This window comes from Cydia pomonella, chromosome 25 (assembly GCF_033807575.1).
Source record: "Cydia pomonella isolate Wapato2018A chromosome 25, ilCydPomo1, whole genome shotgun sequence".
Classification (NCBI taxonomy): Eukaryota; Metazoa; Arthropoda; class Insecta; order Lepidoptera; family Tortricidae; genus Cydia; species Cydia pomonella.
In genome coordinates this window covers 4,849,428-4,921,516 of record NC_084727.1, presented here as the reverse complement: position 1 = coordinate 4,921,516, position 72,089 = coordinate 4,849,428, and the positions used below count along the sequence as shown (strand labels likewise).

The 72,089-nt window shown below is 40.2% G+C and overlaps 2 protein-coding genes across 2 annotated transcripts; one reads left to right on the top strand and one right to left on the bottom strand.

Moving 5' to 3' along the window:
* Positions 1 to 29,487: 29,487 nt before the first annotated feature.
* On the bottom strand, positions 29,488 to 31,562 carry LOC133531748 (uncharacterized). Its single transcript, XM_061870130.1, has 2 exons — positions 30,778 to 31,562; positions 29,488 to 30,512 (listed from the first exon to the last, which is right to left on the bottom strand). The coding sequence occupies exons 1-2, from the start codon at positions 30,804 to 30,806 to the stop codon at positions 29,687 to 29,689; spliced, it is 855 nt and encodes a 284-aa protein (XP_061726114.1). The 5' UTR covers positions 30,807 to 31,562; the 3' UTR covers positions 29,488 to 29,686.
* A 4,193-nt stretch (positions 31,563 to 35,755) lies between these two features.
* On the top strand, positions 35,756 to 47,125 carry LOC133531290 (uncharacterized). Its single transcript, XM_061869422.1, has 3 exons — positions 35,756 to 36,325; positions 41,976 to 43,999; positions 44,193 to 47,125. Exons 1-3 carry the CDS (start codon positions 35,756 to 35,758, stop codon positions 46,804 to 46,806), a joined length of 5,208 nt encoding a protein of 1,735 aa, XP_061725406.1. The 3' UTR covers positions 46,807 to 47,125.
* The last annotated feature ends 24,964 nt before the right edge of the window (positions 47,126 to 72,089 follow it).

Genomic DNA, 72,089 nt, shown 5'->3' with positions numbered 1-72,089 from the left:
TCTCACTACGGGACTTGTAAGGTGATCGGGAGCAGCTGCGATTTCTTATTTCTCGAGTCATATTGCGGCGGGGTCTAACCGACTCCGGCATCCCCTTGCTCGTCGGGGCCTTAGCGGCCGCCACGCCCGCCGCCAATCCCGCGGTTTGCGAGATGGCGGCGCGCGCGGGGGGCGTGGCCTCGGGCGGGATCGGGCGATCGGCCATGTTGGCGGGAGCCTGCATGGCAATAGCCGTTTCACGCTCTTTTTGATAAACGGGGTCGGTTAGCCCGGCGTTCGTCGCGTCTGGATTTTTGTTGTTGTAGTTACAGGTCTGTGTTTCTTCATGGGGGCGATCCCACGCCCAGTTACTCGCATTGCGCTCGAAAAAAGGCGTCGAATCTCTCCACGTGAGCGTCATCTATCGACCTCAAATAGTCCCCGAAGAGTTTCATCAACGTGTTGCCGTCGATGATACCCCTTCGGGGGCCATCCGGGGGGTGATCTTTTCCGTCTTTGTGTGTCATTGAGTCTGTTCGTCTGTGTGATTCCTAGCTATGGTGAGTGCTTATGGAAACCGGAAGCGGTAAAGGTGGCGCAGGTCACTACATCCGCTAGCCGGAGCGGTATCGCTACCTTAGGTGAATTTTTGTCTTTCGAGCAGGCAACTGGCACTTTAGTCGGGGCGCACCATACGGGAAGAGCGAGCGTAATGGCGGAGACGACCGATCGGCGCAGCGGTTAGCGCGTAAAACTGAATGAATGTGTTTTTTTTACTATAGGAATATAGAGGGTTTCCTCTATGTTATCCTAGGAATGACGCCGGGATGTCCCGGAGGGACATTCCGGGGGAAAGAAAGGGTTGCCTGTATCCTGAAGGGACATAGGTCTTGGCACCCATAGGGGGTAAGTATTAGTTTGTAGTCAGTAAGTCATGGTGAGTGTACTATGTTAATTGTCTGTTTGTCTGTCAGTTGTGGAGGGAGAGCGAGTGTAGGGCACGTTAGAACCTAAAGTCATAGACGGTGCTCGGTATTAGCTAGAGCGACCACCTCTGCAGCCATTTCTTGCGATGTGTTAACCTGCAAATCATCAAACGTTAGGGGTACACCCACTCTATGATTGTTTTTTTAGTAATTCTTCTATGGTTTTGATTCGTTGTACGGCTGCCATCGCGTCCTCGTCCGTCAAGTCCGTCAAGTTTGTCAGGTCTATTTATTAGGCAGTCTGGAGGGAAAGTTTCTTTGCGGGGAGGGTGTCTTGCCGTAGTGTCATCGTCTGGGTCTGTCAGTACGTGTTTGGGTCTGCGTCTGCCTCTCTTGGGGTCTGGTCTGGGTGTGTATGCTACTGTGTCTGTAATTAGGGGGTTGGAATGGTGGGGGGCTCGGTCAAAATATCTCCTTGAGGCTAATTGGAAGAAGCTTTAGACTGACTGTAGGTTTAGGTCATGGTGTAGGTCGTCGTTCCTCATAAACCATTGTACGTCAACCGCCCTTCTCAGGAAGCGGTTCTGCAGTGTTTGGAATGTCTTGAGTTTTGGCTTGGACGCATGTGCAAACACTACGCAGGCATACGAGAAAACCGGGCGTACGCAAGTTTTGTATGATGTTATTTTCCCTCTAATACTCATGTTACTCTTGTGGTTTAGGAGCGGGCGTAAGCGACCCATTATGAATGCTGCTATATCTCTAACGATTTTAATGTGTGGAAGTTGAGGCGAGCATCCAGGGTGAACCCTAAATACTTCGCACTCCCGTTCCACTGTATTGGTTTGTTCAGCAATTTTATATTTTTGAATGTGCTTTGGGTGTGTTGGAGGCCGCGGCCCCCCTTTTTGGAGAAGAGGACCGCGACACTTTTGTCGGGGTTCACCTCAAGCATCCAGCGATCGAACCAGTCCCCTAGGGAGTCCGCCGCTCGCTGGAGTAGTGAGGTGAGTATGTTTGGGGATCTGGACGACGTTTAGAACGCTGTGTCGTCCGCAAAAAGTACATAATGGACACCACGAACTTTTGGTATGTCGTTAACATACATGGAGAACAGCGTGGGGGACAGTACTGACCCCTGCGGCACTCCAGCCCTCACGGGATGAGAGGGCGAAAGAGTCCCTGTAGCCAAAACTTCGATCGTTCAAAAAGTCTCTGATGATATATAGGAGACAAGAGAGACCTGGCTAGTTGGCAATAAGCTTGATGTCCTGGCCTGATCTTCCCAAGCAAGTTGTTCCACCTGTCCTCCCTGAACACCTTTAGTTGTTCCTTGATTTGTCTTTGTAATCTGTTTACTACGTTCTTGTTCTCCCGAGAGGGAAAGCGATCGTAATCCTTAAGGGCAGCGTTTTTGTCGTTTATTAAATCGTTTATCTCTTGGGGGAGTTGCCAGCGTCTATCGTCATCCGCTTTGACTTCCCTGCAGTAGTTGTTTATGATGGTTTGGAAACCCTTTGTTATATTAGAAATCAATGCCTCTAACTCGTTTTTCGTTGATAGGGGAGAGTTGATTAAGTTAAGGAGAGGACAGTCATCCTTAGCCAGTTCAACCCCCACGTTTGCCCAGTTCACCACCTTCCTGGTGGCTTCTGGATCCGTTGGGAGAGGGCCCAGCCTGAGGATCACTGGCCTGTGATCGGAGTCTAGTACATGTGCCACCTCCACAGAGCGCATCCTGAGGGATACGCCTATAGGAGAGCCACATCCAGGATGTCGGGGAGGAAATCGTCTTGTACAGGGTAGTGGGTGGGTTCTCGGGGTGAGATTATGTCGATTGGTGGGTCGGAGTTCTGTAGGAATTGGTATAAAAGCCTGCCATTACATGCTGGTCAGCGAAACGTTCCAGCGAGCCCCTAACAAGATGAGCGCCTACGCGGTGTACCAGGGGATAGGGTCAGCCAACTGGGCATCGAGTACAGAGGACTCGCCATCTTCATTCGAAGATACATCGTACACCAGCTCGTCGACACCAAGTCCCTCGACTCCCTGGACGCTCTGGGGGTCGACCTACAGGTGGCCGGTACCGACTTGCGCCTATATGCCATATACAGGCCAGCCGGACAGACGCACCCTAACCTAAGACGGGATGTGGAAGAGCTGCTGAACCCCCCTGCCCTACCATCCTGGTAGGGGACTGAAACGCAAAACACCCATCTTGGAGTGCATCCAAAACACGACGCCGGTCGCGTCCTGTACCGGCTAGGAGTTGATCGCAACATAGACATCGCTGGCCCCGACGAGCCGACCCACTAGATAGACGACGGAGGGTCCAGCGATATTATTGATTTCGCAACATGCTAAGGGGTGGACGCGGCCATAACTCAGGAAGCGATGACGGATTTGCCATCCGACCATCGCCCTGTACTGCGCACCCTGACGTCTGCACCCACCATAGTCCTGCGGAGGGCGAAAAAGTGCTATCACTGGGAGACCTTCACAGCGGCCTTGGAGGAACAACCACCTTTAGCGCCAATCGCCACGCCGCAAGAAGTAGAGTAAGCCGCCACCAACATCACGAATAGAATCACTGACGCTCTTAACGCCTGCGCTCAAACCATCGCGCCCAGCCAGAGGCAGAGACCTCTGCCGGCCGCGATCAAGGCATTCATCGAGCGCAAGCGTCAGCTAAGAAGAATAGGGCAAAGGACTAGATACCCCACGACGAAACCAACGATCTCTTATGGCACGAGGGCTTGCTATACAAGTTGTCGAGGGCCTCCACCCTGCCACCACGGTTGCTGCGAGTCGTCGCGTCATACCTGGAGGGGCGACGATTCCAGGTCGCCGTCAAACACGCCGAGGCCACGGAGCGCCTCGTGCGAGCAGGCGTCCCACAAGGCAGCTTGCTCTCTCCAATCCTGTACGCCTGCTACACAGATGACGTTCCGGTGGTAGAGGACGTACACCTGGGACTATATGCCGACGACGCGGCCTTTTACACCGCGTCCAGTAACGGCAGATACGCAGCCTTCAAACTTCAGCGGCAACTAATAGTTGCCCTGCCGGACTGGCTGGGCAAATGGAGACTTGCGGTCAACGCGGCGAAGACGCAAGCCCTCATCACTGGCATGGCAACACATGTAAAAGAAGTCGTCCGAAGAGCCAAGACGGCAAGAACCCTGTTACGTCCTGTCTTGAGAAGCAGTCTCCCCTTGCGCACGAAGCTGGAGATAGGGTAACGGCGGCTATTAACGCGGGTATCAAAATCGACGTCTAACACCGCGGTGTTTACAAATACGCATTTTGCAAGCAAACAGATCTATCCCCTAAGAAATAAAGCATACACAAAACAAGCTCATTCATTGGTCTATCGTGCCCATTAGTGTGCATTTGTGTGAGTGTAACAAAAAACTCGCGATTCGTCAGTTTGTGCGACGGCGGCGCAAGAACCGGTTGTTCCATACAGACGCGTGACACCACAGGTAAGTGCACTCCAATCTTACTTAGTGTTTTACGTAATAGTTATGGCAAATAAACTAGTGCAATGCCTTTTAAGAGGTTGTGTATTGTTTTCTACACGATTTTGAATTACTTTTAACTTAGTTTTTGACCCGGAAATACGTTTAAAATTGAAAATAAAAAACAGCGGTGATAGGCGCCAATTACTTCTGTGGTAAGTAATTCCGTGGTATGCCACGGTAATAGAAGAAGTGGTAGTTTTGTTATTTACTCTTTAGTTTTGTTACAAATTATCAATTTTATAATTTCTTTTATTTATTCCAATCTTGATCTATTCACGCTATTAAAGAGCTATTTCCGTGGTATGGAAAGTATTTAACTAACCCTTAATTTTTAACAAAAACTTCAGCACCGATTTCCTTGTTTCTATGGGAACCCTTAATCTGTCAACTTTTTTTAATTTTGAGTTAAAACCTAAAATTTACTTGCCAGTTATGTGATTTTGTCTTTACAAGAAGCTTGTAATATACGTGTTTGATTTGATTTGAAAAACCATCTGTGTTTTATTATTTTTATGGGTCGGAATTAGGTTTAATTAAACTCCAAATTAAGCCTATTACCGATGGTATGATCAGATTACCCTCGGTAATAGAATGTATAGAAATCTATTACCGACCCAGAGAAATATCGAATGGGTCGGTAATAGGCTCTTAAAGAGTTATCTATTACCGAGTGACTATTTGGTATTGTATTGAAATATCGCATTTAGGGTAACGCAAGTACAGATTTCGTTGATAAAATGTAGACTTCAGTTATCATTATCAGATTTAAATTCTTCTGTTTTCTGATTCAGTTATTACTCTGACAAGGAAGGGTACCCAACGGCCGGACATTTCCGATTAGATTTTTTTTTATATAATTTTATTTATACAGTAGTCCAAAATCTCAGACATGATTTTTTTAGCTATAAGAATCAGCAATAAGAAAAGTACTGTGATTTGTGAATTATAACACATATGTGAGAGACTTTATTTAACTTAATTACATTATCAAAAATATTAGAATTAAAAATTTTCATGTTTTTATATATAGTCGAAATTTTATAAGGTGGACGTTTACCATTTCACTGTGGTAAACTTTCACTCAGGTGGTAAACGTCCAGCTTATAAAATTTCGACTATAATTTACGCTGTGCCTTATGAGTAAATGTTACTTACTTGTTTTTTTTTTTTGTGCAGCTAATTATGTCAGTAAGACAAATTCTTATCAATCTTTATAGCATTTAAAAATTACTTTATTTAATAACAGGCAGGCCTATTTGTCATATACGTCCTTAGTAAAACTTTACTAATAGTAAATTTTGTTGTTTTACATGTAAAACATTCAACTTATAACTTGTTATACAGGTACTCGTGGGTACTTGGTAAGTTAACTATTTAATAGTATTTGATTGTGCCAAAGTGTAATTAATAATCTCTTCGAATATATCTCTTATTTTTAAACACACTCCTATAGTTTTATTTTTTAATTTTGTGTTTTTATTAAAGTTAATGACACAAAAATAATATACAGAACCCACGTCGTTATTATTGTTTTAACCCTCGGTATTAGGTTTCGAATTTTGAGTTTGATTTCTATTAACGAGTGCAGAAAAATCATGCCAATTGTACCCTCGGTAATGAAAGCTCAATTCGCGATAATAGAATCACAGCCTGTCCCTTGCCACGGTAATAGAAGATTTGGTCATTTTGGCTTCAAAAAATATTTTAATACATATAATAACCCAAAATGAATCCAAAAACGTGTGAAACGGAAAGTTCATTAAATGCTCTGATGAAAAAAAAAATATTCCTGGCTGTTAGACAGCATTGATACCCTTAATTTTTGGATCTCTTTTGAAAAGTTCCTTAACTACCACGGTAATAGGTGCCTTTACCCTATATAAAGCATACGTGAGGTCCAGGCTCACCTATGCCGCGCCGGCCTGGTACGCGCTCGTCGCAGAGACCCATCGCAAAAAGCTGCGCGTGCAGGAGAACCAGGCTCTCCGCACCATCGTTGCCGCTCCCCGCTACGTGCGCAATCGAGTTATCAAACGGGACCTCAAGCATGAGGGACTGGACGACTAGCGCGACGGATGTTCGACCGCGCGGACAACTCGCAACATCCGTTGCTGCAACAGATCGCGCCGTACCACGCAATGTTTTTTTATTTATATGTGATGTGTAGTTGTTTGTCACGTTATATATTATATAATGCATATGTAAGGTCATATTTGGAATACGCATCTACAGTTTGGAGTCCCCACTTTTTAGTACACATTAATTCATTAGAAAGCATAAAAAAACAATGGGTGTGCACTCCGGGAGTGCCGGCAAAAGTGAAAACTTGGATATTGACGTATCATGTGGTAAAATACAATGTTCATTTATTGCGCTATCGTACACAAACATGACAATTTATATTACATTAAAAATTTAACTACTGGCTTCAATGACATTGTAACAGTTTTTCGATCAGGTCCGTCTTACGAATTTTCAATCTGTCGAATCTGTCAGTTATGTGACCTGTCGCGAGTTAAACATTTTTTCCCCATCACCAAAAGTGCACAGCGCCGCGAAAGAAGTTTTCACTTCAACAATTCTTAATCGTATGAAGTATAAATGAATAAAAATTTAAGCCTAAGAATTTTGAGTCCTTACAAATGAGAAGATAAAAGCGGGATGTATTTTTTTGTACAAATTATTAAATAATTTAATTGATTCGGAAGAACTTCTCAGCAAGGTGTTATTTAGATGTCCTACGTATCGTACACGGCCCACTGCTTTGTTATCCGTTCCATTTACTTGCAAAAAAATATGTAAACCACAAAGTTTTAGCAAGAGCTTGCATTATTTACACAACAGGAAATACTCACACATTGATATGTTCCAGCATAAGTGTAATAGATTCGTTTGTATCATCAAATAAAATAAAATAATGGTCATTCAGTTACTTAATTCATAGCCCGTAATAAAATTGTAAGCTTGTCTTGTATTGTTCCAAACTCAAAATTGTAATTTTACCTATTGTTTCAAATTTCATATTCTAAATTGAAAATTGTGTTTGTTATTTTCAAAATTCGAAAGTATGCTTGTTATAATTTTAATCGTGCTCGTGTAATATCTTATTTACTGAATGTTACTGTTAAATACAACTTTAAATTCAAAATACCTTAATAATTGTACTTTTTTTCGGAGCAAAGAAATTTTGTATTAGCCATAAGTGGAAACTGTTTTTTCCCACAGTAAGCTCAATAAGGCTTGTGTTGAGGGTACTTAGACAACGATATATATAAAATATAAATATGTATGAATACTTAAATACATGGAAAACACCCATGACTCAGGAACAAAATCCATGCTCATCACACGAATAAATGCCCTTAGCAGGATTTGAACCCGGGACCATCAGCTTCGTAGACAGGGTCACTACCCACTAGGCCAAACCGGTCGTCAACAATTAATTAAAAGTCGAATTAATTATAAGTTAATTTGTTTAATTATAAGTCGATTACTGTGTCAGTAAACTGCTTTAAAAGCGATCAGAAATAGTCGGTATTTGACTGATTTGTTTGTTCGTTCGTATAATTGTGACGTTATTTATTGAAACGGACCTTATTGTCGATGGCGCTTACGTCATTATCAGCGATGCTCCTATATAAATACAACGCTGCGCTACGCAGTGCGGCGTAAGCGCCCTCGACAAAAGATCCAGGTTTCATAGATAACGTCACAATTCATTCAATTAAAATTAAAAAGATAATGTTCATCCAAACGTTAATTTCTCTATAACTTTTAATTTTATACACTTGCACTGGTTTTAATATTTTTGATCACTTGGATCTCTTTTAAATCACCTTTGCGCCGGGAACGATGCGGGGTGGGTTGCTCGAATAGTTTTTATGGATTAGTGTAGGTTTAGTTTAATTTGTAATTAATTTTATTGCTAATGTATTCTAGTTCTTAAGTATTTTTATGATTGTAATGTATTTTTTAGGATTAATTATTAATAAATTGTAACGTATTAATTATATAATAAGAAAGATATTAAGATTTTTTACTAAAAGCGTTATGGATTTTTAATGGTCCGAAATAAACAATTTTTATTTATTTTATTTTATTTTTAACCCTTTAGTTCGTAGCGGCAACATACTTGCCTTCATAAACAAAAACGCATCTCTAGTATAAGAATTGCGGTTTGAAATCGAATGACTAGAAAGGAATGTTAAATTGGGGATATCCGTCAAATCTAGTATCCGGATAATTAAGATGATATCTGGATAAAACGAATAATTCGATACCACTTATGACAAAAAAAAAAGCGATTTTTAAAACTTTGTACTTAAGTTCGATTCAAAACGACGTTGTCGGTTGTTTTTTTTTTAAATTTGAATACATTTCTACGTTATAAAAACTGTTGAATTAAATTTTACTCCTTTATTGCCGACTACTCCCTATTTTTTTTTAATATCCGCGGACTATCATATCGCATTATATTAGCTCCATAAAAGTAACTTTCAGAGGCGTAGCGTGGGGGGGGCTTGGGGGGCCATGGCCCCGGGCGGCACATGAGAGGGGGCGGCAAAATACGGTATTTAAAAATATATAAAATTGAGAAATCAATATTTTCAAATCGTGCCACAAAACGAACCAATGAATGAATGAATTTATTTCATAAGCACCGTGGGAGCGCACGGCGCGGGGCGGCTGTGCGGGGGCAGTCAATCGCTGCCGGAGTGCTTACACCGCCGAGCATACACGATTGTTCGCTGGGCTACAACCGCGAAAATCGAAATTCGTCAATTGCGGGCATTTTTCTCTGTCACTTTGATTACGTCTTAGTAAAAATAAAAGAGATCTAATCAATCTAATGCAGGGCGCCCTTGGCGCCATCATTCGCAAAAATAGTCGGGCGTAGCCCAATGAACGTGGTGCGATACGCGCGATTAAATGCCGGTGGCTTCGTTGCCCTCATATTAAAAGAGTCGGGCATAGCCTGACGTATGTTGTCGCGCTGCGGGCGATCGAATAAGCGCTTTTGCGCTTTCATGTAAAAGCATTGGGTGCTTTGCGTGCGCTGCTGTGCTGAAGGCACCCTGGCACAAGAATAATGTAAAATGATTTTAAATAATTGATTATGAAATTATAACCCCAAAATTAATTAAATAATAAACTTTCAAATATAAAAGCAGACTACTGAAAATTGCGCTCTAAAACGTATGAAACAAGAAAACATTCTCATCTGAAATAATCATTTATGTTATAAATTGAATTATTTATCTATTTTTAACGAGTTGCCTTTTTATGTATATATGCTCTACTATATATTAAACTAAATACATGTCTGACTTTACCTGTTTATATTTTTATATATTTTTAGATATTCCCAACCCACTCACTTCCGCTTTGAAATTTTTCCGTGCATTAGTTTCTAACTTGTGTTAAATATTAATACTTGCTAAATCACTGTCTGACACTGCCTTTACTGTTCCGAGCTATCTTCTTGCCCTGGGCTCCACGGAAGACCAGCGCTGTAGCATATATATGTTAGAGCATATGCTGAGTGGTGTCCAATTGTAGCCTCTATTACAGCATCATCACTGTAACTATTGCATGTTAGTATAAGTTACAAGTAGTTATAACTGTTTAGTGTATTAGATCTTCTTTCTTACTTTTTTTTTGTTTTCTAATGTGGTGCTGTTTGTAGATGGTTTTGCAATAAACGTTTTTCTATTCTATTCTATTCTATTTACCTTAAAAATTATCTGTAAATAAAATAAAAAATTCACCACACCAACGGGTAAAGGCTCTCTTGATTGTTCAAAAACGAATGAGAAAGTTGCATTTTATCCACATGCATGTGAGGCAAAGTAATCATCTTGCAAATTGTGAGTTGTAACCTAATGTTAACTGGTCGAATTTACTTTTAAATGATGATTTCCAATGATAAATGTATTATTACGTTCATTTGAATTTGATTTGGTTTGATTTTTTTGGTATTTCATATCATAGTTAGTATTTTCCTCGCATTGGTGTGGTGAAAAATGTTGTGTTTACTCGGAGGCAAAGTCTGTTTAACCCTCGTGCCTTGAAACCCTCGCAACGGTCACGATTCCACTGCTCGAACCTTTCGCAATTTTTGAATCTTTCGCTTGCTCGGGTATCAATATTAGCACGAGCGGTTAAACAACAACGTTGCCCCCTTGTAAAACAAATAACGATTACTTATTCGCTGTAATGTTTTTTTACCAAGATGTAAAAATAAATAACGTGTCGTGTGCAGAAAACACACACATTTTTGTCGAATTTGATCAAAAGTAAAAATTTTTTGCTCCTTATGACGTCAGGAATACGTGGTTAAAATCTGTCGGGTTACTCGTTCCCACAGTGTATTCAAAAATTAGTAAATTATGTTACATTGTATTTCTTTATTTAAAAGATGTAAATATACAATATTTTCTCTGTGAATACTTCAGATGAGATTTTTTCTTTTTCCATGTTTTTATCACTTTTACCCAACTTTGTCTAGTCAGGTCATAAGTTATGTCACAAAGGTTTTGACTGATAATATGTAATACAAAGTTTTTGATAAAAAAAAGTAAGCCATGATTTGAAAGCTTGATTAAAACGTATTATAATTGTTTTAAATATATCGCGGCTTTATTTACCACTTTTGGGATTGTTGTTAGACGCGAATACCCGTCTGGATTGTGAAAAACTATACTTCACAAAAGGGAGTAAAAATCAGTGTCACATAGATAAAATAGGTACAAATGTTTATTTGTATGTACCTACTTTATTATAACGCTATTTTATCACCAGCATTTAGTTCTTCGACAAGTCTATACTTCAGCTAGTACCCTTCATACTTAGGGTAATTTTCAGTAACATGCTTATTTTTGACTGCCATTCAACGAGTAGGTTTGGTAAAACATGTACAGTTGCAATTTTGGCCGTCCAATACACATAATTTAAGTATCTAATGAAAGAAAAAGACCCAACATTTGTTTTATGTACGATTCAACCATGTAAAACAGAAAAATAAATAAATAGGGTTCAAAATCACCTTAAAGAGGCCGCGTATTTTTTTCATGATTTTTTATACATTTGCGCTTACTTGTAAAGCATGCTGTGTACTTGTTTTGAATCTCGTGCTAATTTTTAAGCCATCATATTAAATATTTTTTAATTTCATTTTCATTTTCATCTGTTTAGTGTACCTAATAAAGTAAAATAATAAATTTAATACCATTTCCTTCGAATATAGAATAATGCAAAACTGTACCTATAACTTTTTTATCAGTAAAAATCTTGTGACTGAACTTATGACTTGTACTAAGTAATGTTGATCGTAAATTGGGGCGGCAAATTTCTGATCGGCCCCGGGCGGCAAACACATACGCTACGCCGCTGGTAACTTTCATTATTGGTAGCGTATGAATACTTTTTTAGAAGCGCTGGTGGCCTAGTGGTAAGAGCGTGCGACTTTCAATCCGGAGATCGCGGGTTCAAACCCTGGCTCGTACCAATGAGTTTTTCCGAACTTATGTATGAAATATCATTCATACATAAGTTCGGATCAGTAAATATCATACTAGTCTCTTTTCGGTGAAGTCAAACATCGAGAGGAAACCGGACTAAACCCAACAAGGCCTAGTTTACCCTCTGGGTTGGAAGGTCAGATGGCACTCGCTTTCGTAAAACTAGTGCCTACGCCAAATCTTGACATTAGTTGTCAAGCGGACTCCCGGCTGCCATGAGCCGTGGCAAAATGCCGGGACAACGCGAGGAAGAAGAAGAGAAGACGAATACTTTTTTAATAAAATGCGAACAAAACTAAAACTGTTACTCGTAGAAAAAGCAGAACTCTTGTATGGATCCAGCGGAGGAGAACTTCGATAAATATTGAACTGCCGAAGTAGTAGCAGACATGATTACTATTAGGTTAGGTTTTAGCATTTTGTACTTAAAATAGAGAGCTAGAGAAGCTGGTTGAGGCACCCAATACAATTGGCGAGATTAAAGCAACACAACACAACCTCGCTGGCTCGGTCACCCGGAAAGGGCTCGAGCTGTGAAAATAACATATGTAGAGCACCTGGGTGGGGAACGTAGACGTCCCAGGTAATGCTGGAGTAACGAATCCTCAATAGACCTGTTCGCCCTCGGATTGCCCACCTGACGGGAAGTGGCGAATGGGCTGAGTGGTGTTTGTCAGAGGCCAAGATCCTTTTTGCGTCACTGAGCCAGTGAAGTAGTAGTGAAGCATTTTGCTTTTGAATAAATCTGCAATGAAAAGCTCGATTAACCTTAAATGCAATGTAATATCTCAACAAGAAGATACCGTCTTAACAGTTAGCAGAAACATTCAATTCTCTAAATGTCATTTCCTCAAGGTTAACTGGAAGAGATCCCATACAGGAATAAGTTCGCCTTTGTGGTATTTAATTTACTCTGTAACTGTTTTTCGTGTTTTTCTTTATATGTACAATAAAGTATATAGATACATACATAAATATCATCAAAAGTACGTTCTGTCCAATATGTCAATAACGACGAATGACGCCAAATTTATTGAAGGTATAGACTGGCATCAAAATCCATGGTAGTCATATTTACATGAAATAAAGCCAAATATCTCTAGAACAACTGAATTCATTTAGTAAATTACCAAGTTTGAACAGTATAGCTCTTATAGTTTCGGAAAAAAGTGGCGGTGACATAATCGGAGAGACACACGGACATGACGAATCTATAAGGGTTCCGTTTTTTGCCATTTGGCTACGGAACCCTAAAAAATCGAAGCGCAGCAATATTAATCGGAGGATTGTAGAATCTCTATAACCCATAAACTAGTACAAATACAGTTTGTGTCACCAGTTCGAAAAAAACATCCAGTCAAGTAATAAACGCGTGTGTATGAAATCATTACCAAAAATTATTTTTAATTTTTACGTCGCAACTCAACACAATCATTCTTAATAACATAACTCTAACCTAACCTAATGATTGCCAACTGTATGTTTGCACATCATCTTCAAAGGACATTTAACAAACGTTTATTCTACGTACGTCGTCGTCGCGCCTAAGTAATCAAATTTTGTATACCTGCCATAATAATAACCTACATAAACAAAACAATCGAATCCAAATAAAACATTCTAATAAAGATTAATTCCCGGTTGATTTTCACAGTAGAGCATCGGCAAAAAGTTATTTCCAAGTGAAATTCGAAAAAATAAGTCGGTGAAAAGGTAGGACGGACGCCTAAAAATACCTTCACACTTGCTGTTACGCAGACTTATATACGTAAAATTTAATTACATAACACTTTTCATAAATTCCGTGTGAGTTTTATTAAATAAAAAGTAAATATTCGAATTATTCGTTATATCCGGATAGTAAAATAACAAGTATTCGAAATATTCGTATACAATAATGGGCGGATAATTGCAAGCCCTATGCGCGACATTTGCACGCGTTTAGCGTCGGGCCAGGATAAGCAGCGATTTTGGCAGCCTAGACAGCGCAGATGTTATTTTAAACGTCAAACTTCTATGAAATTCTTCTATTTAAGTAGCTTTGTCTGACTATTGTTGCGTTACAATATTGACATATTGTATAAATTTGTCACCGCGGCCGGCAAAACGTCCCACTTTGTCGCTTGCCATAAGGACGCTTGACAGGTTATTCGTATAACGATATGTACAAGCAAATCTCGTCCTTATGGCAAACGACCCAGTGGGACGCGGTCAAGCTAATTTGGTTGTCAATACTGACGGTATGAAATGTCCGATGTAAAGTAAACCCTAACCTAAATGGCTCAACAATTAAAGTCCGTGACTACAGTAAACGGAACTGAATCTAAAAATAAAAAGTAAACGTAATAAATATAAGAGCCTCGGTAGAGAGTACCATTTTGTACCTTTTGGCGTTGAAACTCTAGGTCCATGGGGTCCCAGCGCGCACAAGTTTTTTGGAGAAATCGCGAAACGTCTGGTTGACGTAACTGGTGGCCGAAGAGCTGGCGGCTTCCTCGCACAACGTATCAGTATTGCGATACAACGAGGAAATGCCGCCAGCATCCTTGGTACAATGCCTCAAGGGCCTATTTTAGATATAAGCTAGTTATAGTAATCATCTGTATATATCCATTATGTATATTGTTATTGTCAATAAATAGAATTAAATTGTCAAAATAAAAATATATAATATTAAATATTTTTATTTTTAGATTCAGTTCCGTTTACTGTAGTCACGGACTTTAATTGTAATTGTACTCGTGGGAGTACCACAGGGGAGCTGCCTCTCGCCGTCTGAATTGCCTGGTTCACCGACGACATCCCGGTGGTCGGCGACGTCAAACTGGACCTGTTCGCGGACGACGCGGCGTACTACGCGTCGTCCGTTACGCCAACCCACGCCGCACTCAAGATCTAGCGCGAGCTTGACGTCCTACCCGAGTGGCTGACCAAATGGAGGCTCTCGTTGAACGTCAGCAAGACTCAAGCGCTCCTCACGGGAGCAGCCTGCTACCCACCGCCGCTTAAGCTCATAGACGAGGAGATTATGGCAACATACAGCTAAGCCGAGGGAAGCCAGTGCTGTGAAACTGGTCTAACTTGACAAACATTCAGACGTATTCTCAGAGTAAACAGAAGCGTTATACACAATGTTAGATTTGATTTAAAAGTACCCAGGGGTCACCATTGACAGGGGCCTAACTATGAAGCAGCACACAGAGGGGTACTGAGGCGTGCGAAAACTGCGCGCACATTACTTCGTCCAGTGCTCCACAGCAGCCTCCTCATTCACACGAAGCTGGGGATCTACAAGACGTACATCCGATCGAGGCTGACGTACGCGGCTCCTGCCTGGTATGCCAGGACGGCAGATTCAAACAGGCGGAAACTCAGAGCGCAGGACACGCTCAGCCTTAGAGCGATCGTTAGAGCCCCACGCGGAGTGCGAAACGCAACGCTTTACAGGGACATGAAGCACCCGAGCCTGGACGAATGCATCGGACAACTTGCGCGCAGGATGTTCGACCGTGCCGACTCGTCAACACACGCCTTGCTGCGGGGGATATCCCCAAAACCATAGGAACTAACGTCACAGGAGTGCCTACTCGTGATGGATCAACGTGAGAAGAGGCGGGGGGGGGGGGGGGGTGGAGATCCATAACCCCCCAGCACCACCCAACAATGAGCCGCCTGATCGTGATGGAGGGGGTACGTAGATTAGAAAACCGAGATTCAAATCCACCCGACGAAACCCGGACCCCCGAAAATCAACCAAGAGACGCCGGTACGCCGATAAACCCAATTATCGGCACACCGCCCGGGTTATCAATGCCCGATTTGTATACGGAGCTTTTTGGCGCCGGCGAAGCTTTTGAATCGCCTGAGACATCGCGCCCACCGACGCCCATATCATCAACCGTCGACAACGCATTCATCAAACCCCCTCGCAAACAAAGAAACCTGTAAAATTGGGATGTAAGTAACCATAATTGCAATTTACAGAAGCATTCGTACCTGATCCTGATCCAAGCAATCCAAGCGCGATTGGAGCGTGCCACGCAAATTTAGATCACGTAAGAAGTGATCGTTCCTTACGGGATCTAAATAATATGTGTTGTGTGTATCGATAGCGTTTGGATCGCTTGGATCAGGCTCAGGTGCGGACGCATCTGTACGTACATTGCAATGATGGTTACTTGAAATTAAATTGCAGCTTACTGAATCCCATGAATTATTCAATAGATTTGTAATTTCTATTAAAAATATTACTGAAAATAAGAGTGCTGCTACTGCTGCTTTATTGTATTTGTGTAATAATGTCTTATAATATTTATTTATAATTTATTTATTTATTTATAAAGAGCCAAGACGGCAAGAACCCTACTGCGTCCCGTCTTGAGAAGCAGCCTCCCCTTGCGCACGAAGCTGGGGATATATAAACGTACGTGAGATCCAGGCTAACTTACGCAGCGCCGGCCTGGTACGCGCTCGTCGCAGAAACTCACCGCAAGAAGCTACGCGTGCAGGAGAACCAGGCTCTCCGCACGGTCGTTGCCGCTCCTCGCTACGTGCGCAACTGAGTTATCAGTCGGGACCTCAAGCTCGAGGGACTGGACGACTTCATCGGACGACTAGCGCGACGGATGTTCGACCGCACCGACAACTCGCAACATCCGTTGCTGCAACAGATCACGCCACACCACGCAAGACCCCCAGATAGACGATCGCGGGCGCTGGCCCGCGAGCTGGCCCCCCGCTCACCCCCAACCTCCAGTCCAGATCCACCAAGCCAGAGAAAGGCACCGCAGCCAGTCACCTGCAAACAGGCCATCGACGGACATATAAAATGCCCAGACCCAGACAGCCTAAAACAACCCCGTGCCTAATACGGACGTTAAAAAATAATAGCCTGGCGAGTTGAAACTCGCCGTGAATAGACATAGCCAAAAGTCTCAGACTTGATATGGCTATCCCCCCAGCGAGAGAGAAGACAGCGAGCGAGCGACAGCATTAGGATTCGCACTCGTGTCAACGCGCTCGGACGTCTCCGTAAATTCGCATATTCAATATTTATTTGTTGGAAATAAATCACTGAAAAAGGCAGCCCGGCACTTAGCCGGAGGGAAGCGCATCTCATCAGATACATCGTCGTCGGTTTGCCCTCACTGCATCTCCCGAACCCGGTCCCGCTAAAACGGACGCCCCTGGCTAGGGAATGTGGGGACTAGCTTAGCCGGCGGCGACTAGCGTTGCGCGGCCCGAGAGACGACAGGAAGAAACGTGTGGGTAGATCGCGATCTCGATCTCGCAGTCTACCCCCAGCATCGAGATCGACATCAAGAAGGCGGGGATCATCACCGCTGCCGCCGAGGGAGGGGGAGGGTAGTTGGGGATCAGGATATCTCCCGCTACCCCCCCGGATACGACCTCGGTTCCATTGAAGGCAGCGAGGACACATACAGCGACGAAAACACCGCCGGCGACGCCCCCGCCTCTCGCACCGTCTCCCCCGCTCCCGCGGGGCACGCGGAGCACGAAGACGAAGATACCCAGACGGAAGAAGTGGACCGGCTACTTCCGGTGCCGACGACGCGGCCCTTATTCTGACCAGACATCTCAAACGCTTCGCTTGATGGAGCGTAGATATATAGGCGATTATTGCAAAAGTCCATTTGATTAATCGTTAGAGTCGAGCCAAGATAAGTTGGCAGCGATCATGATAGCCCAGACGTTGCAAGTGTTAAGTAAACGAAATAATTTTATAGAAGTTTGACGTTTAAAATAACACTTGCACCGCCAACTTAGCTTGGTGTGACGCTAATCCAAACCGCTCCAAGGTCGCGGTCCGGTACAATCCCTGTGTCGGCTGAATGCATTATTGTATTTCAAAATAGCAAAACAAAGACTTGGCTTTAATAACTCGCATCCAGGCAAAAATTGAAAAAAAAAATACACAAGTTTAAGTTTGACATTTTGTGCTTTTTCTGAACGGTTAAAATAATACATGTTTCATTTGTTTATTTTGTTTTCTATAGCAAGATCAAGTGTTTACAACGTGTACAATAATTATAAAAGCTAAACAATAAATAGAGTTACTGTAATGGAAGGATTTTGAACTTCGACAAAATTCCATGTAGGTTGGCGAAATTCTAAGTGCATTTGTTTGTTCTCTAATTCTTCTTGCTACTAGTAGCAAAAATGCCGGTTAATATGGAGGTAAATATGTTAAGAAAAATACAACGTGACTTACATAAACAAAAGGATTACATGAACAACTTGCATGTTTTACAAACAAACATGAATGAGAAGTTAAGTTGCATGGAGGGAAAATTAGACCAACAGCAATCAACCATTGAAAGACTCGAAGAGCAAGTTCGAAATAACAATTCACCAGGAAAGAACAATATTCAAGATGAAAGTAGTGTTAGAGATGAGAGTGGTATTGGTGATATGGACATTGACGAGACAAGTTTTCCAAAAAAAAACTGTCTTGGAAGCGAGTGGAAGCAAAGATAAAGATAATGAAAATGATAACTATATTGTCACTGATGAATTGATTAAACTTTTATCAAGAGTATTAATAAGAAACATTAGAGTAATTGACAATGTTAACAATAAATGTAAACAAATGACATCTGAGTTAACTCAAATAAAAGCACATATCAACGAGAAAGTTGAAGAAACTGCAACCGCGGTTTTAAATCGAGAGACCTCCATGATGTTAGTTGGAACTCACAGAATTAATCAGCTTGAGGATGAATTGAAGGTAATGATGTCTGAAATCAGTGAAATGAAAAGAGCAATTAAAGATATTGGAGAACAATGCAAAGACATAGATGTACCATCCACAACTTGCACAGCAGTAGAGACTATACAGATACCAAGTTATTCTCCTGCAGAGCAGATCCGTGATCAGATAAACCGTGAACTGAAGAGAATCACTGAAAACTGTAAGGTGACCAACATGTCGCCCAACATAGAAATCGTTTTGGACCCAAATACTGAAGACCACCCTATCATGAAAGCTCTGCAGCAAGGTATATTCTGCGTCAGACATGTCCCTGGAATACTTTGTGTAAACCCCACTAATGAGAACAATATTTGTGGTTCACATTATACTACTAGAACAATTTATCTTGATACACCTGGACTCAAGAAACATAAAGTCTTGAAACTGCTTAAAGCCAAACCCAATATGACTTTGTATGAAGTCCTTAAAAAACGTCTGGATAATACTGATTTATGGCATAGGCTGAAAAATTGTAACTTTTATATTCCAGCTTGTCAAACACCTACCTGGACTTGTAATAATATTTAAGCTTAAAGTATGCCTCGCAAGTCAAATGATGGTCCCTATGACAGTTCCTTCAATTCTCTTTTGGTTGGGCTTCATTTAAAATACAAAAGAAGAAATATGTTTTTGCCGTATTTTTGTTACTTAAATGCTACATTTCTTAATTAAATAGCCAGGTCCACTCACAGCCAGCATACCCGCGAGACAATATCCTCACGCACAAAACAGCCAGTGTAGACATACCTCAGCCGAGGCGGCACGCTCAGGTGAGGATAACACACACACTGCCTTGGCCGAGGCACGTCTACACTGGATGGTTGGCCTGGCGCATATGCTCGCTCTGTGTGGACACGGCTAATTACGTGCTGAATGTTCAAAAAAGTCTACAATCATTTTACATCACAGCTACAGTATTGAAAAAAGGGACCAATCATTCGAAGTATGTTTATAATTAAGGTCAAGTGGAACAAGTTTTTTCATGTTTAATTAGATATTTAGTCAATGTTAAAGATAAGTCTACAATCATTTTACATCACAGCTACAGTATTGAAAAAAGGGACCAATCATTCGAAGTATATTTATAATTAAGGTCAAGCGGAACAAGTTTTTTCATGTTTAATTAGATATTTAGTCAATGTTAAAGATATGTTTACATTTTTCGCCTTATTACCAAGGAGGGAGGTCTAAAAGTGCAAACATGTCTTTGACACCAATAAGCAGTTACAGTTAAAGCAGAATAACAACAATACTAAATATATCACAACAGTGACAAGCAAAACCAAATATGTCATTTAAAAAAAACATCCTTGTTCATATGGCATCCTTGTTCATGTTCCAATACAATATGTTTTTTTTTTCACTTTTGCTGTTACTATTCATACAACGCTGACTGTACCCAAGTTTTAAAGGTATTTCCAACATATAGAGAGCATAGATGAAGCTGGCTAAAAAAAATTAAAAGCTTGTACCTTCTTTTCCTTCTGCTAGAGCTAGACTTACAAGTTAAAAAAAACTAGCATCTCTCTTGGTACAAATTAAATTCCTTATCAGTTTTATTGATGACATCAATGTGGTCTCGGTCTCGGCATTCTCGGCCAAAAATCGAGCCGAGATCTCGGTCTCGGCTCTCGGCCAAAATCGGCCGAGATTCTTGCCGAAAGCGAGACTAGACAATGAGTTATCCTTGGTAAATTTGAATTTTCCGCGGACGAGCGCCGAGGTCTAATACACCCGTTGGTTGCATCGCCCGGTTGGTGTGACGTTTTCTACGTACCCACATTTTAAGCCAATTACTTATCAAATACTAAGTGTTGGGATCGGATAGGCGCGGTTGCAAGTAATAACTTGTTAATTTGGGTCTTTTCGTTTTGTGGATGTTGTTATTGATGAATAAATGAGTGTATATTGTTATCGGGATGTAACTTAGATTAACTTTTTGTGAGTGGAAGATGACACTGGATATTTTGATAGTAAATATATTTGTGTTAACGGGAAAAGCAAAGCATTTTGGGTTACAATATAAAACTCTTTATTTTGATTATTGTTATTGTACCTCTTTTTGTGTACATCCATTCCGAAAAAACCGGCCAAGTACGTGTCGGACCACGCACAATGGAAGGTTCCGTACCTTCATACAACACAAGAAAGCCGTACAAGCAAAAGAGCGTATGTTAGTGGCACTTCCATCGTTTTAATAAGAAGACCAGTTTTTTTTATAACTCTTAAATAGCTTAACCGACCATATTAAAAACATGTGTGTTTACAGATTGATTAGTGTTTAAATTAAAAAGTGGAAAAATTATTGTCTGGGATGAGGAAAAATTTGCTGCCTATTGATGAGGTCTTGGTGGCTCAGATGGCAGAGCGCTGGAGTATCGATCCAGAAGCCGTGAGTTCAAGTCTCGCCCAAGACAGTAATTTTTCCACTTTTAAATTTATTCTAAGCTTAATAGCATCGTTCGCAGACGTTTCTGCTTGTTAAAATTGATCAGTGTTTATTGCGAATCCATACATATGCCACTAAATGTAGGTAGGAAGTTAGCAAATGTATAAACTCGTAATAAACAGGTATTAATGTGTAGATTGGCCCCAATGTGAAGGCCAGCCAAACTCACCCATATTGACCTTAATACAAATGTAAGCATATTCATATGTATTTGAAAGATTGACAGTATAATTAACATTCTGTCTTTACTTATTATAGAAGAGAACATGCAGACTTGTTCCACCTGACCACAATTTACATGATTATGATTACCATTGTTTCTAAGAATATTTAAGCAATGGCGGATTTGCAGTGTTGGCCGTCGTAGGCCCCAGGCCCTGTAATAGTACTAGCCACCCTTTCTCAGCATCCATCATATAGAAGGCCGCCCCTCTAGTGTCTTGCCGCTCTAGGCCGAATGTACTGGGCCTTAGGACAAATCCGCTACTGTATTTAAATCTAGAATTTTTGTTTTTTGATCTTTGAGAGCATGCATGCTAATATAGATTATCCCACCTTTATTATTTTAACCTTTCAATGAATAAGTGTAATTTCCTTTGTTTTTTATGAATGTTGTTAAAAAAAAATTTTTACTGACAATATTTTGTTTAGAAATTATATTATTTTAGAAACTTATGTCAGACGTAGAAAATATGTTTGGTTTTATATTGCTAGAGCATGTGGGCTCATCCTACTGACCATAACTTTTATAATTATGAATATTTTGATTAAGATACATTACTGATGATTATGAGTGAAATTGTCATTATGTTTTTAGTATATGTTTATTTTATATTGTTTCAAAAACATTAATTTACGTTTAGAAAGTATATTTTAGTTTTAACTTAGTATGGGGCCGGCAAGGGCCGGTTTGTGTGCCCTGACCTGAACATTCTTTTTTGTTTTATGTTTTTAATGTGATTATGTGCCATTTTGTTCTTGTCTTAATTACTTATACTTTAATGTAGACTATGTGAGCATGTCCACTGACCATGATACGGTTTTGAGGATCCGCACAATGCACTTGTGTGTGAACGGGACAGCGAAGCACATGTATGTATGCATGTATGTCCAATGCACAATGGAGCGTCGTGCGGCATCTAATGTGAAGACTGCCTGACTTTCATAATAAGATTTATTCTGTTAAGAAAACAATAGTCAATGTGAAATGATTATTAAATAATTGTGAAACCCAAGTTTTTATTACTTACCTTTTTTCATAATCCTTGTTGTTATTCCATTAAATTTGCAATGCTTGGATATATATATATATATTTATATATAACTGAAAAAATGGGGCCTAAAACCATGTAGAAGGTACGAGGGTTGATTGAAAAATTCGCGGCCTGGCCAATTAAAAAAAAACTTTTTTCTTTTTTCTGCCGCCATTTTGAACTGTCATTATTCAACTGTCTTCCCGCGAAATTTCAATTGGCGACTATATTTAAAAGCAATTTTACGGCATATTTAAAGTTACGTGTCGGTAGATATCGTGAAAATGAAGAAATTAGAGCAGCGTGCTGTGATTAAATACATTCATAAAGAAGGATTGACACCGAAGCAAAGGGTGTAGCAGGATAGCCTAGGAAAAATTGCCCCCAGCGATTTTGGGCCGAAACTGTAATCAAACGATGCCTTTTGGGGAGGTTATACTCTGTACAAAGTTTCATCCCTCTGTTACCCCCTGGGGGTGAAAAACACCCGATTAACCCCAAAACTGTTTTCATTATTTTTTCCTAAACTATGAAAGTGACGAATTTCAAATTTTGTACAAATATTAATAAGACTAAAAGCTATGTGCTAAAAAAATAATAACCCCCTAACCATTTAAATTCATGTAAAAAAAAAACAAAAATAAAAAAAGAATCACTCTGTATATCAAGTTAGGCTCATGGTACACACACCATTTTTTTTTTCAAAAATGAACCAGTTTATATTCTACATTATACAAAAGTTTCATGGACCTACTCCAGAAGGAACATTGCGAAATTAAAATAAACGTACTATTTCGTAGCCACTAATCATTATACTCGTATCATGCTTAATACACGCAACGTCTCGGTCCCGAAATCAAAATAATAATAAAAAACCGGCCAAGAGCATGTCGGGCCACGCTCAGTGTAGGGTTCCGTAGTTACTCTTCCGTCACAATAAGCTAAAACGATGGTGAAAAAATGGGCAGCTGAATTCAAGCGTGGACGAGATAGTATCGCAGATGACCCTCGTCCCGGGAGGCCAACAACGGTGACTAATACGGACAATATGGCAATTATATGCGAAATGATAATGAAAGCCCGGCGAGGGAAATAGCTGACATCGTAGGCATCTCTTATGAAAGAACTCAAAATATTATAGTCAACGAATTAGGTTTTTACAAGGTGTCGGCGAAATGGGTCCCGAGGCTTTTTTCAGTGGAACAAAAAATCGCTCGCCGTACTAATTCACGTGAATGTCTAGACCTGTATGAAGCCGATACTCAAGACTTTTTGGACAGATTTGTAACTATGGACTAGACGCCCAAGTAGCATTTAAGTGTCGGTAAAATCAATATACCAGCCAATTTAGAACTTAGGGTGGTTTAAGGGACTTATAAGAGTGTCAGAGAAAACTAACCTGAGCTCAAGCTGTATAAAATCATTATAAAGGAATCTGCGTACGCATGGGGTGTTATATCAGAAAATAAAAAATCTACTATAAAACTTTAAGTGTTGTGTGACACTTCGACCTAATTCTATCGTTAAAGCTGTATATAGGCTGTATTGTAGTATCAATTGGCACTTGTTGCTGTAAAAAAGTATCTGTAAACTCCGTTATAAAACTTTAAGTGTTGTGTGACGCTACAAGCTTATTCTATCATTTAAGCTGTATAGAGGCTGTAGTGTAGGATCACCTGGCACTTGTTGCTGTATAAAAGTATTTGTCAACTCCGATTTAAAACTAATTCTTATGGCGTAATTTTACACTATTATAAGTATAATGGTGTTATAACTTCTGTCTGTAAGGTTATTATAGAACTAAAAGAATAAATGACATATGTAGTACAGTTTTTGTCTGTATTTCTGACCAAAGTCGCTTAAAGTAATTTTTTTGCGTAATTTTGCACTCATATAAGTATAGTAGTTTTATGATTTCTGACAAGGAGTGTATTATAAAACTAAATGAATAAATGGCAGTCATATTACAGCATAGAAGGCACTTTCTATATACAATTGGTACAACGTATTTACAATACAGACCATTATTTAAGCTCTAAGGTTTTTTTATTTATAATACGGATCTCTAACGGGAATTATAACTTATGTACAGAAAGCCGAAATACAGTCAAATGTATAAAAATATTCTATTACAAAGCTGATTTAAATCCAAAAGCTGTAGAAGTGACTCCATTAATTACATAGTACAGCTACTAAGATTATGATGCTCTCCAACTATCCTATAGGCTGTTTAAATACTGTCGCCATTTTACTATGAATAAAAACATATTTGAAAATATAATTAAAGATAAACTTGCAAATATTTAACAAAAACTTGTCATATTATGATAACCAGCTAAAATAAATTGACTTTAACCTTAGAATTAACATTAAAAAAAAAAAAACCTTAACCTTAAAAACAAAAACTAAACTTATGTACCACTTTTAGATATTTTTGTTATGTTTTTCTTGATTATTAAGCAGGGGCGTGAATATTTTGCCAGAAAAGATACACATGTTCACAATAAATAATAATCGGCACTTACCAATAGTAATATAACTGCTCTCAAGATCCTGTATCTTAACTGCACTTTATTACTTTCCACTTATATTTGTCATTTGTCGCCATTACAAATATAACGAATGAACAGAAGACATTTTTAGACTTGAATATTTTTTGTTCTATTGTAATTCTTCTTAAAAACCTATTTAAAACTGATATTCTTAAATCATATTTATAAGAGATAATCTGTAGTGCTAAGGTTTCCATTTACACCGAATTACAGCTATTATACAGCTTATCTATTGCTTGTACAGCTACTGTACAGCTACTGTACAGCTCTAATAACGCGAAAAGCTGTATAATTGGGGCCCTTTTTTAACTTATAAGGGCTGTATAAGCGCTTATACAGCTGTAGTACAGCCTAAATGTACAGCTTATAGTATTCAAATAAACTGATATACAGCTCTTATACAGCTAGCAATGCTACTTGGGCGTGGGTCCACCATTATACACCAGAGACCAAACAGCAATCGAAGCAGTGGGTTCGTCCTGGAAGTCCGCCTCCCAAAAAAGCCAAAGCCAAATTTTGTCGGCCAATAAAGTCATGGCACCTGTTTTCTGGGATGCAAAGGGAATAATAATGGTTGACTATCTCCAAAGAGGTAAAACTATAAATTCCGACTATTATTGCGAGTTATTACGCAGATTACGCGAGGCTCTGAAGATAAAAAGACCTGGAATGTTGACAAAGAAAGTTATCTTCCACCAGGACAATGCACGTGTTCACACGTCACTAAAATCGATGGCGGAGATTGCCAAATGTAGGTTTGAATTATTGCCCCACCCACCCCATTCACCCGATTTAGCACCATCGGACTTTCATCTGTTCCCTAATTTAAAAAAAAAACACACGGGTGGTATGAAATTTTCAAGCAACGCCGAGGTTCAAGCTGAGGTGGATGCCTATTTTGAAGGTCTCGAGGAAAGCTTCTTCAAAAGTGGTGTAATGGCTCTGGAATCCAGATGGAACAAGTGCATTCAACTCGACCATGTAGAAAACTAAATTAAAAAACCTCTGTTTTGTTTTTAATATTCAGGCCGCGAATTTTTCAATCCACCCTCGTTTCGTATAGCTGTTTTCAGACTAAAAGAAGGTCAGTTGGGACTAAAGGTGGCAGACTGCCCCTTACTTAATTCATCTCAAAAAAATTTTTTATTTAAAATAGAACTTTAATAGCTATTAATAGAGTTGAATATTATAACTGCATCTATTTATGTAGGTATTTTATACTTTATTGAACATAAAAAACGGGCTTAATGCCACTGTAGGCATTTCCTACCAGTCAACCATAAGGCAAAACAGAAAAGCGTGAAGGCATATGCGGTACCTAGAGGGCTAGAGTCAGACCAAGTTAAGTTGGCAGCGATTTTGACAGCCCAGACAGTCTAGTCAAACTTCTATGAAACTATGACGTTTAATCAACACTGCACAAGCACAGGCTGGGCTATCAAAATCGCTGCCAACTTAGCTTGGCCTGACTCTAAAATCCTATGGGCCCCTCATACCTCCGGCTAGAATACCGCCACCCAAGTCCCTACCTGATCAACCTTCTGAGATAGTGCATGGTGGAATCACAGTCAACAGCAGGTCTCTGTAAATATCAAACATTATATAGGTACAAATTAAATAAAAAGCTTTAAAATATTTCAATCACAGTTTAATCGACTTATTTTCTTCTAACTAATATCACAAAATAGTTTCCTGATTGTGTAAATAAAGTAAAAGTAAGAAAAATAGATAATTAGGTACTTACACAACTACAACTAAGTAGTTACGTAGCCTTGTATAAAACGTAAAAATGTTGATGATTATCGAACTTAAACCTTATTTTCATCAGTAAGGTTACCTTACTGTGACTAAAATTATTTCTTATATAAAAAAATATTATGTAAAATTGTGTATAAACATACCAAACATATTATAATTTACTAAAATCATGATTTCAATGTCTGTATACTATGGAGGTACTATATAAATGTTCCTCTTGTGGTACAGATAAATAAAAAGTACTCTTAGGCTCTTCGCCGGCTTCAGCGGGTGCACGGAGCAGGTAATGAAAAATAGCATGAGCACATTGACATTGTATACCTAAGGACGGGCCTTACGGGCTCTAAGAATGGCGCTAGTTCAGTGGTGTCACCCCCGGATTCGAGCCAATCGTGCAGTCTAACGGAACTAGTTGCGACCAATCGCGCGCGTAGTGCGAACTCATCAACCAATCACGTTGCGGCGTTAGACTGCACGATTGGCTCGAATTCGTGTGCGTGACACCGCTGTACTAGCCCCATTCTTATTGTCCGTAAGGCCCGTCCTTAGATTTACTCGTATATGTCAATGCAGACTATGCGGCCTTACTGGCGCAGACGCGTGCGACGCGTCTGCGCCACCCACGGCGGGCGCGCACCTGCTCAAGTCACAGCGCCACCTTCATTAGCTGTTGACGAGTGACGCTCGTCGCCGCATCACTGCCACAATTATGACGTTTATTCCGTCACTCGTTATATCAAGAAATTTGATAGGACGCCACAACAGTAATGCAGCTGCAGTGGACATCCAAACGCCACCTTTACGGTTTCATCACAAAGTTTGATACATTGACAGCTAATGAAGGTGGCGCTGTACAGCTCCGTAAAACGCCATCTACCTCAGCGGTCAATCTCGGTATCACGTTTTTTTTACTTTACATGATGTACACGTGTTCTAGTTTGTCATAATGTTAAAAAATAAAATAAAATATAAAAATACAATTTCAAGAAAATAAATCCACTGTTGTTTTCTTTTCTAGTATCAGTGATAAGCACTGTATTTCTTAGTTTCGTTATTCATATTTCAGTATAGTTCGCTCAGAATATACCAGAAAATATGGTTATACTTGAACACAGTGGCAATCATTCACAAATTGACATACATCTAAGGACGGGCCATACGGGCATTGAGAATGGAGCCAGTACAGCGGTGTCATGCACACGAATTCGAGCCAATCGTGCAGACTAACGCCACAACGCGATTGGTTGATGATTAGTCGCAACTAGTTGCGTTAGACTGCACGATTGGCTCGAATTCGTGAGTGACACTATTGAACTAGCACCATTTTTTGTGCCCGTAGGGCCTGTCCTTATATGTCAATGGTGGCAATGGAATAAAGGACGACTCACGCCAGAAGTTCCGGGCCGAGGCGTCCGACACTTGGTTTTCCATCCCGAGCCGGTGAAAACCAAATGTTACACGCCTCGGCTGGGACCCGGAACATTCTAGCGTGAGTCATCTTAAAGAACACAACATCAGCACTATTTCTTTGATTTCACTGACACTTCCAAACTTTGTTTTGTCAAAGTCGGTACAAAGTTAGACAGACTATTTGGTTGTTGTTATCTATTGTGCATAATATAAGTTAATATTTTTGTGGATTTGTACCAAGAGGAGCTACTAAACCCAGCCCACCCACATATACATATTAGGTAGTACAGTCGCCATCAGATATATCTGAGCGGCCGAGGTCCTCAAAAATATCTGAACAAGCACTCTAGCGCCTTGACCATAGCGCATGTTCAGATATTTGAGAGCACTTACAGCTGTCGCACTTAAAAACATGTGTAAGGTCTTAAAATAAAATAACACTATTTAAGCTCCTGGTGACATGCAAGTTTTAATTGTCATAATAAATTGTCAGAATCAAAAATTTATTGTTGCCTATGTACAGTCAGCTTTTAAAATAACATATCAGACCATGCGTCAGAAGTATCTTATAGCTTAAGCTTGTTGCTCCATATAAACGTAGTTACGCTCTCATTTTAAAGCGACTAGCTAGATTGGTATCAAACATTGTACTTACAATAGAATAAGGTATATCTAGTACTGTAATGAGTTTATGTAGCTTCAGATACCATAGTTAAAAAAATACAGCGAATTTAAGTTTTTCACACAAAACTTGTTTATGCTCTATTTCGTTTGTTTAATAACTGGAGCTATATAAACTAATTACAGAACTAGATATACCTCATGTCATTGTATGTGCAAAGTTTCACTAAAATCCAACACAAAGTTTTAAAAAGAGAACTAAACTCCATTAGTATGGGTATGTGAAATTCGGCCGAACTATGTCCAACAATTAGACTATAGTAGACACTACATTGGAAAACCATGCGACGGTGTCAGATACATTCGGTGCATTGTTCCATCCGCTACTTTTGACGCTGACTGTACTAAGGAAGCTGGTCATCACGAGGCTCAATATAGTGAATCAATGGAGACAAGAAAATATACAAAGGCTTCATTTCTATACAACTACAAGACAAATAACTGTTTTTGTCTGACCACTGTTATACAGGCATATAATTTCCAAACTAGTAGTTTTACGAATGCATATCATTGTATAGCTCCATCTAGTAATATTTTTGACAAAGTTAACACTAGGTGCTAATATGTGGTGTACCATGTCTAAAACTCTAAAGCGGCTGCATGTGCATAAGGACCCTTCTCTTATGGAATATATGAAAATGGAATATATGAATATATGAAAGCCACATATCAATATGTCCTAATAAACAACTTGGCATATTTCCTTGTCTTTAAAATAAATTATATTCCTACTTAAACAATAGGTACCAATCTAAGAATAATTTACTTTGGTATAATCAACAGCTTCATTATAAAATATTTATGAAAATCAAAAATGTTTGATCATCATTAACTGATTTTCTATACTAAATATGTCTAATGGTTAGCTTTTTGAGACCTTTATTTTTTGAGCTAATTTCACCATATATTTTGGCACAGCTTCAAGTATTGCATATGTCAATTCTGGGATCTGATTACGTGTAGAAAATTCTAATAATTTGTATAAGTTCTCAGACGTCACGCTTTGAGCGATTTTTATGATACATTCTTTTTTTAGGGTATCAATTAGGTAGTAGTTTGCTAATAGGAGAAGTGAAGAAACATCACTGTCAGGCATAACCCCCAAATACATGTAGTCTTTGAGCTGGTTAAGTGTACAGAGAGTCACTCCTTTCACTTGTAGGCAGCCTTCAGTTGTCTCCTTCCATTGTCCGCTAAGCAAAGTCTTAAATACTGGACTATTCGCAGCTAAAAGTGCTTTGTGTACTGCAACACTGCCGTCAGCTGCTCTTAATTGAAAGTCGGTAAATAGTTTGTCTTCATGAAGGCTCGTTGTAACTTCATCTTTTCTTTTAGAAGTGATAGATAAAGTGAAATGGAGATTAAGGTATTTTTTTGAGTCATTTGATAAATCTTTTCCCATAGCTTGCCACTGGCTCCAGTGATCTTTACATGTCAAATAGCAGTTGTGCGCAGTTTTCTTGCAGGTTATTCGAATCTTAATTATTAAATTGCTTGTACTGGCTGAGTCAGCTTTTTTTGTGCAGATGAAATAACTGATTTCATTGCCTTCATGTTGTTTGAGAAGAAATTGTATGTCTATTATGTTATGAATATCAAAGATATGGCTTATGTAGCTGCCATATGCTAGTGCATCAATTGAGAAGCCAAGCTTCAATGAAGTGGAGCCCTTCTTCTCAATATTGATCCTGCAAGTTGAGAAATTATTATAGTTAGTACTAAGAAACAAAAAAACTCTTGTACCAATACATTGAAGAGGTCATTATATATCTATATAGTGGCTGGGCAGTATTTGAAAGAAAGCCTTCCTAAGAAAAGGGCCTGCCAACCACGTGAATGTAAGTAATAGGCGCTTTACTGTTCGGCAAGAGTTTTAAAGTGTTTAATTAAACCCTAATTTGAATCTGGCAGTTTGCAGAAACCCTTATGAGTACTTATAGAAAAGTAACTTACATTTTCATGGCGTTCGTTTGTCGGTGCATTGTGCGTTCGAATTTCCACAGCCAAGCCAAACTAATTAATAATATAATCAACGAAACTCAGTCACCATATACCAGAGCAATTACCATAACATTAAGCAATGCGACAAAATTAAAACCACGCACTAACCGTGTTTTAACGTGGTTTTAACATTCCTGACAACATACAGAAAACAGGGGGCCTACCGCAAATACCGAAATTCGCAAATTGCGGAGATTTATCGCTTTTACTCTTACTAAGACGTAATTAGAGTGACAGAGAAAAACAATAAACATAAAGAAAAATATCAGAAAAAAAGTTGGTAATATAATAGCCGGTCAAACATCTTTTTTCAGTAGATTAAAGCGCAATTCAAATTTTCTATGGGACGATTACCCTACGCGCTTGCATTTTTTAAATTTGACGGGCCTATACATTTGGAGAGGCCTTAAGCGCCAATTACATCCACACTTCCAGATATCGGGACCGATTTCGGGCCTGATAATCGTTTTGCGTTTCACGGAATATCAGCACATCGTTAACAATATTTGAAATGTAAAAAATACTTTGTCTCTAATTGACAAAAATAATCAATGTTTGATATTTTTGCACATGAATATTTTTTTTACATTTCGAATATTGTAAATGATGTGCTGATATTTGGTGAAACGGAAAAATACTCTTGCTCGGACCCGAACTCGGGTCTGATATCAGGCCTTATAAAGTGTGGATGTAATTGGCACTTTTGGCTAACCACTGACGCACGGAATTTTTAAGGATCGTAGTGATTATATCGATTATATGCTCTTTGAAACTTTCATTCGGTTTCCATCGTTTATATACCGAATGACAGGTGTGAACGGGACGTCGCTCTAGATAAGATAAGATAAGATACATTTATTGATAAAATTATACAAATTTTACACGTCAATTCAATGAGGATGCTTTACCATACTGTACAATGTCAACCATATTATTACGAGTACATCACAATGGTCAATTTATATTGATTGCAATTTTAATTACAATTATTATGTTTATTTTTTTATTTTATTTTATTTATTTGGAGATCCAACAGCTGTGACATTAACATAGAAAAATATAGTAGATACAGGAAGCCAATTATAGGAACTCGTTTATTTATTTAAATTCTCTAATTTATATGTTATTCACACTTCCTCAAAATAAATTCATTCACACTAGCAACACAGGTCAATCAACATTTTTTAAAGTTTATTATTAAATATTTTATCACTCGCAGAGGTAATTATGTCACTAGGTAGGGTGTTATAATTATATTCATATTCCTTTATTGATAAAATTAAAAAATTTTTTTTTGACACCTAGGACAGCGAGTGACTTTCGAGCTTTAGCGAGTCTGCGGTGCGGGACAAGTAGCAGGTGTGCACCTCGAGTATTTCTACCATGACACTGTCCGCGCGTTGTGTCTTGGTCCAGATTAGATCTCACGTGTTGGCAGGCCATCAATATGAAGATACAAGGCAGAGTGAGGATTTTATGGTCCTTAAATAACGCTTGGGCTGGGTGATCGTAGGGCTTGCCAGATATTATTCTAAGGGCCCGCTTCTGTAGTTTAAACGGTCTGTCACAGTCTGCTGACGTACCCCATAGCTCGACACCTTGGGTTAAGACTGAGTGAAAGTATCCAAAATAAGCAGTTTTGAGGTTGGCAGGTGTCAAGATGGGTGCGAGTCTGGATAGGGCAAAACAGGCGGAAGCTAACTTGTCGCAAATCGCGTCTATATGGGGGGACCATGTCAAACCTGAATCCATCGTGAAGCCTAGATATTTCACCTGATCAACTTGAGATAGAGTAACGTCATTTATAACGGTATTAAATTTATATTCGTCACTTTTTCGCAGTTGGAAGTGCATAATATTAGTTTTGTCAATGTTTAGTTGCATTCCATTTGATAAGAACCATTGGGCAATCTTATGCATAATTCTGTTGGCCTTTATTTTTAAATTATTAAAATTGTCTGCGTTAATTATTATGCATACTCTACACATGCATAGCGCTGTCTCGCTTGCACATATCATTCCCTGCGGCCAGGGTTATCCATCCTTAACATACATGAAGTTGAGAATGAAAAAATGCCTTTGAATATGCGCAGCTGGGGGCCTACCGCGAAAACCGAAATTCGCAAATTGCGGGGATCTTTCTCTTTTACTCTCACTAAGACGTAATTAGAGTGACAGAGAAAAATGCCCGCAATTGACGAATTTTGATTTTCCCGGTAGCCGCCCTGGCTTAAAAGACTCGCCTCCAGGCCATAATTAAAGCTAAGGTATTTAAAAAGGCGGATACATACCTACTGCTCTAAAAAGCGTTAGTAAGACCACATTTAGAGTATGCGTCAGTTGTATGGAATCCTCTTTATGCCAAATACTCTAATGCAATTGAAATGGTACAAATTTCTGAGAATCATGCATAAGAGACTTACAGAAAAGAGGATGCCGTACAAAAACTTGCTAAGTCACTATAACAAAGTATCATCATTGTCAACGCGACGAGTAATGTCAGATGCTATGGTACTTTACAATATATGTAGGAGTGAGTACAACAGCAGCGAGCTACTACAACTCATGCGGTTCCGGGTGCCGCGGAGCGGGGCGCGCTCTATGGCCCTGGGGGCCTACCGCAAAAATCGAAGTTCGTCAATTGCGGGCATTTTTCTCTGTCACTCTAATGACGTCTTAGAGAGAGTAAAAGAGAAAAATCCCCGCAATTGGCGAATTTCGGTTTTCGCGGTAGGCCTCCTGTTCGCCGTGCCCACGTTCGCCACCAACGCTGCCTAAAAGCCTCGTCTCAGTCGACATCTTTAACACTACCAAAATTCAATTTAAAAAGCAAATCCTTGGAATAATCCCAGAAGACTGATAGTTAATAAGTCACATCATATGTTAATTAGATTACCTTTTCTTTTCTTTGCAAAAATACTATTAACAAAATGGTCAAATATATAGGTACACATGTGCCACAATGGTCAAATATATATTGTTACTTATTTTACAGTACATATGGAGCTACTTTACCGCACTAGTGCGATAATTAGCACATTACGTAACTATATCGAAAATTTTAAGGGCCATATGTATTGTAATACATTTGCGAATAGTTAATTCGAAACTCGTGTCGACTTAAAATCGTATCGTCACTCATTGCGATTTTTTATTTTTCTCACCTGGTTGGGTGTTCTGGCACGTTTAGTAACTAAAATACTTGCTACTTGACTCAATTACTAACGTAGTCCGAACAAGCATTAAGGAACGCGGTGCTGTCGGTAAAGCAGGTGACTCGCGTTGATAAAGCAGGTTTCCGTCGTATGCGGGTGTGAGTGGTGTAACATGTGCAATGTCGTTAACACAAACACATGCTAAGTGTTAACAGTAGGCGCAAATAGTTGACTTACCAAAGAAAATTTGAATTTCGCGCCTTTTCCGCCTGAAAAGTTGGGTTGGGTGTGTATACGCTGTGTACAAGTATACGCTGTCTTGTGTTTCCTTGTGTTGGCGGCAAAGCCGTGGAAAAGTGGTTAAAATGTAAGTACTGTGTTGGAAAGTGAAGTTTAAATTTATCGCTAAACATGTGCACCTTCAAAAAAGGTATTATAACAATCGTTATTATTTTAAGTCGGTTATAAAGGTTAATATAGTAAATGTCGTAAAAGACAATACAATAATCGCCTTCGCCTAAGCAACTCAGCTGATTCACCGCAAATAACTGACTCGCGGCCTCAGATTTCCAGTGTAAGTTGACATAACAGTCAAGTAAACACATACTCATGCGACTTGCAATGATCATTTAAACTAAATACGATTTAGGTTTCATGTCTACCGGAATCGCATACTTCTCATGACACGTTCATTGTCTCTCACTCCGCAGCGGCAGCAGGGATGCGGTTCGCAGGTCTTTAGCCCGAGCCTGAGGCATACGGCTACACGCAGTGCGGCCGGGTCTAAAAGAGATCCTATGTTCCGCGACGGCAAAGCGTGTAACCAGTGCCCTGATTCTGCAGGCTCAGATACAGCCAATAATCGAGCGCGCTCGCTGGGGTTACAACTGTCGTTCAAAAGTGTTGTGTGACTTGTGTGGACCGATTTTATATTTACCGAGTCCCAGGCAGCTTGGCTAGTTTTTTCTGTAGGTGGGCTCTCGCCGGGAAATCTGGCTCCCCATGTAGACTCTGCCTCTGCCAAGCCCACCACTACCACATCAGTGGGATTGATGACATTAAGAATATCACTGATGAGGCTGACGGTGCTATGGACAGATGAGAGAAAAGCAGGGAGAGCCAAGTCCCCCGTGGAGCGGATGCCCAGCCCGGACTTTGTCGGCTTTATTGATCTATATATCCATTCCAAATTTCAGCTTTCTAACATTAACGACCACGGAGCAAAGCCTCGGACAGACAGACAGACAGACAGACGGACATGGCGAAACTATAAGGACTACGGAACCCTAAAAAAGGATTTGTAGAATAAACATTATGTCTGTGCTCCGTGATTTAATCAAACTCCAGCTGCCCTCTCATATTCCCTCACAAATGGTAGCAGAGCGTGGTTCCTGAAACTACGCGCTTGGAAATAATCGAGATGGTATCGACGAGTTATAGAAATATTGAACCGTTGAACAAGTCAAATTATGACACATGGTGTTTACAAGCGCAAGCCGTCCTGATCAAAAACGACTATTGGGACATCGTTAGTGGCGATAAAATAATGTCACCAAAAGCGGATGAGACAACGAAGTAAATTTTCACCAAGGAAGATTTGAAGGCAAGGGCTGAAATTTTTCTTTTACTGTCACCTTCCGAACTAAAACAAGTGAAGATCTGCACGTCATCAAAAGCCGTATGGGACAAATTAAAAGCGATTTATCAAAGCCAGCGATCAAAGCACCGGCCCTGCGAGAAAAGCAACCTTGTTAAAACAATTGGTTCTAAAACGGATGACCACAGAAGAAGATATTCGTGATCACTTAAATAATTTCATGGATATCGTCGACAAGCTAGCCGACATGGACATAAAAATACCGTCGGAATTGCTCAGCATAATGCTACTCTACAATTTGCCAACTACATTTGAAAACTTTCGCATCGCGATTGAATCAAGAGACGCCCTGCCCGATCCTGACGACCTGAAGGTAAAAATTCTAGAAGAATATCAGGTCAGGAGTTGTAGTGAACAACCAGAGAGCTCCGAAGCGTACCATTTCAAGAAAAAGAACTCGAAACCGTACTGCAAGAGCTGCAAAAAGAAAGGTCACGCTACTGAGGCATGTTGGAGCAAAAAGAAGACTTCAAATGAGAAAACGAACAGAAACCAGACTAGCAACTTCAACGTCTGTCTGAGTACCGTGAATTCAAGCATTAAAGAAGATATTTGGTGTTTAGACAGCGGCTGTTCTTCTTACGGCGACAAATCTAAATTCTCCAAAATAACCTCTGAGAACGGCACGCTCAAGTTGGCATCAAAGAGACACACCAGTAATATTACCGGTGCTCAAGAGAGGACAGGGGTAGTTATAAATAAATAAATATATATACCGTAGGGCTGCTACACCGTAGCATTACCGCATCCATTTAGGGGGAGTGTCGCTTCCCGCCCACCCGTACATCACATCTAGCGCCCAACTAAATAACTCACGTAGGAGTCCAGATGGTATCCTGGAGGGCATTTCTCAGAGGTGACGTTCGGTGCCTGACTTCGGTGCCGATTTTTTTTTTTTACTTTATAGACATGTGATGTTAAAATTAACAAGTAGGCTTCAATTTAAAAAATATTGGTAGTGAAGGCCTCCTTATAGACGTGAAGGTTCGCGAGATATTTGAGTTTTTCTAAACACTGAAATCAAACACACTCACCGAAATCAATATTAATAAAAAGGGTGCCACTGAATTCAAAATTTACCAAGATTGTAATAAAACAATATTATTTTAGCACTAAAATAGTTTAATTATCAATTTAAAGACATCATAATGAAGATATAATTATGTTATTATTGTGATTCATCATAAAACAAAGTTATGCTCTGCTAAAAACTATGGATTTATGATTATAAAAGTAAATGGCTTCAAAAACGAAAAGTCAAATCAAAATCAAGATAGGACGGTAAAAGAATCATTATTTTAAATAAGCAGTTAAAATCAATAACAAATTAAAGTTTAAATCTCTCAAAATAAACTAATTAGATCTTTTAAAAGCAAGGCAAAATTAGCCTGCTCGCAAGCAAACACTTGACAATCAACAACAAAAGAAAATAAAAAACTTAGGAAGGAAATAACAGTTATGCTTTAACCTTTAACATAAAATTGAAAAGAAAAAAACTGCGTAATACCCTGCTTAAACTTAATTTTAACTATGTAATGTCTAGATCTCTATTAATATAATATTCAGTCGGTTTGTCTGACAATGTGCAGACACATCACAAATATCACAATACTCATTAAATTCTAAAGTTATCTTAAACAAAATACTCTTTTGTCATTTACTATTTTTAAATTAAAATAATAAATGGTAGGAAATTATCAGTTTCTTCGACAGTCTTTTTTCATTAAGATTTTAATTATTTTTCAAGAGACGTGAACATTTTAGTTTTAGCTACATAAAAATTATCAAAAGGCGACATTTCCCGTCTAATAACACTTAAATGCAAGCTGGCATTTCGTTACAAAATGGGATCGGTATTATTTATATTATATGTAATACTATATGAGCTATCTATAAATTGTTATATTTTTCAAATAGTAAAATTCACTTCTGGTCACATAAAAAAAAACTCAGTTTTGTAAGCGTAAACGCCAGCTCGAATAAGCTCTCAATTCAAATTAAATTAGAAGATTTTATGCTTTAATTTTAAATAATAGAATTAGATTTAAAAAACCACCCACAGGAATGTGTTCTGAGTTGTAAAAATTTTTTTTATGAAACTTTTTTTAATGTAGACTATTAAATTAACTGCTTTTTGTATGCATGTTCATATAATATTACAGATTGTACTGTAAATAAAAACCAATAAATATGGCACCAGCTTAACAATCAAAATTATATATTTATTTGGACATATATAATAAGCACATGTTAACGTATATAATTTAAATTATCATTGTATATGTAAAGTACAAAAATAACGAACAATTGTAAAGTACAATTTATAGTAAAGATTGACAACGGTGGTCTATTTTTTGATTTCGGTGGTCAAAAACCCACCGAATCCACGGTAATCACGCCCACTGAATTCAATTTTAATCGCTTTTAGACAATTACAGAAAACATAATCATAGTATGTAAAAGAGTTTCTAATATCCAAATCACATACCTCTGAGGGTGGCTTACGCACTATGTAACCGAAAAAAGCACAAGCACTTAAACAATTAATGGCGTCACCGAATTCAAAAAATCACGTAACCAAACCCACCGAATGCCGAACACACCTTTACGAAATGCGCTTGCAGACCGGGAGCCGACGTCTGCTCTCGCCGATAAACGTGGCACGACTGAACCTACCTGCGCACGCGGCGCGGCGTTCCTGGTATATTCCTTTGTGAAATGCCGACAAGGTTTATAAATTCCAGTGAAATCACGTGCTGCCGCGGGACAAGTCGAATAATTGGATTTATTTTGTAATATTAATGCGTCAATTATTTTGAGTCTAATAATATAAATAATAGGCTTATGTAGAATACGTGAACCAACTTTAAAAATTAAAACAAAATTCCAGTCTTAAGTTATGATTTTTTGTTTCAACAAATCTGGGTGCGGGACATACCCACTGTTCGTCAATTTTAGCACTTAACATTTATTTTCTTATAATATATATACTACATGGAATGTTTTACCAGTTGTCCAGGTGTATCAGATGCTGATGGATTTGCATGATTTAATTCAGATTTTATAGGCAACAAATTCACATGTTTATGCCCCCGGACACGTAAAAAAGCCACCTCTGAGAAATGCCCTGGAAGGAACCGGTGCTCGAGAAAGGACAGGGATAAGAATAAATAAATAAATATTTGCCATATACCGTACCGGGTATACCGTACGTAGCATCACCGCACCGATTTGGGGGGACTGTCGCAACCCGTCCACCCGTAGATTACATCTAGCCCGCACATACATGCGCCCGGAGCCCCGACGCTCCATCCAGGTAAATTTACCTCCTGCACAGAGAACCGCTCACCGTACAACCGCTGCCAACCGGTAGGTATTACAAATGCCTACAAGTTGGATATACCAACTGAAGAAACCAGAGTTGATACAAGAAGCCACGGAACGTGGCATCCCGACCAAAGACTTAACCGTAGAGGAGATACGTAAGGGCTTGGTAGAGATCCTGAAAGAAGAAAAAACCGAAGACATGGCAGAGCAAATGTAATAACAAAACTCATAAAGGGGTGGAACCTATCATTTAGCACCACAAACGACGTCACCGCGTAACTTTTTAGGTATTACTTATTATTCGACATCCTTTCCATAATAATCCATTTCCTTCTGTAAAATCCTCTCTGTATTGCCAATACGGCTTCACAACGTCTTCTACGTCTTTTTTTCTTCTGGCCATCCTTTTCTAATATACTTTCTTAACAGCTGCATCTCACTATCAATATCTGTTTCTTTTTGTAGTATTAAATAGTGCGTATCAGTTAGCGCATTGTATGCACCGCCTCTGTAAGTTCGTCTTGCAGGTCATGATGATCAATAGAAGCAGCCGCAGGCGGCTCGTAGGCGCGCGATAACGCGTCCGCGATTTGCAACTGCTGAAACGAATATGGTTGGAGCCTTAATAGCAGGCGCTGCTACCTGGGTGGGGCATCCACAATCGGTTTTGTTATAATACTCAACAGGGGCTTATGGTCGGTTTCGATCGTTATATCTGAGCGCCCATAAATATAACCATAACACTTTTCACATGCATATACGCACTGACCTATCACATATACGTATGTACCTATATAACTCTTTCCCTATTTGTGCGTATCTTTGCTCAGTTTTTGTAAGCGCTTTTGAGGCACACGGCCAGACCATCTTGTAAAGTACACATCCAGGGCCATTCTTACTCGCATCTACTGAAAGTTTTATGGGCTTAGTCATACTGTAATATTGCAACACTGGTTTTTCGGACAAATATTTTTTTATGATATTCCATGTGTTTTCATGTCTCTCATTCCAATGCCACTCTATATCTTTCAGCAACAATTCTCTGAGTGGTTCGGTTTTATTAGAAAGATTAGGTATGAAATTACCCACGTACGTTGTTAGTCCTAACAAATGTTCAACGTCCTTACTGTTCTGTGGCCTAGGCATATTAATAATAGCCGAGATACGACTATCATCTGGGTATAGACCTTTCTTCGTAATTGTATGTCCTAAGTACCTACCACTCAAATTTTATAACTACCAGGCAAACAACCTATACCCTGAAATACATCTTTATATTCCGTAACAAACGCCGGAGGAATTGCTCTATTTCACTCACTGCAAATACACTTTTAACCAAATTCATTACCTTGCAATCATATTTACCTAATACAGGAGAGGACGGCACTTCCACCATTTTAAACTCCAAAAATAATATCTCCAAAACTCCAAAAAATATTTGCCTAGAACATCCAAGTTCTTTCCATGCAGTATAACCGTGTAGCCGCGACATGGTAACCATTAAATTTTCTTTGCTTAAACCAACTTGAGATAAGTAGTGTAATGGCAAAACATTAACTTCGGCTCCCGTATCAAGTTCAAACCTTAAATTATGGCTATTAATAATTAAATCGATCGACCATTCATCTATCTCATTTTTAAGACAATAAGTATATTTCCTGTTGGTCCGACTCCTCAATTTGATATACGCCACACATACGCGAAAAGTGATTCATGCGCGAACACCGTAAACAACGTTTCCCATACGCAGGGCACGCATAGTTTCCGTGCGTTGTACTTACCACATTTGTTACAACAACGATTACTGTTAATAAGCGTTTTAATGGTAGGTAAAACGCTGCTATTAAGCTTTGAACGGTTATTTGAAGCCTAACATAAATAAATAATTTGAAATCTGTTTGATATCGCCTGATGCACTGTATGGCGCCAATGTGATTAGGAATTTTAGGGAACATTAGAATTTTAAAAGACATTATGTATATTGTATAACAATCTTTTATTTTTATGATATTCATTTGCAATAATTACAGACAATAAACAAATAAGTATATGAAAGCAAAAATAATGCTAATTAGGTATATGTAATTATACCATAATTTAAAATTAATTAATTAATCTTTACATAAGTATCTTTGATTACGCCTAGTATCATGTAGATATGTTTAAAAGAGAATCACAATAAATCGTAGAATCATAGCATTACTTTAAGAAATTAAATTAGATGTATGTACACAAAAACACTTTAATCACCAAATGAGCAAGTTTAATAAAAATAAAATAAAAATAAAAATTATTTATTTCAGATTTTAGCGATATAATATTATTTAAACGCTATTTAATTAGCAGGTCTAGGCAGAAGGTTGCAGGCGTCTGAAGAAAACACGTAGATAGAAGAAATTAACAAAGGTATAATGCAGAAAGAACCAGGACGATACAGAAGATAGGAAATGAGAAATTGAAACGATACGGTTTTACAAATAAGATCGCGTATTGATAGCGCGCGGCGAAGCTGATGCGAAGTGGTACGTGCGTGCGCGATCGCGGCCCGGCTAGCTCTGTCGGGCGGCCGGTGCCCGCTCCTGCGCGCCTGCCTGGCTGGACCGGTTGCTAGAGGTTGGCGCACACTGCATGTATTGGCGCGCACTGTATATGTCGGTGCGCGTACGCCGCTCACGAATTTATTATCTTGGTATGCGCCCATACTACTCTTCTGATGTGGAGTCCAAAGAGACAGAGACAGATAAGTCGCGACTGTGACGTTGAAGGGACCGCACGCGCTTGAGCTAGCTCTCGAGACCTACGCACCCTATCCAACTCACTAGTTGTCTTGTGTTAGCTTCAGTGTTTGTGCAAAGTGCAGTGGCCCCCAGTGTTGAAAGACCACTTTCGTAGTGGCCGTTTGTTGGTGGATACCTAACGGTGACAACCCAAACCACGAACGGGGCACCATAGCCCAGTCCCAACATAGTGCTTACTGTATTATCTTGTGCTTACCCTGTGTTAATTTACAGGTCAACCCGCGACGCAACACAATGTTCATTCAGAGGACGCCTCCCAAGGCGGTAAAGGCCACAACGGAGGAAAGCGCAGCCACAGCGACGACTTCGTCGGCACGGGTGATAAAACTCCCGGACACTGGCCTGCTCCTGCTCGCCGAGACCGAGGACGAACCCGAGAGTAAAGGGCCAAAGCGTTTGCCGGCGCGTGGAAGCTACACGGGGTCAACCATGTCAAATAGTGACTCGGAAGAGCACATTGACGTCGTTGACTCCGTGGAAGCTACTAGCGAAGGCTCAAACGCGGAGGGCCAATGCGATTCGGGGACGCCCGAGGACGGGGAGCCGGAGCAGACAGCAGTCGTCGAGAGTCTGGCACGTGGCGATTTCTCGTGCCTCGACTTGTCGCCACTAGACTTGTCTCGGTCTGACCAATCGCCACGTGGTAGTAAATCACCACGTGCCGAAAGTCCGTCCCAACCGGCCGGCAACCTCATCACGCCGGCCAACTCGCCGCAACGCCGCCGCAAGTCGCCCTGCCGCCCTCAGCCCGGCCTCGAGATGACCGGGGACGCCTGGATGGCGATTTTCGAGAAACTCGACAGAGTAGCTCGGGGATCGCTAGATAGTTGCGTCCTCGGTCCGCTCGAGGCGGCGCTACTGTCAACCCTGTTGACGCACTCTGGGGTGCGTCAACAGAAGAGACAGCGGGAAGAGGACAGCCCGCCGACACAGGAGGAGAAACGGGAATGCAACCGTATCACTCCTGTGTCGCGCGGTCCTACTCAACCCGCGGTCTGCCCACAGGTATCCCAACAGCCGATGGACACAGCGGAGCCATCGACACCAGCCGCCGGAACATCACACCAGCCACCAAAACGTAAAGTGCTGCTGCCAACGCCGGCAACTAGCACTGACACGTACGCCACCGCGGCTAAATCGCCGCCGCCAAAGCCCAAAAAGGCTAATACCGCCCCCTCTTCATCCGCAGGTTCCACAGCCAGCAACAAGAAGAGGCCTGGCCAACCGGCCAAGTACAAGCCACCCCAGATCCTGGTCGAGGACTTCCCGGACTGGCGCCGTCACGTACAGGCCATCAACAAGCGGCTTGGGTTCTCGGCCACAACCGAGACCGCAGGCCCAAAAGGCCTCCGTTTCTACCCTAGGTCCGGGGTAGAATACATAGGGGTCAAGAAGTACCTCGTAGAGCAGCGGGACCTTCACCACAAGCTCGAGTTCGTCGAGCACGCGGAGAGGTCCGCCATGCCAATGAAGGCCGCAATCCGCGGCCTTCCACCGACAACGACGGTGCAAGACGTCAAGGACGCTTGCGCCGAAAAGGGGTATAACGTATCGCGTTCTAAACTTATATCCCCAGGCAGAGGACGAGGAAGCAGCGTGTTCTTCGTCGAGCTCGTCGGGACGGAACGCGAGAATCCAGGCTTCCTGGACCTCACGGACCTAGCCGGCATCACCACCAAGGTTCGTGTCGAACCTTGGAGAGGTAAGCCCGGGCCACCGCAATGTCACCGGTGCCAGGGGTTTAGGCATTCTTCCCACGGGTGCCACAGGGCGGTCCGGTGCGTCAAGTGCTCACTGGACCACCACTCAAACGAGTGCACGAGACCGAAGGAGGAGCCAGCCACGTGCTGCAACTGCTTCGGGGACCACCCTGCCAACCACAGGCAGTGCCCAGCTTACCTCGCAGAGCTGAGGAATTGGCGTGCGGGTACTCGCTCTCACACCCGCCGCCCGCCCACCCGCCGCCAGCCGCAACGAGGCCCAGACACGAGGGCCTCGGACACTCCAGTCATGGTAGTAGAATCTTCCACAGGTTCTCTGATGGCGCCAGCCAACCAGCCGAAGGACCGGACGACGGGTCAGCAGCGACGACAGCAACAGCAGAGGAAGCCACAAACAGAGCCCAGAGCGACGCCACCCGCAGCGCCCCCCGCGCTCGACACCGAAGCGTTGCACAAGAGCATAGTCGCCACGGTGCAAGCCGCGGTGACTGAGTCCTTGAAGGCAACGCTAGACGAGTTGGTAGTAGTTATTAAGTCTCTGACTAAGACTGGCTAAAACCCAGACTTAGCCCTCCTCTCTCAGCAATAACGCAAGTTATTCGCCAGCTGCACTTTTATACGGCCTTAAAGAGAAAGATTTAAGAGTTGTATATTGGAACGCGCAGACATTAAATGGTAAAATTAATGATCTCCGCACTTTCCTCCACAGCCAAGACATCGACGTCATGCTGATCAGCGAGACAAAGCTGAAACCATCAATGACGCTCACAGCCAGCGGCTACATCGTGTACCGCTTAGACCAAAGGAGGCCCGACGACGGAGCCCCTTACCGAGGCCTCGCAATCCTCATAAAGAGGACTATCATCCACCAACCGGTGGACATGCCGCAACCATCATCATTCTCTGCTCTAGGGGTAGATATCAAACTACAAAGACATGATCTGCGTTTGTTTGCTATCTACAGGCCCTGCGGATACTGCCGGATAGCAGAGATGCAAGCCGACCTACAGCAGCTTCTGGTGGACTCCCCCGTGCCGACCATCCTGGCCGGGGATTTCAACGCCGAGCACCCCGCTTGGAACTCCTCCGCACACTCCCCCCCGGGGGACGTCATCTACCGGATCGTGGAGGACCTGGATCTCGTAGCGGCCGGGCCGTACGAGCCCACCCACTACCACGACTCTGATGTGTACCACAGAGGTACCACCATCGACTTCGCGATCTCACGCGGAATCAATGCCCTTATGCGGCACGAGGTATTTAACGATCTCTCATCCGACCACAGGCCGGTGCTCCTGACCATCGCAGACCAGCCGACGACGAGACTCACCAAAGGACCTGGACGCCGCTACGACTGGACGGCTTTTTCAGAAGCCATGGTAAACACTCCCCGTACAGGTCCCATCTCGACCGCAGAAGAGGTCAACGCAGCAGCAGCAACAATCACGGAGGACATCAAGGCGGCCCTCACAGTGGCAGGCCGCACGATCCCGCAGACGGACCGGCGCACCCCTCTCCCAAGGCCGCTCCAAGCGCTTTTGGAGAAAAAGCGCTGGTACAGGAAACAGTGGCAAAGGACTAGGGCTCAGTCGGTCAAGGCTGAGCTCAATCGTCTAGAGCGACTGTTAAGGGACAAACTCAGCGAGCACAGAGCTGCAAGCTGGGAAGCACACATTGACAGCATAACTGATCACGTTCCGTCCATCCACAGGTTATGCAGACAACTCAGCACGGCGCCCGAACCAATTCGGCCCCTACTGGACGACACGGACGGGTACCTGAAGTACACTGCCAAGGACAGAGCGAAAATACTCGCTCGCAGCCTTGAGCAACAATTCAGGCCCAATCCCGACACCGACCCGCAGCACACAGCGGACATCGTTCAGCACGTTCGAGATTATCTCAGCGTGCCTGTACAAACACACGATGATCCACTGTACTTCTCTCCTTCACAGGTCCAGGCGTCCATCAAACGCCACTGCAACCCGAGGAAGGCGCCGGGCCCCGACGAGATCCCAAACATGGCGCTCCGCCACCTGCCGCTAAACACCTTAGCGGCGGTGGCGCGCCTGTTCAACGGGATCCTGCGGTCGGGGCACTTCCCCGACATCTGGAAGACCGGGCGGGTCATCGTCCTTCCCAAACCAGGGAAGGACAGAAAAGACCCGAAGAACTACCGGCCAATCACGTTGCTATGCAACCTCTCTAAGGTGTTTGAGAGGATGCTGCTCCGGCACCTCTCACCACACATCACTCCCAGGCCGGAGCAATTTGGTTTCAGGTCTCAACACTCCACGACGCTGCAGCTCACCCGCGTCCTACACCACATGGGCGCGGCGCTCAACAAGAAGGAGTTCACAGTCGCGGTTCTCCTAGACATGGAGAAAGCTTTTGACCGAGTCTGGCACGATGGTCTAATATACAAACTTTCTCTGTCCACAGCACCCCGCCGCATCGTGAGAGTCATCGCATCCTTCCTGACAGACCGCCGCTTCCACGTACAAGTGGAAAGCGCGGTGTCGCAGGAACGCCGCATCCAGGCTGGCGTCCCGCAGGGGAGCTGCCTGTCGCCCGCATGCTATGCGTGCTACACCGACGACATTCCTGTCGTTGGGCAAGCGCAGCTAGCCCTCTTCGCAGACGACGCCGCCTACTTTGCGACATCTTTTAAGATGCCGCACGCTGTCGCCAAGATACAGCCGACGCTTGATGCCCTTCCTGACTGGCTCTCCAAATGGAGGCTATCAGTCAATGTGGGCAAAACGCAAGCGCTCATCACAGGGCGAGCCACCGCCCTGCCCAACCCTCCTTCCCTTTTAGGTCAGCCGCTCACATGGTCGCCCGCAGTGAAATACCTGGGGGTGACCATAGACAGGAGGCTCAACATGGACCGGCACGCCGCAGACACAGTTCGAAGAGCGAAAGTCGCTCGCATGTGTCTGCGTCCGGTCTTCTGCAGTAAGCTCCCTGTACGGACCAAGCTTGGTCTGTACAAAGCTTACGTACGATCAAGACTTACCTATGCTTCACCTGCCTGGTACTCTTTCTGTTCCAGGTCAAACAAGGAGAAGATGAGGCGCCAGGAGACCCTCACACTGAGGACCATCCTCAAGTGCCCGCGGTACGTCAGCAACGCAGCCCTCACCGAGACACTGAAGTGGCGCGGCCTGGAGGAGTTCGTCGAGCGTCTCGCGCGGGTCATGTTTGACCGCGCGGACAACGCCGGCCTGGACCATCTTCGGGACATCGCGCCGCATCACACCACCAGACCTCCGGAGAGGTGGGCTCGGGACTTGCCCCGAGCCCTTCTACACCAGCAGTAGCTGACCAGCACTGCACACCACACCACAATCGGATACAACACGCCACACACGCCAGCTAAGCTGCCGGTCGCCTTCTCCGCGGCTCCATAACCTGGCCCCGCTCAAACGGTATCACCAGGTTAGGGGCCGTGGGGTTGGATAAACGATCGGTAGCGAAGAGCTGGCCCACACCAGCAACCCACACCGTCCCCAAAATGACGGCCACTCGACCACCCCACCAGTCGGTGGGGAAGCGACCCGCGACAGCCGCCGCAGCCATTGTGCGGTAGCGGCCCCTCATACCCCCCTGACGGGGGGTATCGACAGATTACTCGACTCGAGTCCAAAGATCCATATTATGTTAGTACTTATACTCTAGACTTAATAACTATGTTAGTTTGAGGAAACACATTAGGTAATGTAAGTACATTTACTTTCAAGATGAAATACACAGTTTTCATTCTAACATATAGATATAATTATTTTTAAATTAACCTATTGATCATATCAATATCAATTATATTTATCATTCACGCACTTGGTGTAAATAAATTAGCACATGATTGTGAAGGCAAATTAGCAAGTTGAACTGGTCGACAATAATATTTAAGAAATGTATTTTCTGACCTCCAATTTCCCCTGGCCAGAATTTCATCTAGTGGGATATTATCAACCCAACTTTTAGATGCTACTGCAGGCCGGACGCTGCCAGCACTATCTTTAATACCGGCTTGCAGTAGGATCTTTTTTATCCATCCTGATATATTTGTACGTGAAGCAGCCTTCGGCTGTCCGCATGTTGTCAAAAATAAGTTGTCAACACCACAAGCTCTACGTCTAGGTTGCGATAATAAAATGACTCTTTTTACTCAAAATAATGGATCCAAGATTTTACTATTTTTATTTAAAAAAAAAATGCCATCCAGATTGACGATTACTACAGTATCAGTTTTAGATCCATATTTTTTCCTCGGAAAAGCTACATTCTGATTGGTCAGATCTTTGGGTTACCAATAATAAATTACAGTTCTTTCAAATTCAACGAAACATTTATTCTAAGCCTTGGTTTTTCAAATTTAAGTTTAAAAAAAAAGTAACGAGTAGTCTGATTCGCCTAAGGCTGGGTCATGTGTGTTCTCCGGAATTTCTATTCAGGATAAAGGTAAAAGGTAGCCCGGAATGCCAATGTGGTTATGGCGTAGGCACAATTGACCATATATTTTTCGAATGTCCGTTGAACCGTCTTTGCTTCTACGATCTCTTGCTCAAATTCAAAGTATCTCTCCCCTGTAATGTAAAGTCTCTTCTAGCTAGTTCTGAACCCAATGTATTAAAACTGTTGGCGTTTTTCCTTGATAAAAATAATATAAGTCTTTAAATATTTTGTATGTATACAGCTATATGTGTTTATTTTTAATGTTATATTGTTTAATCTTTCATGTTATGTATATAATTCTCTAAATTCAAAATTCTGGGCTAAATCATAGGTGCACTCCTAAGTTTGTCCGTAATAAACTTGACGTTGGCAAAGTGCCCTGGCAGCAAAAGCCATTCTAACAAAAAAAAAAAAAAAAAAAAAAGATCCATATTTTGGCCTGAAAGTCATGGAATTATCAGCCTCAATACAGCTGTCATCACCTACAGTCAATAACGTCAAGTCATGTACCCGACGACCAGAGCATAATAATAATAAAATAGCAGCGCGAGCAGAGCAGAACCAATATACAAGGACGTCTGTATTCTGTATGCCTTTTTATTTTTAATGCTAGAATTTCGTATAGATTTTAATGCCTGGCGTACCAATATATGTGAGCTAAGAGGGGTATTTATGTTTAAATCACATAGAGTTGAAACTGCTGATTTGTATACTAATATAGTACCTATTATAGGCCAGACCCTGCTTAAGGTGAAGATCAATTAAAAATTTTGCTAAATCGGCCCCCTGTGGATTTGACATTATTTACTAACTAACAGAATTTGTATTAGCCCAAACGCACCACTTTTGCCAGGAATTTTTGTAAGTTTTAATGGAAGAATCCCGCCAACTCTTATGTAAAAAATGTGACCACCCCTTCAAGCTGGCTGACCACCCCCACATTTCCAGACCTCCAGAGTCATGTCCTGTATCATGGGAGGAGGAAGGCCGGTTGTCGCATCCACCAGAACTTGGTCTAAGTAGTAAATTGTGAATAGGGGACTCAGGGCCCTGTTCTTGAGGTCTGGTCTCCAGAACACGTTCAACTAACGTGGGGTTACCAACAAATATACAGTGTGGAAAGATAGTCGGGCCCTGGAGGGAAACTAGCTTAAATCCTTAAGCTGGCTCATTTTACTTAAAGGAGACATTCCTTTATTTTTAAAAAGAAACAAAACTGCATTCAAAGATTTTCAAAAACTCGCTTGCCTCGCCCGGGACTCGAACCAACTAAAATTAAAAAAAAACAAACTCCCTATTTTATTATACTAATTGATAGTATTATTATTCAGGATAACACTTCTCTAACAAATATTTGGTTACTGTTCACTTTCAACAAGTAAAATACCTGCCTAGGTATTCTAATAAGCGGGTTGCTTCTAAATCTGGAATGCTGGGTTATCTACTGAATCAGCTATTTACTGTCTCAAGCGGACTGTCCAGTACTATGCTAATGAGCGAACCCCTGTGTATGCTTGTTTCTTGGACCTTTCTAAGGCCTTTGACTTAGTGTCGTACGATATCTTGTGGTCAAAATTATCTGAAGAGGCAAGCATGCCGGGAGAGATTGTGTCTATATTTAAGTATTGGTACAAGCATCAAACAAATGTTGTAAGTGTGATATATGTAATGTGGGTACCCCTAGATCACGCTCACTCAGGTTTAGGGTAGATGTAATTGGCAGTCTTTTATTAAACCTCCTACGAATCGCATCTAGTGTTTATACTGCTGATACCTAGACTTCCCATCCCTATGTTCCTGGATTTTATAGTAAGGTGGGCTGGATTGGTTTCTGACGAGTATACGTTGAAGTGCGGAGTGAGACAGGGTGGGTTGACGTCTCCGAAGCTCTTCAACCTCTATATGAATGGGCTGATCAATGAACTCAGTAACACTTCTATAGGTTACTCCGTGGGCGGAAAAGTTATAAGCAACATCAGCTATGCCGATGACATGGTGGTACTAAGTCCATGCATCAGTGCATTGAGAAAGTTGCTATACATATGCGAGCGTTACGCTGCTGCCCATGGCCTTAAGTACAATGCGACGAAGAGTGAGTTGTTGCTGTTTAAGGCTGGCAATAAAACATACAACAGTGTCCCGCCTGTTGTACTTGATGGCACACCACAACAGAGTCTCTAAATTTAAGTGTATCTATGTATTTAAGTATTTATAAATATTTATATATTATATATATCGTTGTCTAAGTATCATCAACACAAGCCTTATTGAGCTTACTGTGGGACTTAGTCAATTGGTGTAATAATGTCCAATAATGTCCAATTAAAAAAAAAAGTACTTGGGGCACTGGGTATCGGACACGCTATGTGATGATCAGGACATAGACAGGGAACGTCGAGCATTGGCGGTCCATTGTAATATGCTGAGTCGTAGTTCGCATGATGTAGTGACAGTGTAAAGGTTACCTTGTTTAAGGCATTCTGCCAATCCTTCTACTCGTGTGCACTGTGGATTAGCTATTCTCAGAGGGCCGTCAATGTATTGAGAGTTCAATACAACAATGCGTTCAGGATGCTGATGGGGCTCCCTCGCTATTACAGTGCGTCCGGAATGTTCGCGGCGGCGGGCGTGCCGGGGTTCCACACAATTTTACGCACCAGAATATCATCATTGATGCGAAGAGTTCTGGGTAGCACCAACAGCATTTTGAGCTCACTTGCTGAACGGGTAGATTGCCCGATAATGCGATATTGGGATAAGATGCATACCCCAGTGCGCGCCTCTCCCCGTAGATATTAGGTTTAGGTTTAAGTAATGTATGTCACTAACACTAGTTGTAAGTAAATTGTACAGTGTTGTAGTTGTAAGTGTATTGTGTGTATTATACTAACGAATTATGAAACCAGAGTCCGAAATAAATATTTTAATTTAATTTAAAGCCTGATTGGCTAAAATTTCGGGGTCCTGATTGGCCATTAGGAAATTTTCCAAGTAAACAACTATTCGAAAACCCTTTTCTCCGAGTAACTGAGCCACCCAATTTGTAAGGAATGTAAAGACACATTTTGGGGCACAGGCTATGACGAAAGGTAAACAAGTCATTTGCATTAATTGATTGTCGTAAACTAACCGTAGGAAACATCGATGGGCTTTGGCAATCGGAAGATGGAAATATGCATTTGATAAATCGACAAGCCAGTCGCGCGGTTGCAAGAAAGTTGGTCGGTATTATGAACATTGGGGATACGAAGCTGGGGCTGGGATCTACAGGTTCCAACACGCTCATTTGCAACATTTGATTTATAATGAGATCCATTTCGCAACTTTTGGGAGTCATCAAGGGATGAGACATTTGGTACCATTAAAGGGGGTTTGGCTATAAAAGGGATCCGAAAATTTTGAATTATTTGGATTAAGGTATTTGGAGCCTGTAAATCCTTCCAATGTTGCATAAAATCCATTAAACGGCCAGCGCGAAAATTGCTCGAGTCACAACTTCTGTCTACCTTGCCCTCGCGATGAAGATGGGCTTGAGAACCTACCTCCGCGGTAGCTATTGGTAAAGGTGTCGTTATTTTGAAAACCTTTATTAGCCCTTTGTCGAGACGGCTTTGTGTTGGTTATATTTTTGGTTAATGCGAGGGTAGTCGCGAGGTTGTGATTGATAGTTCACAAATGGATTGGGCAATGGCATCCGATTTGTGTAATTAGGGTATGCGTAATTAGTATTAAACAAAGGAGGTGCTTTGCTTGGATAGGTATTAGCATAACTAGGCATGGTCTGAGCTTGCGCAGCAGCCTTATGACTGGTAGGATTCTTTGCTGGTAGGCCCCCTGGGTTTGACCACCCAATATTTTAGAGGACCCACCGGCCTTTTCAATTGCATTGGCCAACTGCTCTTTATGAAATAAATTCTCGCAAGTGGGTGGAATTTTCTTCAAGCTAGATTTCAGAAAATTGTCCTTGTCTAATCGTAACATATTATCGCGCCCTTGTTGTATTAATTCGGCCCTATGGCCACAAGCTATTTGCAAAACATCGTTACTAATTTTCTGAAAGCTACCTTGCACAAAAATGTCGTTTAATTTCTCCTCCAGTAATTTGGGAGTAACCTGGGCCACTGAATTCGACCAATCAACTAAATCTTTAAAACCGCTCTGAGCCGCTTCATTTTGTTTAATAAGGGCTTGCGTAATAGTTGCAAACCCACTTTCTATAAGTGCTAGCGAGTTAGACTTTTGTTGAAACCTGGCGAAGAACAGTATTGTTTTTGTTCGTCTGCATAGCGCACACTATCCCAGTCCTCCGAATTAAATTGCTGAATGTTGTTAATTAAGTTAACTAAGTCTGGCCTCGACTTAGGAGTAGTCGGTTCTTTCAAAACAGTATTAAGCGGTAATTGAAATGAGCACCCGGGTGCAGGTTGCTCGGTGCGAGCCGGGGGCGGAGACGCGGGCGCTGTGCCCGCAGTACCATTATCAAAAAGATCTCCGCTAACATTTGCACTAACGCCGTCAGAATCATAAAATTCCTCTACGACAAGTGTGGAGTGAAACACAGGTTGGAGGGTAGGCTGAAAGGTAGTGCTATTCGCTATGAAATTTGATATTCCACTTACTTGCTCACTTAAATACCTTATTGTAGACTTCATGCGTTTATTCTTGCGTCGCTTTGTGCGTTTCGCAGCCTTCCCTTGCTTCCAACTTGCGAAGGTCCGGGCTCCCGTGCCTCCGCGGGTGGCTTCGGGGTATTTTCCATGGGGGCAGAATCCGTGGAAGAACTACTGCTAGAATCTGATGACATTTTGGAAATAATTAAATTAAATACCGAACGGTAACACCGTTTTGAAAATTTTAAAACCACTCAATTATTTAAGTTTTTATAAAACGACCGATTGCTACTGCAAACAAGACGCCAATGACGAGGGCTCCGAGCGCTACCTGCCTCGTTGCCCCACCTGGTGCACAGGTCCTGACGTCACAAGGTAGGGATGGAGTGGGGCGTATTCGTGGTTTGACCGATCTGTTACAGGAAATCAAGTTCGCTACTCTCTAAATTATTTATTTATGTTTGGCTTCAAATAACGGTTCAAAGCGTATCATACAAACACAAACAAAACAAAAGCATATTACTCGGTGAAAGAATTCCTGGATGAATGAATATGTCGAAACATTAAATTATTATATATAGGCTAAGCTAACTATAATTTGTAATCGATTATATGACATTGAAATTTCTATAATTCAATTTAATGAAAAGATGTATAATTTAATTTGTTTTCAGTATACTTTATATCTATAATTTATTATATCAATTTATTATTGTTTTGCTCACTGTTACGTATAAACAGTAGTTTTAGGTAATATGACGATGTACAATTAATACAAATAAAATCTATTCTATTCTATTCATACATAAACTGGCTGGCACCACATGGGGGGGCAGAGCAGATGTGCTTCGCACCAGCGCCCTGAGCTGGGTATTTTCGACGGCTGAATACTGCGCACGGGTCTGGCTAAACAGTGCGCACGTGAAGTGAGTGGATGTCCAGCTAAATCAAGCCATGCGCTGTATTTCTGGAATTATCAAGAGCGCTCCCTTACAATGGCTCCCGATGCTTAGCCATATTGCTCCTCCTCATCTAAGAAGGCAACAAGCGCTTATCCGTAAAGCGCTGAAGATTTCATCTGGTGTGTTGTCTCAATAAATGATTTCTATTCAATTCTAAATTCGTTCAAATGAAATTCCGCAACGTGGCGCATGATCATATATTATGTTACTGTTACTAGTCAGGCTTTATACTCATGCACACCCATTTTGTCAGTAGAAAAAGCCGCGAGATTCAAAATCTTCTTCTTTTAAAATATGGCTTCCATCAAATCTATGATGATTTTGCCAATGTTAAGTTTCGTTGGAAGTTTTAAGTGTGCTCGTGGAGCATGACGTTGTTCGGTAGTTGCTTTTAGTAAAGAGATAGCTGGACTTTACTAAAAGCCACGATGGATTGCGCACCTACATTTTATTATATTTGCCGCCTTTTTGTACTGACAAAGTCACACCCACTTTGCTAGTAGAAAAAGTATAAAATCCCATCTGATTTGTTGCGACCTTAAAACAAAGAGTAGTAGTATAAAACTTCAGAAAAACTCCTCTTCAGACGACATTTGCGTGGTATTTGGCTTAAAAAACATGTATCTAGACTATAAGTGAAAAATAAAATGTGAGCCGCGTTTTTTGAATGAACCAATCACAGATCTTTCTTTTCGTTTCTATCGCTTTCTTCGAATCAGGGGGCCTACCGCAAAAACCGAAATTTGCAAATTCTGGGGATTTTTCTCTTTTACTCGCACTAAGACATAAATAGAGCGACAGAGGAATATTACCGCAATTGACGAACTTCGACTTTCGCAGTTATAGCCCAAACCAAAGATTTTGCAGCATTCAAAGACACGAGCAGACGAGATTTCCTTTCCTAATCTATTTGACGACTTTCGAAGATGGCATGGCGATCATGAGTGCTTTTGTTTCAATCACTTTATATCAGTGTGATTAAAGTGAACTTAATATAAAAAGGACGAACGTAGGTAAGTTGCACCGGGGATCTCAAAAATTGAGTTTCACAAGTTGCAAGGAATCGGGGAAAATGGCTGCTCCTACAAACTTTAAAATCGAGGTTATATTTTGTTTTAAAGTTTGTTCAGAAGTCTAATAAAGATAATATATCTACTACGTAATACTTAATAAAGCGATACATAACTAACGTAAATTAGACTGAAGTTAGTTGTTGCTTTCTTGATGCAGGTCTCTTGAGTTGACCACGTGCGGCATGAAAAGCAACAATAATAAAAAGTCAATAAGAGGTCCTACCATCTATGTAAAAAGTTCATTTAATTCTAAATTTATATCCGAAAATCGCATTTAGTAAAATAGTGGTATTTCTAACGATGTGTAAGTTTTTTCAGTACTTAATAATATCAAATGTTCAATTTTTCAGGATAATATCGAATCCACATGCAAGCGAATACCTACGCAGTTGTAATATAATGCGGAATCTTGGCGCACCTCTGGCACCTCGTAAGCTTGGGATGCTGTAATCAGGTAGGTGCTTTATTAGTTAGAGAGATTGAGTTAGGTTATAGGATTGTTAGGTGTAAGAAAAGAAACATTAGATTGGACTATGTAGCTATCTATATACTTAGGTACCATTTATTGCATCGGATAGTGATAGAAGTTGGGATCTGAACTCAATCTCATCATATTCAACAATTTGCGTTTACCTTGTCTCACATAAAATCATGCTTGTACCAACATTTTCATGAAAAACTGACTGCTAGGAAATCTACAGAGAAGAGTCAAAAATGAAGAGATGGCAGCTCACATTGAAATGCCTGAAGCTCTGGAATTTATAAGCTCCCTAGAAAGTCACCAAATACATAGTGCAATAAAGTTTTGGGGTCCATCTGCAGAGGTATTAATTTGATGCTATCTATTAGGTCTTTAAGTATTCAGACAATTTTTAGGGCAATTTTTCTAATTAGATGTAATTGCATAACAGGATAATTTCTAATTTGATGCAATAAAAGTTACCTTTCTTATTAGAACTACTCGGTAAACTATCGTCTATATAAGGTGTATATTCCACCTGTCCAATTTTTCGGTCCAGTGTGCATTGCGTCTCACTCTCTCACTAAGCAAATTGTGAGACACAAATATACATTGGACCAAGAACTTGGACAGGTGATATACCACCCTAGGTGCATATCACTACCTTATGCCTATATGACTTGAGCTGCAGACTTATACAGGATACCTGCAATTTGTAATTATAAAAGCAGCATGTGCCCTGTCAAAGTGTACTTAACAGACTACAAATATAGAGTATGTAACTATAAGCACTTTTATCCTGAACATAAGAGTTGAGTATATCCCTTAAATTAGTGAGCCATTATATAAAGTACCTACTAAAAATGTGTATAATTTGTAATGAGTGGGCTAACATCTGAAGGCACCAATTCCCAGACTACTTTTAACCAGGCTAAATAAATAACATGCTTCTAACATATCCCATGTCTCTCGGTGAACAGTTATTTTTTCATAATTTGGTTTATATTCGCTAGAATGAGGATTATTCACTTTCTGTAATATAATGTTGATAGAGATATTCTATGCTGCACTGTCTTATTGGTGTTCATGTACATAAGAAGCGACAGACGAGGACTGAACATCAAGATGACTCAAACAGCGATGATGCAGAGCCAAATCCTGATCTGCTTCTCACGGGTTGCTGGTCCAGGAACTCTACTCCTCCATCATCATGAACCATGATAGTTAGACAACTTCAACTTCAACATTTATTCAGCAAATAGGCCACAAGGGCACTTTTACATGTCAACATGGAATTTACATATTAATACAGTTGAAATTTTCAGAGATGATGTATTTCTGTTGCCACTATAACAACAAATACTAAAAGGTATGGAACCCTCAATGGGCGAGTCCGAGTTTTCTATGATGCTTATACCTTGTTATGTTTTTGTTTTCCATGGGCTGCTTGTGAGGCTCGCGGCGGCTGCCACGGTCAGCATGGATGTAGCTCTTTCGAAACAGCGCGCAATGCATGTTCGCATACTGGAACGGCGTGCGAACCTGCATCGAATGTGAAGATCGCATAAGTCGCTTGCGAGTTCTGATGTTTGCTATCATCACCGTGCTGTCAGGTTAGTGTTGTTATGACTGTATGTACAGGTGTAGTGAAAAGTCTTTTTCACAGGCCAGACCAGAGGGCCTACCGTAACCACGTTCGACATGTTGCCTCTCTCTTGCACTTGTAAATTCGTATGTAAGTGTGACAGGGAGACAACACGTCGAACGTGGTTCGCGGTAGGCCCTCTGGCGTGTCTGTGAACCTAGCATATCAAGTGCTAGCATCTCAACTTTTCTTGAGAGTTCTAGTAGCATCCCTAATAGTTCTATAGTTCTAGGTAGTTTTTTTTAATAGTTCTACTTATTTACGCGAAAAAAATGAAAATTGAAAATGAGATGCTAACTTCCCATTTTGACACACTAGCATCCCAGCCGTTATCCACTCCACAGCCTCAAAATAGCATTTAAATGGAAGCTAGTAACATTTCTAGGCGATCTATAATGAGTTCTAGTCAAAACTGTAAAAAAAATTTTTTTCATATATGTATGGAATACGAACATCAAAAAAAATTTTAGGTTTCTTCTAACTAAAACTAAGTTCGAGCTGAAATCCAAGGTTTGACAGTCAGCATCTCAGGAGTTCTGGATAGCCAGCTCCCTAGTGCATTAGAATACATACAGTTCTATCTCCTAGAACGAAATTTGACAGAGTTTTGATAGATATTGTCCGAAAATAGTCTTGAAATCCAGTAAATGCTAAGCTCTGAGCATCGCATCCCAGCCGATGCAGATCTGATACCCAGCATCTCAGCAGTTCTAGATAGCCCGCTCCCTAGTGCATTAGAAAACACACAGTTTTATCTTCTATAATGAAAATTGAAAAAGTTCCGAAGGATTTTTGCTCGAAATAGTCTAAAAATCGAGTAAATGTTAAGTTTTGAGCTAGCATCCCAGCGAAAGCTGGTCTGATACATAGCATCTCAGGAGTTCTAGATAGACAGCTTCCTAGTGCACTAGAATATACAGAGTTTTATCTTCTAGAACGAAATTTCACCGTTTTTTGACAGCCTTAGTCCGATACTACTCTGAAATTCGTGAAATTGCTAAGTTCTGGGCTTAGCATCCCAGCGAATGCAAGTCTAATACCCAGGATCTCAGCAGTTTTGGATAGCTAGCTCCCCAGTTCATTAGCATCCACACAGTTCTATCTTCTAGAACGAAATTTAGCAGAGTTTTGATAGACTATGTCCGAAAATAGTATCGATATCGAGATATTGCAAAGTTCTGAGCTTAGCATCCCAGCCAATGCAGGTCTGGTACCCGGCATCTCAGCAGTTCTGGATAGCCAACTCCCTATTGAACTAAAATACACACAGTTCTATCTTCTAGAACTAATTTTGGCAGTTTTAATAGATTATGTCCGAAAATAGTATCGATATCGAGATATTGCTAAGTTCTGAGCTTAGCATCCCAGCGAAAGCTGGTCTGATACCTAGCATCTCAGGAGTTCTAAATAGCCAGCTTCCTAGTGCACTAGAATACACACAGTTTTATCTTCTAGAACGAAATTTCACCGTGTTTTGACAGACTTAGTCCGATACTACTCTGAAATTCGTGAAATTGCTAAGTTCTGTGCTTAGCATCCCAGAGAATGCATGTCTAATACCAAGGATCTCAGCAGTTCTAGATAGCCAGCTCCCTAGTACATTACTATCCACACAGTTCTGTCTTCTAGAACGTAATTTGGCAGAGTTTTGATAAACTATGTCCGAAAATAGTATCGATATCGAGATATTGGAAAGTTCTGAGCTTAGCATCCCAGCCAATGCAGGTCTGGTACCTGGCATCTCAGCAGTTCTGGATAGCCAGCTCTCTAGTGAACTAAAATACACACAGTTCTATCTTCTAGAACTAAATTTGGCCTAGTTTTGGAAGATTGTCCGATGTAGGTATCGAAATCGAGGTAATACTAAGTTCGGAGCTTAGCATCCCAGTGAAAGCTAGTCTGATACCTAGCATCTCAGGAGTTCTATATAGCCAGTTTCCTAATGCACTAGAATACACACAGTTTTATCTTCTAGAACAAAATTTCACCGTGTTTTGACAGACGTAGTCCGAAATTGCTCGGAAAATAATGAAATTGCTTAGTTTTTGAGCTAGCATCCCAGCCAGTGCTGGTCTGATACCCAGCATCTCAGCAGTTCTAGATAGCCAGCTTTCTAGTGAACTAAAATACACACAGTTCTATCTTCTAGAACTAAATTTGGTAGAGTTTTGTAAGACTATGTCCGAAAATTGTATCGATATCGAGATATTGCAAAGTTCTGAGCTTAGCATCCCAGCCAATGCAGGTCTGGTACCCGGCATCTCAGCAGTTCTGGATAGCCAGCTCCCTAGTGAACAAAAATACACACAGTTCTATCTTCTAGAACTAAATTTGGTAGAGTTTTGAAAGACTATGTCTGAAAATGGTATAGAAATCGAGGTAATGCTAAGTTCTGAGCTTACCATCCCAGCGAAAGTTGGTCTGATACCTAGCATCTCAGGAGTTCTAGATAGCCAGCTTCCTTGTGCACTAGAATACACACAGTTTTATTTTCTAGAACGAAATTTCACCGTGTTTTGACAGACTTAGTCCGATACTACTCTGAAATTCGTGAAATTGCTAAGTTCTGGGCTTAGCATCCCAGCGAATGCAAGTCTAATACACAGGACCTCAGCAGTTCTAGATAGTCAACTCTCTAGTACATTAGCATCCACACAGTTCTGTCTTCTAGAACGAAATTTGGCAGATTTTTGATAGACTATGTCTGAAAATGGTATAGAAATCGAGGTAATGCTAAGTTCTGAGCTTAGCATCCCAGCGAATGCAAGTCTAATACCCAGGATCTCAGCAGTTCTAGATAGCCAGCTCCCTAGTACATTACTATCCACACAGTTCTGTCTTCTAGAAAGAAATTTGGCAGAGTTTTGATAGACTATGTCCGAAAATAGTATCGATATCGAGATATTGCAAAGTTCTGAGCTTAGCATCCCAGCCAATGCAGCGAATGCAAGTCTAATACCCAAAATCTCAGCAGTTCTAAATAGATAGCTCCCTAGTTCATTACTATCCACACAGTTCTGTCTTCTAGAACGTAATTGGGCAGAGTTTTGATAGACTATCTCCGAAAATAGTATCGATATCGAGATATTGCAAAGTTCTGAGCTTAGCATCCCAGCCAATGCAGGTCTGGCACCTGGCATCTCAGCAGTTCTGGATAGCCAGCTCCCTAGTGAACTAAAATACACACAGTTCTCTCTTCTAGAACTAAATTTGGTCGAGTTTTGAAAGACTATATCTGAAAATGGTATAGAAATCGAGGTAATGCTAAGTTCTGAGCTTAGCATCCCACCGAAAGCTGGTCTGGTACCTAGCATCTCAGAAGTTCTAGCTAGCCAGCTTTCTAAAGCACTTGAATACACACAGTTCTGTCTTCTAGAACGAAATTTGGCAGAGTTTTGATAGACTATGTCCGAAAATAGTATCGATATCGAGATATTGCAAAGTTCTGAGCTTAGCATCCCAGCCAATGCAGGTCTGGCACCTGGCATCTCAGCAGTTCTGGATAGCCAGCTCCCTAGTGAACTAAAATACACACAGTTCTCTCTTCTAGAACTAAATTTGGTCGAGTTTTGAAAGACTATATCTGAAAATGGTATAGAAATCGAGGTAATGCTAAGTTCTGAGCTTAGCATCCCACCGAAAGCTGGTCTGATACCTAGCATCTCAGAAGTTCTAGATAGCCAGCTTTCTAAAGCACTTGAATACACACAGTTCTGTCTTCTAGAACGAAATTTGTCAAAGTTTTGATAGTCTATGTCCGAAATAGTAACGATATCGAGATATTGCATAGTTCTGAGCTTAGCATCCCAGCCAATGCAGGTCTGGTACCCGGCATCTCAGCAGTTCTGGATAGGCAGCTCCCTAGTGAACTAAAATACACACAGTTCTATCTTCTAGAACTAAATTTGGTAGAGTTTTGAAAGACTATGTCTGAAAATGGTATAGAAATCGAGGTAATGCTAAGTTCTGAGCTTAGCATCCCAGCGAAAGCTAGTCTGATACCTAGCATCTCAAGAGTTCTAGATAGCCAGCTTTCTAGTGCACTAGAATACATAGAGTTCTATCTTCTAGAACGAAATTTCACCGTTTTTTGACAGACTTAGTCCAATACTACTCTGAAATTCGTAAAATTGCTAAGTTCTGGGCTTAGCATCCCAGCGAATGCAAATCTAATACCCAGGATCTCAGCAGTTCTAGATAGCCAGCTCCCTAGTTCACTAGAATCCACACAGTTCTGTCTTCTAGAACGAAATATGGCAAAGTTTTGATAGACTATGTCCGAAAATAATATCGATATCGAGATATTGCTAAGTTATGAGCTTAGCATCCCAGGGAATGCAGGTCTGATACCTGGCATCTCAGCAGTTCTGGAAAGCTAGCACTCTAGTTAACTAAAGTACACATAGTTCTGTCTTCTTGAACGAAATTTTATATAGTTCTGATTGACTATGTCCGAAACTACACTCAAAATCCAGTGAATGCTAAGTTTGGAGCTAGCATCCCGGCCAATGTATGTTTGATACTCAATATCTTAGCAGTTCTGGATAGCCAGCTCCCTAGTGAACTAAAATACACACATTTCTATCTTCTAGAACTAAATTGGGCAGAGTTTTGAAAGACAATGTCCATTAATGGTATCGAAATCGAGGTAATGCTAAGTTCTGGCCTTAGCATCCCAGCGAATGCAAGTCTAATACCCAGGATCTCAGCAGTTCTAGATAGCCAGCTTCCTTGTGTATTGGAACACACACAGTTTTATCTTCTAGAACGAAATTTGACCGAGTTTTGATAGACTACGTCTGAAACTACTCGGAAAATCGTGAAATTGCTATGTTCTGGGCTTAGCATCCCAGCCAAATCCAGGTCTGATACCCAGCACCTTAGCAGTACTGTATAGCCAGCTCTCTAGTACATTAGCATCCTCACAGTTCTATCTTCTAGAACTAAATTTGGCAGAGTTTTGATAGACTATGTCCGAAAATACCTGGCATCTCAGCAGTTTTGAAAAGTTAAAGGCACAACTATTCTGCCATTCAGTACCATTCAATATTCGCTCATTCAATATAATTGTGCAATATAAGCTGTATTTGCACAAATGAAATCATTAAAAAAATATAAAAGTTATATATAGTCTTTGATTTTATTAAGCAGTATTCACACGATCATACACGTCGGTTTTACACGACTCTATCCTATATCTTGAAATGATGCTGACCGGGTCGTGTAGACGCGGCCCGCAGCTATATTAATTGGCTGTATGCGTTTTTCTTAGTGGATACATGTTTTTAAAAAGTAAAAAACAATACAGTAATAACTTTCCCGTCGGCTAAAACACAACAATAATGGTTTGAATTTTTTTAATTTGTGTTTGACTAGGTATAACGAAGAACTTCTCGTACTATTTTTGCTACAATAAGGTGAACATTTCCGAGTATATTGGAGAAAACAAATTTACGTTTTTAAAACCTGTATCTTGGTCTATAAAATTTTACATAAAAAACTGCATACGAAACTTTTATTTATATATAAGCAGAATAAATATAATCTTCGATATAAACATAGTTTAAATTTACACTTTCATAGAACAAATTATACGGAAAACGAAATATGTTAAACGAAGGTGCAAAATTGTGCAACAAACTAACGCCGGGTATTAAAAATAGTCTTTCGTTCTAAATATAAAAAAATATACTTAAACGATATGTTATTAAAAGTGAAAACATTTCGCTTAAATAGTTAAATATAACAATTGCAAATATGTAAAAACAAAATCAGCCCATTAGCTTGAACGAATGTTTTCAAATACAAACCCGCTATACCATGTTAACTAACATAAAAAAAAATTAACTGCCCCTAAAATACTTTTACATTCGAACCATGATATATTTCGATCTAAATCTATTAATTCTTAAATACTGCACTCGCATACTAAGACGCCGTTTTCGAATTTAGTCATAAAAAAGTCAAATCGATAGATTTAGCGTATGAAATTGTACACCTTTTGTTAATTATTATAAATAATAAGTACTAGTTTCTATTAGCACGTCTTGTTATCTTTCATTATAACAAATCATTTTTTTTTTAAATCAGAGTCACTTAATTAGTAATGATTATTTTTTTGATGGACGTTTAGGTCAACGTGCGTAAAGCAGTGCAGCAGCGCAGCTTATTTGTAAATTTCGTAAAGTTTGCACTGCTAAAAATGGTATTTTTGTATTACATATATCCTGTACTTTAACTTTAATAAACTACATTTTTGTTATTATAAATTTGAAGCAGTGTAAATGAAAGTTGACGAAATCAATTTTTTCCAGAAATTACTTCATAACAAGTGACAATTTCTCTGAAAATCGACTTAATTTCAACGTACTTTTGATACTTAAACAATCCACAACATTTGCTGAAACTGTCCATATACATCATTTTGTATAATATACTACCATATTTTTTGATGATTTTTTAAAAACTGTCCCTTTTCGTTACATATTACACAACAAGCGACCTCATTATTAAAAGGCTAGATGATAAAACGTGCTAATAGTAACCAATACGTGTTATTTAGATATTACGTACCTAACAAAAGGTGTACAATTTCAACAACTAAATCTATCAATTTTACATTTTTGCTCTAAAATCGTTACCGGGCTCTTAATTAATTAATATTGTAGTTTTTTCATCGCACGCCCGCGGGTGCGCTACGAATACCGACCTTACTACTATTCAAATAAGTAACTATTCGAATTTAGGTACTCGTGTTTCCTTGGGATGCCAAAACATACACACCAAGTTATTGTATAGCATTAAGGTAAATTTAAATTCTCATATTAAGTGAATAATGTATATTCTTATGAGAATAAATGTCTTAAACCACAAAATTATGAAATTAGCATCCCAGCCAAAGCAGGTCTGATACCTAGCATCTCAGCAGTTATGGATAGCCAGCTCACTACATAGTGCAGTAGAAATCGCATAGTTTTATAGTTTTGTAAGACTATGTCCGAAAATAGTATCGAAATCGAGGAATTGCTAAGTTCTGAGCTAGCATTTCGACCAATGCTAGTCTGATACCTAGCATCTCAACAGTTCTAGATAGTCAGCTTCCTATTGCACTAGAATTCACACCGTTTTATCTTCTAGAACTAAATTTGACCGAGTTTTGATAGACTAAGTCCGAAACTACACTGTAAAACGTGCATTTCATTAATTTCAGTGATTGTACACTTTAGTTTGTGTTTGTCATTCATTCACCGTTACTTCTGTTTTACTCATTTCCTCAAAGGTTAACTGGAAGAGATCTCATACAGATCGCCTTTGTTGTATTTAATTTACTCTGTAACTGTGTTTTTCGTGTTTTTATTACTATGTACAATAAAGTATATACATACAAAAATCCAGTAAATGCTAAGTTTTGGGCTAACATCCAAGCTAATCCAGGTCTGATACCCAGCATCTCAAGAGTTCTGGATAGTTCGGTCCCTAGTGCATTAGAAAACTTACAGTTTTATCTTCCAGAACGAAAATTGAAAAAGTTCTGAAGGATTTTTTTCGGAATAGTCTAGAAATCGAGTAAATGCTAAGTTCTGAGCTAGCATCCCAGCCAATGCAGATTTGATACCGAGGATCTCAGCAGTTCCAGATAGCCTGCTTAGTAGTGCACTAGAATAGATACAGTTTTATCTTCAAGAATGAAATTTGACCGAGTTTTATTAGACTAACTCCGAAACTACTCGGAAAATTGGGAAATTGCTAAGTCTTGAGCCTAGCTTCCCAGCCAATACAGGTCGGATACCTCGCTTCTAAACAGTACTAGATAGTCAGCTTTCTAGTGCACTATAATGCACACAGTTCTATCTTCTAGAACGTAAATTGATAAAATATGGATAAACTATGTCCGAAACTACTCTGAAAATCGTGAAATTGCCAAGTTCTGACTTAGCATCCCAGCCAATGCAGGACTAATACCTAGAATCTCAGCAGTTCTAGATCGTAAGCTTCCTAGTGCACTAGAATACACACAGTTCTATCTTCTAGAACGTAAATTGACGAAATGTGGATAGACTATGTCCGAAACTACTCTGAAAATCGAATAAATGATTAAATGCTAAGTTTTGAGCTATCCCAGCCAATCCAGATCTGATACCCAGCATCTAAGCAGTTCTGGATAGCCAGCTCCCTAGTTCATCAGAAAACACACAGTTTTATCTTCTAGAATGAAAATTAAAAAGTACAGAAGGATTTTTGTTCGAAATAGTCTAAAAATCGGGTAAATGCTAAGTTCTGAGCTAGCATCCCAGCCAATGCAGATGTGATCTCCAGGATCTCAGCAGTTCTGGATAGCTAGCTCTCTAGTGCACTAGAATACACACAGGTCTACCTTGTAAAATGAAATTTGACAAAGTTTTGATAGATTATGTCCGAAACTCTAAAAATCCAGTATATGCCTTTGAGCTAATATCCAAGCCAATGCAGGTCTTATACCCAGAACCTCAAGAGTTCTGGATAGCCCGCTTCCTAGTCCTTTAGAAAACACACAGTCTTTTCTTCTAGAATGAAAATTAAAGATGTTCTGAAGGATTTTAGTTCGAAATAGTTTAAAAATCGAGGGAATGCTAAGTTCTGAGCTAGTATCTCAACCAATGCAGGTGTGATACCCAGGATCTCAGCAGTTATAGATATCCAGCTCCCTAGTGCACTAGAAGCTACACAGTTCTATCTTCTAGACTGAAATTTGGCAGAGTTTTGAAAGACTATGTCTGAACATAGTATCGAAATCGAGATATTACTAAGTTCTCTTAGCATCCCAGCCAATGCTAGTCTGATACCCAGCAGTACATCTCAAAAGTTCTAGATAGCCACCTTACTAGTGCACTAGAATCCACACAGTTTTATCGTCTAGACCGAAATTTGACAGTTTTGATTATGTCCGAAACTACTCTGAAAATCGAGCGTAGCATAAGCTTAGCATTCCAGCCAATTCAGGTGTGACACCCTGCGTCTCAGTATTTCCGGATAGCCAGCTCCCTATTGCACTAGAATACATACAGTTCTATCGATTAGAACGAAATTTAACAATATATTGATAGTCTATGTCCGAAACTATTCTGAAAATCTAGGAAATGATTATATGCTAAGTTTATAGCTAACATCCCAGCCAATGCAGGTCTAATACCGCAAAACAAGAAAAACCGAAATTTCGTCATCTAACCTATCTATAACTCTTGCATATTCGAGCGATGAAGAGGCAGATAGCTAAATTTGGATTTTCGCGTTTCCCGGTGATACGTCAATGTCATATTTTATTATCTGTGAATACTTGTCATTACACAGCTTAAGGCATAGTACTCTATGTAGTTACTCTATGGTGTGCGAAAGGTGCTAGTGCTGCATTCTCGCGGCAGAACATTGCAGTAATACTCCCTATTGAAAGTTTAGAGCTTGGTATCCCAGCTAATGCAGGTCTGATACCCAGCACTTCAGCAGTTCTGAACGTTATAAGCCCAAAACTTAGCATTTACTCGATTTTTATTTTATTTCATAGGAAAATTTACAGTTAGAGTAACAAAATAGGTTTCGAAATAGAAGCATTAAGTTATGTAATTACAAGTTTCCACAGGTAGAAACTGCGTAATGTACATGACGTGCGAAATAACAAAACTAGTAATTCCATCTATGCTTATAATTATAGAACTCGGAACTTATAATCTTACTGGCTATCGAGCTTTTTTGTCAAAAAGCTACATTTTGAGATGGAAGCAAGCCACTTTACACGATGATAGTGGAGACCTAATAAAACGATTTTTTTTGGAAGCACCCGTAATTTCGTCCCTTGGGAGCCAAGGTAAAGTGAGGTCTGTTCAAAAAAAGAAAAAAAATCTACAAGCTTCACAAATCATTCGATTAAGATACATTTTGTGTCAATCGAAAGAAAATAGCTTTGTTTTATTTAAAAAAATATACACAAAATATTTTTAAAGAAATTTAATATTCAAATAAAAACAAAACTTTTTGACGCTTTTTTTCAAAAAGTGTCTTCCACGTTGGAAAATATCTACTAATAAGTACTTTATTATAAAGTCAAACATATTTCTTATCGAAAACTGAAAACCGCATCAAAATCATTTAAGTACTTTTTAGGGTTCCGTAGCCAAATGGCAAAAAACGGAACCCATATAGATTCGTCATGTCCGTCTGTCTGTCCGATTATGTCACAGCCACTTTTTTCCGAAACTATAAGAGCTATACTGTTCAAACTTGGTATGTAGATGTATTCTATGAACCGCATTAATATTTTTTACATAAAAATAGAAAAAAAAACATTTAATTTTGGGGGTTCCCCATACTTAGAACTGAAACTCAAAAAATCTTTTTTCATCAAACCCATACGTGTGGGGTATCTATGGATAAGTCTTTAAAAAATGATGTCGAGGTTTCTAATATAATTTTTTTCTAAACCGAATAGAAAAAAAAAATGATATACATTACCATGCAAACTTCCACGGAAAATTGGTTTGAACGAGATCTAGTAAGTAGTTTTTTTTAATACGTCATAAATGGTACGGAACCCTTCATGGGCGAGTCCGACTCGCACTTGGCCGCTTTTTATTAAAATTTATGTTCCAGAAGTTGGCGTAGTTTTATTGACATGAAGATTTTTAATTAGTGACTACTTACAAATACCAAAACGTGTAACATGTAACGCGTAACTTACATAGACTTATATTGACTTGCATAGTAATGTATTTTCTGGTTTTGCTCATTGTTATGTGTAAATCATTCGTTTTAGGTAATATGACAGTGTACAATCATACAAATAAAATCTATTTTCGAAATTAACTGTCGTGAGTTATACTAACATTAAACTAATTCTACGGATTTCACTCGTGTGTTTTTAGTCACTCGCCGAAGTCCGAAACATGTCGCGCGAGTGACTAAAAACACGTGAGTGGAATCCGTAGCATTAGTTCAAAATCTATTCTATTCTAACAAGTGAACAAAAAACAAATTATTATAAAATTTACTAATTACACGCTCTTTGGACTTATAAAGACAAAAACTTCCATACAAATAAAAGTAAGCCAACTTCTGAAACTTGTATCTTAAAAACTGCTTAACCAATTTTGGAGCGTTTTTCATCATATATTAAAATATATATTTGAATTTAAAATGAAAAACTTATTTTCAGACATTCTTCAAAGTCTAGGACATTATTTGCAAGAATAAAGCGCTAACGAGAAAGAATAGGTTTTTAAATATTTCACACAAATCACACAAATATTCTTTTAAGAGATTTAGTTTTAACTCTTTTTACGTAAATAAAAGTATTTTTGTTTTCAAATGATATATGATATATATGCACTAGGAAGCTGGCTATCCAGAACTGCTGAGATGCTCTAGGTATCAGACTTGCATTGGCTGGGATGCTAAGCTCAGAACTTAACAATATCTCGATATCGATACTATTTTCGGACACACTCTATCAAAACTCTGTCAAATTTTGTTCTGGAAGTTAGAACTGTATATATTATAGTGCACAAGAGATTTGGCTATCTGTAACTGCTGAGATGCTAGGTATCAGACCTGCAGTGGCTAGGATGCTAAGCTCAGAAATAAGTAATATTTCGATTTCCATACTATTTTCGGATGCTGGATTTTCAGTGTAGTTACGGACATAGTCTATCAAAACTGTATCAAATTTCAGTCTAGAAAATACAACTGTAAGTACTCTAGTTCACTAAGGAGCTGGCTATCCGTAGGTGTTCAGATGCTAGCTATCAGACCTGCATTGGCTTGGATGCTAGCTCAAAACTTAGCTATTTCACGATTTTCAGAGTAGTTTCGGACTAAGTCTATCAAAACTCGGTGAAATTTTCTTCTAGAAGATAAAACTCTGTGGATTCTAGTGCACGTGGAAGCTATCTATCCAGAACTGCTGTGATACTAAGTATCAGACCGGCATTGGCTGGGATGCTAGCTCAGAACTTAGGCATTCCTCGATTTCGATACAATTTTCGGACATAGTCTTTTAAAACTCTGCCAAACTTAGTTCTAGAAGATAGAACTGTGTGTATTTTAGTTCACTAGGGAGCTGGCTATCCAGAACTGCTGAGAAGCTGGGTATCAGACCTGCACTGCCTGGGATGCTAAGCTCAGAACTTAGCAATATCTCCAAAACGATACTATTTTCGGACATAGTGTGTCGAAACTCTGCGAAATTTCATTCTAGACAATAGAACTTTACGGATTCTAGTGCACTAGAGAGCTGGCTATTATTATTATGGATGTTAGGTATCACTTAACAATTTCTCGAATTTCAGAGTAGTTTCGAACTTAGTCTGTCAAAACTCGATGAAATTTCGTTCTAGAAGATAAAACTATGTGTGTTCTAGTACACTAGAAAGTAGGCGATCTAGAACTGCTGAGATACTGGGTATCAGACCAGCTTTGGATGGAATGCTAGCTCAAAACTTAGCTATTTCACGATTTTCCGAGTAGTTTTGGACTAAATCTGTCAAAACACGGTAAAATTTCGTTCTAGAAGGTAAAACTGTAAGTATTCTAGTGCACTAGAAAGCTGGCTATCTAGAACTGCTGAGATGTTAGGTATCAGACCTGCATTGGCTGGGATGCTAAGCTCAGAACTTAGCAATATCTCGATATCGATACTATTTTCGGACATTGTCTAATTTGTCTATCAAAACTCTGCCAAATTTCGTTCTTGAAGATAGAACTGTGTGGAGTCTAGTGTACAAAAGAGCTGGCTATCCAGAACTGCTGAGACGCTAGGTATCAGACCAGCATTGGCTGGGATGCTAGCTCAGAACTTTAGCGTTTACTTGATTTTTAGACTAACTCGAATAAAAATCGTTCAGAACTTTCTCAATTTACTCTTTAGAAGATGAAACTGTAAGTTTTCTAATGCACTAGGAAGTGAGCTTATCAGAACTCTCGAGACGCTGGGTATCAGATCTGCATTGGCTTGGATGCTAGCTCAAATTTTTGTATCCTCACAAATTTCAGAGTAGTTTCGAACTTAGTCTGTTAAAACTCGGTGAAAGGACCTTGCGTCAAAATTGCCCCAAAACCAACAATCATGAGAGTTGGGCCATTAATTAGGTCTTCAATAGTACATTACGATACAAGTGCGAATAATAGGAAATTCGAAACGAGTGGCGATAAATTAAAACACGACCCAAGGGAGTGTTTTAAATCGACACGAGTTGCGAATTACATATTCGCACATGTATCGTACAACGTTTTACAGTACATATGGCTCTTTAAATGTTTGACATAGTAACGTAATATGCTAATTTTCGCACTAGTGCAGTAAATTAGCACCATATGTACTGTAAATCTACTTTATTTCATTCTATAGGCACTATAATGGAATTCCATTGCAGAACTGAGATATTCATATGTTTGTCAGCGTGAATACGAGCTATGAAAATTCTGTAGATATAATAATTCTGGTGGGTAGTTAAAACAAAATTTATGAATATCGAACGTATTCTTACCGAATATGGCGTTTACTACATTCGTTAGGTTAACTTGTATTTTTTTCTTGTACTATTTTATCTACTCTAGGTACATATGAGTACCTATGTTCTATGTTCAAGTGTTCAATTATAATAGCTATGTCACCTGCCGTTTAATAATATATAACTATGGTATTAGAAGGACGCTATTGTGTATTATGTCCTCGTTCGGTTTTGCGAGTGCGTCGATATATTTTAGAAGACAGATTACCATAAGCACAACCTCGAAATGCAGAATACCTACACGAACATGCTCATATTGAGGTAAATACACATTCTACTATGCATTACGATATTGACTTATATTGTTTTATTACTACTGAGTTTTTATTGTTTTATTTGTAGGTTGCATTTAATAATATTCAAGCCACATGTCCTCGATGTTGGCAAACAGCTGAGATAACAGGCTAACAGACTGGCCGACGACCGGTTTGGCCTAGTGGGTAGTGAAGTGACCCTGCCTACGAAGCTAATGGTCCCGAGTTCAAATCCTGGTAAGGGCATTTATTCGTGTGATGAGCATGGATATTTGTTCCTGAGTCATGGGTGTTTTCTATGTATTTAAGTATTTATAAATATTTATATATTACATATATCGTTGTTAAGTACCCTCAATACAAGCCTTATTGAGCTTACTGTGGGACTTAGTCAATTTATGTAATAATGTCCTATAATATTTTATTTATTTATTATTTATAACAACTTGCTGTAAATAGTAATTGTGTTAATAAAACCAATGAGTAACTACAAAATATCCTAGGTATCCTAATGATTAATGACCGGTATTCTCTGAGTAGGTAACCCGTTTTCTGATAGATTGTATTCACAGTGACTAACATATGAATATCTTAGTTCTGCAATGGAATTCAACTTGATGCCTATAGAACGAAATGAAGTAGATTTAAAGACCTATTTAACGACCTAACTCTTAGCTGTGTTGGTTTTGGGGCGAAGTTCCATACAAAGTTGCCCATGGTCCTTTCGTTCTAGAAAATAAAACTGTGTGTGTTCTAGTACACCGGGAATATCGCTAACTAGAACTGCTGAGATGCTGGGTATCAGACCAGCTTTCGCTGGGACGCTAAGATCAGAACTTAGTAATATCTCGATAACAATACTATTTTTTTTTTGTTTTTTTTTTTTTTAATTTATTTAGAAAACAAACAGCCTTTTACAAATATATTTAAAATAAATGAACTAAGAATAGGCCTAAAGTTTCCTACATTACTAAGAAACTATTACATAGACATGTAAATTACGCAATTATAAATTACCGAATTATTTTCGGACCTAGTCGATCAAAACTCTACAAATTTCGTTCCAGAAGATAGAACTTTATGGATTCTAGTGCATTAGAGAGCTGGCTATTGAGAACTGCTAAGATTTTAGGCATCAGACTTGCATTGGCTGAGAAGCTCAGAACTTAGTAGTTTCGGACATTGTCAATCAGGACTATATCAAATTTCGTTCTAGAAGAAAGAACTATGTGTATTTTAGTTCACTAGAGTACTGGCTTTTCAGAACTGCTGAGATACCAGGTATCAGACCTGCATTGTCTGGGATGTTAAACTCAGAACTAAACAATATCTCGATATCGATACTATTTTCGGACAAAGTCTATCAAAACTCTGCCAACTTTAGTTCTAGAAGATAGAACTGTGAGTATTTTGAGTCAATAGGGAGCTGGCTATCCAGAACTGCTGAGATGCCGGGTACCAGGCCTGCATTGGCTGGGATGCTAAGCTCAGAACTTTGCAATATCTCGATATCGACACTATTTTCGGACATAGTCTATAAAAACTCAGCCAAATTTCGTTCTAGAAGACAGAACTGTGTGGATGCTAATGTACTACGAAGTTGACTATC

Coding starts and splice junctions, on each gene's coding strand:
- LOC133531748 (XM_061870130.1), bottom strand. CDS start 30,806: ATGCACCGACAAACGAACGCCATGAAAAT. Junction 30,513..30,777: donor CAAACGAACGCCATGAAAAT/GTAAGTTACTTT, acceptor CTCAACTTGCAG/GATCAATATTGAGAAGAAGG.
- LOC133531290 (XM_061869422.1), top strand. CDS start 35,756: ATGACCACAGAAGAAGATATTCGTGATCACTTAAATAATTTCATGGAT. Junction 36,326..41,975: donor GTGCTCAAGAGAGGACAGGG/GTAGTTATAAAT, acceptor GTTAATTTACAG/GTCAACCCGCGACGCAACAC. Junction 44,000..44,192: donor TTGAAGGCAACGCTAGACGA/GTTGGTAGTAGT, acceptor TTTCCTCCACAG/CCAAGACATCGACGTCATGC.